At 41.1% G+C, this 72,089-nt stretch overlaps 1 protein-coding gene across 1 annotated transcript; it reads left to right on the top strand.

Moving 5' to 3' along the window:
* The first annotated feature begins 28,380 nt into the window (after positions 1-28,380).
* Positions 28,381-61,475, top strand: LOC112620181 (zinc finger protein 273). Its single transcript, XM_025378450.1, has 4 exons — positions 28,381-28,526; positions 44,091-44,217; positions 44,724-44,819; positions 59,847-61,475. Exons 1-4 carry the CDS (start codon positions 28,524-28,526, stop codon positions 61,229-61,231), a joined length of 1,611 nt encoding a protein of 536 aa, XP_025234235.1. The 5' UTR covers positions 28,381-28,523; the 3' UTR covers positions 61,232-61,475.
* The last annotated feature ends 10,614 nt before the right edge of the window (positions 61,476-72,089 follow it).

Genomic DNA, 72,089 nt, shown 5'->3' with positions numbered 1-72,089 from the left:
CAGTTCCCGATAATTTTACAACCAATATCTGCCGGGAAAGGGAGTCAAGAAGGAGCGTCTATCCCAACTGAGGCTAGATATTAATCTTCCACCATGAAGATGTTAAAAGATATGAAAGAAGGAATTTAACAATATGGACCCAACTCCCCTTATATGAGAACATTATTAGATCCCCTTGCTCATGGAAATAAACTTATTCCTTAAGTTTGGGAAATTTTGGCTAAATCTTCCCTTTCATCCTCTCAGTTCCTACAATTTAAAACCTTGTGGATTGATGGAGTACAAGAACAGGTACGAAGAAATCAGGATACTTATCCTGCTGTTAATATAGATGCCAACCAATTGCTAGGAACAGGTCCAAATTGGAGCACCGTTAACCAACAATCGGTAATGTAGAATGAGGCTATTGAACAACTAAGGGCTAATTGCCTCAGGGTCTGGGAAAAAAAATCAGGATCCAGGAGCCACTTGCCCTTCTTTTAATTCAATTAAACAAGGCTCTAAAGAGTCATATCCAGACTTTGTGGCAAGGTTGCAAGATGCCGCTGAAAAATCTATTTCACATGATAACGCCCAAAAAGGTATTGTAGAACTAATGGCTTATCAAAATGCAAATCCAGAATGTCAATCGGCCATAAAGCCATTAAAAGGAAAAGTTCCAGCAGGAGTTGATGTAATTACAGAGTATGTGAAGGCTTGTGATGGGATTGGAGGAGCTATGCCTAAGGCAATGCTAATGGCTCAAGCAATGATGGGAGTCATTTTAGGAGGATAAGTTACAACATTTGGGGGAAATGTTATAATTGTGGTCAAATCCATCATCTAAAAAAGAACTGCCCAGTCTTAAATAAACAGAGTAAAAATAAAGAGCCACCTGGCCTGTGTCCAAGATGTGGAAAAGGAAAACATTGGGCTAATCAATGTCATTCTAAATTTGATTAAAATGGGCAACTATTGTCGGGAAACAGAATGAAGAGCCAGCCTCGGGCCCTGCAACTAACTGGGGTGTTCCTGATTCAGCCATTTGTTCCTCAGAGTTTTCAGGGACAGCAACCCCCACAGCAAATACCACCACTTCAGGGAGCCCTCAATCAATAGCCAAAAAAAATAGACTAAACAAAAGCCTGTTACAGGACTTGTCGGTGTGGGCATCGCCTCAGAAGTGTATCAAAGTGCCATGATTTTACATTGTCTAGGACCTGATAATCAAAAAACACGGTTCAACCTATGATTACTTCTATTCCAATTAATTTATGGGGCTGAAACTTGTTACAGCAATGGCATGCAGAGATTACTATCCCAGCCTCTCTATACAGCCCCACGAGTCAAAAAATCATGACTAAAATGGGATATCTCCCTGGCAAAGGACCAGGGAAGAATGGAGATGGCATTAAAGTCCCAATTGAAGTTGAGAGAAATCAAGAAAGAAAAGGAATAGAGTATGCTTTTTAGGAGTAGCCACTGTAGAGCCTCCAAAACCCATTCCATTAACTTAGAAAAACCTGTATAGGTAAATCAGTGGCCGCTACCAAAACAAAAGCTGGAGGCTTTACACTTATTGGCAAAAGAACAATTAGAAAAGGAACATATTGAGCCTTCATTTTCGCCTTGGAATTCTCCTGTGTTTGTAATTCAGAAAAAATCCAGCAGATGGCTCAGGCTAACTGACTCAAGAGCCCTCAATGCTGTAATTCAACCTATGGGGGCTCTCCGACCCGGGTTGCCCTCTCCGGCCATTATCGCCAAAGATTGGCCTTTAATTATAATTGATCTGAGCATTGCTTTTTTTATCATTTATCTGCAAAACAGGATTTTGAAAAATTAGTTTTTGCTGTACCAGCCATAAATAATAAAGAACAAGCTACCAGGTTTCAGAGGAAAGTGTTGCCTCAGGGAATGCTTAATAGTCCGACTATTTGTCAGACTTTTGTAACTCAAGCACTTCAACCAGTTAGAGACAAGTTTTCAGACTGTCATATCATTCATTATGTTGATGTTATTTTGTGTACTGCAGAAACGAGAAATAAATTAATTGACTGTTACACATTTCTGCAGAGAGAGGTTACAAACGCAGGACTGACAATAGCATCTGATAAGAGTCAAACCTCTACTCCTTTCCATTACTTGGGAATGCAGGTAGAAGAAAGAAAAATTAAACCACAAAAAATAGAAATAAGAAAAGACACATTAAAAACATTAAATGACTTTCAAAAATTGCTAGGAGATATTACCTGGATTCGGACAACTCTAGGCATCTCTACTTATGCCATGTCAAATTTGTTCTCTATCTTGAGAAGGGATCCAGAATTGAATAGTAAAAGAACATTAACTCCAGATGCAACTAAAGAAATTGAATTAATTGAAGAAAAAATTCGGTCAGCACAAGTAAATAGAATAGATCACTTAGCCCCACTCCAACTTTTGATTTTTGCTACTGCACATTCTCCAACAGGCATTATTGTTCAAAATACAGATCTTGTGGAGTGATCTTTCCTTCCTCACAGTACGATTAAGACTTTTACATTGTACTTGGATCAAATGGCTACATTAATTGGTCAGGCAAGATTACGAATAATAAAATTGTGTGGAAGTGACCCAGATAAAAATCATTGTTCCTTTAAACAAGGAACAGGTTAGACAAGCCTTTATCAATTCTGCTGCATGGCAGATTGGCCTTGCTGATTTTGTGGGAAGTATTGATAATCATTACCCAAAAACAAAAATCTTCCAGTTTTTAAAATTGACTACTTGGATTTTACCTAAAATTACCAGACATAACCCTTTAAAAAATGCTCTGACAGTGTTTACTGATGGTTCCAGCAATGGAAAAGCCGCTTACACTGGGCCAAAAAAAGGAGTCATTGAAACTCAATATCACTCAGCTCAAAGAGCAGAGTTGGTTGCCCGTCATTTCAGTGTTACAAGATTTTAATCAGCCTATTAACTTTGTATCAGATTCTGCATATGTAGTACAGGCTACAAAGGATGTTGAGACAGCCCTAATCAAATATAGTATGGATGATCAGCTAAATCAGCTGTTTAATTTGTTACAACAAACTGTAAGAAAAAGAAATTTCCCATTTCATATTACTCATATTCGAGCACATACTAATTTACCAGGGCCTTTAACTAAAGCAAATGAACAAGCTGACTTGCTAGAATCATATGCATTCATAGAAGCACAAGAACTTCATGCCTTGACACATGTAAATGCAATAGGACTAAAAAATAAATTTGCTATCACATGGAAACAGGCAAAAAATATTGTACCACGTTGCACCCAGTGTCAAGTCCTACACCTGCCCATTCAGGAGGCAGGAGTTAATCCCAGAGGTCTGTGTCCTAATGCGTTATGGAAAATGGATGTCACACATGTACCTTCATTTGGAAAATTGTCATTTGTCCATTGACAGTTGATACTTATTCACATTTTGTATGGGCAACCTGCCAGTCGGGAGAAAGTACTTCCCATGTTAAAAGACATCTGTTATCTTCTTTTGCTGTCATGGGAGTTCAAAAAATATTAAAACAGATAATGGGCCAGGATAGTGTAGTAAAACATTTCAAAAATTCTTAAATCAGTGGAAAATTACACATACAACATGAATCTCCTATAATTCCCAAGGACAGGCCATAATTGAAAGAACTAATAGAACACTCAAAGCTCAGGTGGTGAAACAAAAAAAGGAAAAAGACAGTAAGGAGTGTAACACTCTCCAGATGCAACTTAATTTAGCACTCCATACTTTAAATTTTTTAAACATTTATAGAAATCAGACCACTACTTCTGCAGAGCAACATTTTACTGGTAAAAAAAAAAAAAAAAAAAAAAAAAAAAAGGACCACATGAAGGAAAACTGATTTGGTGGAAAGACAACAAAAATAAGACATGAGAAATAGAGAAAGTGATAACATAGTGGAGAGGCTTTGCCTGTGTTTCACCAGGAGAAAATCAACTTCCTGTTTGGATACCCACTAGACATTTAAAGTTCTACAATGAACCCATCGGAGATGCAAAGAGAATCGCCTCTGCGGAGACAGAAAACCCACAATCGAGCATCATCAACTTGCCAGATAAACAAAATGGTGATATCAGAAGAACAGATAAAGTTGCCATCCACCAAGAAAGCAGAGCCGCCGACCTGGGCCCAATTAAAGAAGCTGACACAGTTAGCTGAAAAAAGCCTGAAGAACACAAGGGTAAAATGAACTCCAGAGAATATGCTGTCTGCAGCTTTGATGATTGGATCAATGGTGGTAAGTCTCCCTGTGACTGCAGGAGCAGATGCAGCTAATTATACTTACTGGGCCTATGTGCCTTTCCCGCCCTTAATTCAGGCAGTCACTTGGATGGATGATCCTATTGAAGTATATGTTAATAATAGTGCATGGGTACCAGGCCTCACAGATGATAGTTGCCCTGCCCAACCTGAAGAAGGAATGATGACAAATATTTCCATTGGGTATCATTATCCTCCTATTTGCCTAGGGAAGGCACCAGGATGTTTAATGTCTACAACCCAAAATTGGTTGGTAGAAGTACCTACTGTCAGTGCCACCAGTAGATTTACCTATCACATGATAAGTGGAATGTCACTCGGGCCACAGATGAATAACTTACAGGACTCTTCTTATCAAAGATCATTAAAATTTAGGCCTAAGAGGAAGCTTTGCCCCAAGAAAATTCCCAAAGAATCAAAAAGCCCAGAAGTTTTAGTTTGGGAAGAATGTGTGGCTGATACTGAGGTGGTATTACAAAACAATGAATTTGGAACTATTATAGACTGGGCCCCTCGAGGCCAATTTTATTATAATTGTATGGGACAGACTCACTCATGTTCACAGGCCCTATCCATCTGGCCCGCTAATCCAGCCTATGATAGTGATTTAACTAAAAGACTGGACCAGGTTTACAGAAAGTTAAAATCACCCTATCCATGGAAATGGGGTGAAAAGGGAATTTCATCACCTCGACCAAAGTTAGTTAGTCCTGCTACTGGTCCTGAACATCCGGAATTATGGAAGCTTACTGTGGCCTCGCACCACATTAGAATTTTGTCTGGAAATCAAGCTATAGGAACAAGAGATCATAAGCCATATTATACTACTAACCTAAATTCCAATCTGACAATTCCTTTGCAAAGTTGTGTAAAACCTCCTCATATGCTAGTTGTAAGAAACATAGTTATTAAACGAGATTCCCAAACTATAGCCTGTGAAAATTGTAGATTGCTTACTTGCATTGATTCGACTTTTGATTGGCAGCACCATATTCTGCTGGTGAGGGCAAGAGAGGGCGTGTGAATCCGTGTGTCCATGGACCAACCGTGGGAGGCTTCCCCATCTGTCCATATTATAACAGAAGTATTAAAAAGAGTTCTAACTAGATCCAAAAGATCCATTTTTACTTTAACTGCAGTGATTGTGGGTCTTATTGCAGTCACAGCTACTGCTGCGGCTGCTGGAATTGCTTTATACTCCTCTGTTCAAACTGCAGAATATGTAAATAATTGGCAAAAGAATTCCTCAAAATTGTGGAATTCTTAGACCCAAATAGATCAAAAATTGGCAAACCAAATTAATGATCTTAGACAAACCGTCATTTGGATGGGAGATAGGCTCATGAGCTTGGAATATCTTTTTCAGTTACAGTGTGACTGGAATATGTCAGATTTTTGTACTACACCCCGAGCCTATAATGAGTCTGAGCATCACTGGGACATGGTTGGACGCCATCTACAAGGAAGAAAAGATAATCTTACTTTGGATATTTCAAAATTAAAATGACAAATTTTTGAGGCATCAAAAGCCCATTTAAATCTGGTGCCAGAAACTGAGGCAATCGTCAAAGCTGCTGATGGCCTCACAAATCTTAGCACTGTCACTTGGGTTAAAACCATCAGGCGTTCCACTATTGTAAGTTTCATATTAATCCTTGTATGTCTGTTCTGTCTGTTGTTAGTCTACAGGTGTATCCAGCAGCTCCGAAGAGACAGTGACCAGCGAGAACGGGCCATGATGACGATGGCGGTTTTGTCAAAAAGAAAAGGGGGATATGTAGGGAAAAGAAAGAGAGATCAGACTGCTACTGTGTCTATGTAGAAAAGGAAGACAAGAAACTTCATTTTGACCTGTACCTTGAACAATTGCTTTGCCCTGAGATGCTGTAAATCTGTAACTTTAGCCCCAACTTTGAGCTCACAGAAACATGTATTGTGTGGAATCAAGGTTTAAGGGATCTGGGGCTATGCAAGATGTGCTTTGTTAACAAAATGTCTACAGGCAGTATGCTTGGTAAAAGTCATCTCCATTCTCCATTCTCAATAAACCAGGGGCACAATGCACTGCGGAAAGCCACAGGGACCTCTGCCCTGGAAAGCCAGGTATTGTCCAAGGTTTCTCCCCATGTGATAGCCTGCGATAAGGCCTTGTGGGATGGGAAAGACCTGACCGGCCCCCAGTCTGACATCCGTGAAGGGTCTGTGCTGAGGAGGATTAGTAAAAGAGGAAGGCCTCTTGCAGTTGAGATAAGAGTAAGGCCTCTGTCTTCTGCCTGCTCCTGGGAATGGAATGTCTCAGTATAACACCCGATTGTACATTTGTTCAGTTCTGAGATAGGAGAAAAACTGCCTTGTGGCGGGAAGCGAGACATGTTGGCAGCAATGCTGCTTTGTTACTCTTTACTCCACTGAGATGTTTGGGTGGAGAAAAGCACAAATCTGGCCTACGAGCACATCTAGGCATAGTTCCTTCCCTTGAACTTATTTGCGACACAGATTCCTTTGCTCACATGTTTTCTTGTTGACCTTCTCCCCACTATCACCCTGCTCTCCTGCTGCATTTCCCTTGCTGAGATAGTGGAAATAATAATAAATACTGAGGGAACTCAGAGACCAGTGATGGTGCAGGTCCTCCATATGCTGAGCGCAGGTCCCCTGGGTCCCCTGTTCTTTCTCTATACTTTGTCTCTGTGTCTTATTTCTTTTCTCAGTCTCTCATCCTACCTGAGGAGAAATACCCACAGGTGTGGAGGCCTGGCCCCCTTCAACAGATGATACAGAAGGTACTTCCCACTCCACCCCTGCGTTCCCTTCATCGCACAGGCCGTCCACACCATAGCCCAGTGCCCAGGTGGGAGGACTCCAACATCCCGGGGAACAGTTGGAGCGCAAACCTGGGCCATTCTGGCCAGCTCCCAATTTTGGCTGTCATTCCGGGAAACACATGGGAGTGGGATGGACTGAGGCTGGCTGGGATGTGCCCTGCACACCGGCCTCCTCTTTTCCTGATTTCCATGTTTCTGGTGGGCCTAGGGTTTCCTGGGTCTGGCTCAAAGACTTCCACAGTCAACGTTTCGCTGTTCACGGAGGACGACCCTCACGGGGACCATTGTATGACTGTTTTCTTCTAAACACTGTCAGGTTTTAAGGACTAGGCAGCTGTGATACTTTTGGAACAGTAAATTCCCGTTATATCTGCCAACAATGAAACTCTTGTTCTCCCACTTCTATAGGAGTACAGCATGATTCCTATATGATGAGACCTAGGCAGCCAAGTCTGGTTTTTACCTGGTAATCTAGGCTCTCTTTCGTTTCATCTGCATGTCTTTTCTCATTGTGGAGTTGGTTCTTCTTGGGCTGGGTGTGACTGCCTCTCGCCACAGATCTTTTGCTTGCCAGGGATTTTAGTGAGCTCAAGGGATTTTCGGTAGTTTGACTGCCCTCCAGGTTGTGGGTGGTGGTCTCATTTTGGGGGCTGGGGTTTTTTGCACTTTACACGAGTCTCTTGGGTCCTCTGGCAAGAATCCACGAACTTGGGTTTGACTCCAGCACAAACCCTCTCATTCTCCCATTTGAGCCTTTATTTCCCTTTGCTTTCATGGGGAATCCACAGTGCCCCTCAACAGCACTCCTGGGCACCCTTTTCAGGCTTGCAATCACACCAGACGGTTTGTGAAACACTCTCTCAACCCTATGTGCCCTTGTTGGATGCCAGTTCCAGGTGTGAGACCTCTTCTCCACCTTGGACTTGCCTTTATTGTCGTTTCCCCCTAACCCAGACAGCCGTACTGAGAAGCAGGAGCTCCTGGGAGGCCCTGGATGAAGGGAGACAGTGAGTTCAAGGGCCCCGCAATCTTCCGCTGACACTCTCCTCTGGGGTCTCAGGTGTGATTCCATCACCCGGAGATCCCTCAACAACTCACCAGACTGTATTCCCTTCTTCCTGGGACCGGATTCTTGCACACAGACTCTTTCGGGAATGGAGTCCAAAGAGCTGTTCCCAGAGCCCACTGGAATCGCCTCTTCCTCCAGCGGGACCCGACTAATGAGACGGCCCAAGGATGCCGTATGGTCGTTACTTTTAGGCTTCCACAGTCATTGTCGCAGGCAGCTTTTTCCCGAGACTAGGCCGACTTTGCCTGTCCCATTTTCCTCTGCTCAGGCAGGCTGACAGCCCTGACAGCCTGGTCCCGGCGCCTGCCTCGCGGATGCGCATGCGCCAGTCGCGGGACACCTGTCGCGAGCAGTGAGCCTTACCTCGCGTCTCAGTGTATGCCACCTTTGCCTGGTGACAAGTTTCTCCCGCTTCGTGGACCAGGGGACCTTTGTGGACATGTGTTGGCGTTGGACTCTCGCCTGTCTTCTCTGGGGGATCCACGGGATAGTCCCACTACCCCAAGATAAGGCAGGGATGAGCCAGCGTTAGGAATCGTCAACAGAGACCCAATGCCTCCCCAAGCTCTCTCTGTAGTCCTGGCTTTGTCTCCTCCAAGGTGCTGTGACCTTAGGCAAGTCACTGCCTCTCCTGCAGGTCTTCGGTTAGGACAGAGATAAATGGATCAGGGAGAAAACAGAAAAGGTTCTTCCAGCCCTCCTCTCTTCTGCCCCTTCACTGTCTGCCTGGTAAAATGGTATCTCTTGGTCACATTTGCTACTCATTAAGTCACCTGTCCTGTGGGAAAGTCCTCACGTTGGTGATACCAGGTCCCACTCTCTACCCTCTAGGAATTGCAGAGTCTCATGAATCTGTGTGTGTTCATCCCAGGGTCACTTCGCACCTACACCTCCAGACCTCTAGGTTGCCCTGGGTTAATACTGAGACTAGAGGGAGAAGCAATTACAGGAGAGAAGGAGAGGAAGTGAGGAGGCATAAGAGGGGATCTGGGGTTTGGTGATAGGGGAGAGACAGGGTCACAAAAGGTTCACTGGATATGAGAAGCCCGCCCACGGAAAAGCTTCTAAAGATGGGTAAGGTGGTGCTGGGGCCACAGTGCCATTGACCAAAGCAGACATCAACTGGGAGGGAATGGAGGAGATGAGAAAGTTAGAAGGAAAGGGAAAGCCCAGATCAGATCTTGATGTGCTCTTCTTCCTAGACTGGCATGGTTTCCATTACTCAAATTCTCACAGGACTGCGATCTTGGTTTAAACAAATCACTCTGGCTTACCGCTGAGGTCAGAAAAGACTGCAGGGGCCTTGGGCAGAAGCAGGGAGACTGAGACCAGAAAGGTAGCTACTGTGACAATTATGCAGGCTTAGGTGGGAGAAACCACGCTGACGCTGACTAGGTTCTCTGGATTTCCACCTCTGCAAGGCAGCTTCCTTCCTCACCTATTCAATGAGGACACAGTCCTCTGTTGCAGAGCAGCTTTGAGGAAGAAACAAGGTTCACAGGCCCAGCTCAACACACAGTAGGCTCTGAAGGGGCCTCCCCTACTCAGTTGAATGAGCCTGGGGCATTTGATGAACTGTTGCTTGCTGTGTGACCCCTGGGAGGTTACTTCACCTTACTGAGCTGGTTTTCTCATTAAAGTGGGGTGGGGTAGACATGTCAGTATGCAGAATGGAGCTGGACCGAATGTAGGCATTTCTGCTGCATCTGGAAAGTAAGATAAGTGAGCTCACTGTCACAAAAGGCACAGAAGAAGAAACTGAATTTGCACTTGGTGGAGAAAATGTAACTCTACTAATATAACCTGACAATCGCTACATGTTTACTGGGCACCTGGTGCAGAGCTAAGAAATCTTCCATTATAATCTGATGCAGTGGTACTGAGCCTGCAAAGTCAATCATCTCATGTAACCCTCACACATCAGCTGTCTGAGGTAATCCCCAATCTCCACGGTACAGTTGAAGAGACTGAGACCAAGATGGTGAAGGATCTTAACCAAAGCCAGGTACAGTGGAGTCCTTAATGCAAAAGGAACTCACACCTGGGCACACCTGCATAAGGTGACATATGATACTTTTTACTTTCCGTCAAAACAGTAATTTCTGCTCATTGTGGTACAAGGAGGAAACCACAGAAGAGAATGAAAATGGAAAACACACATCATCACCAATGTTGCCTCCCAGAGATGAGCATGGTCCCCATGTGGAAGTCTCCTGTCCATTTCTTCCTTGGCCTGCACACATTATGATAGTGGCAGCAGATGGGTGCTGGGCACTTACCAGGCTGGCCATGACACAAAGAACTTTACAGATGTCCCTTTACTTATTCCTCGCAAAAGTATTATGTCCCAAGGACACTGGGGCCCTTAGGGAGATACTTTTCCATGGGTGGTACTGGATTTGGACTAAGGTCTCATCTGGGTCAAATCCCTGTGTGTGTGCAAAGCTAGGTCTATCATTATTTTCTGATGTATGAAGTGGAGGCCATGCTGTGAATGTGTGCACCTGTAAGCCTTTGACACAGGCAGCTTTCTCTAAAATGCACAGCCTGCCTTACTGACTTAATTCCTCCCACACCTCAGACCAGCCCCTGCAATTGCCCTTTGCATGTTCTCACCTGGCCTCATGATCATCTCCTTCCATGTGGGTCTCCCTTCTTCCATGTGGCCCTGTATAGACCTCCATTGTGCAGTGTTTTTTTTTGTTGTTTGTTTGTTTTTGAGATGGAGTCTAGCTCTGTTGCACAGGCTGGAGTGCAGTGGTGCGATCTCAGCTCACTGCAACCTCTGCCTCCTGGGTTCAAGTGATTCTCCTCCCAAGTAGCTGGGGTTACAGGCGCCCACCACTACATCCAGCTAATCTTTTTGTATTTTCAGTAAAGACAAGGTTTCACTATGTTGGCCAGGCTGGTCTTGAACTCCTAACCTCGTGATCCATCCGCCTCGGCCTCCGGAAGTGCTGGGATTACAAGCATGAGCCACCATGCCCGGTCTTCTTCTTCTTCTTCTTTTTTTTCTTAATAGTTCAGGGCTCTGACTCTCAGCAGGGTGTCCTGCCCCAGGGTTCCCCTTGACCCATTTCAGAGGGGTGGTCGGGTGGGTCACTGGTTCCTCACCCTGTGCGACTCCAGAACTTGCATCCTGATGGGGGAAGCAGGAAGCACTACCTGCCATGAAGGCATAACCCCAGCCCCAGGGCAGGCAGAAAATTGCCCCATCCCTGTTAAGATCCAGCCCCAATGCTGGTACTCAGGCAGGACCTGCCCGAGTGGGACCTATCTCCACCTTCCTCACACACCCCCCTGACGCTCACTTAAACTCCAGTCACCTGGGAACCTCTGCCAGACCTGTGCTTCCACCTGGGGAGCCCCTAGGGCCCTCATTTCACCCCATTCCCTGAAGCCTGGCAGCTGCTGCTACCCCACCCTCCAGCCAGAGGAGGGCGCTCCGTCCTCAGCTGTCCCTGTCACTATGGGGGTCCTTCCTCCCGTGAGCTCTGTGGCCTCGCACAGGCTGCTCAACACCTCTGAGCTCAAATCCCTGCCCCCATGGGGAAGCGTGTTCTGAAGATGAGAGGGGGAGAGGGCGAGCTGTAAGGGAAGCAGGTGACACGGGGCTGGACAGGGAACGGAACGGCCTGGCTCTCAAGGAAGGGAACTTCTCCAGATGGCTTCCTCCTCTGTCAAATGGGCCCATGAATACCCTATTGATGGTGAGAATTAAGAGATACGAAACCCATTCTTTCTTCATTATGATGATTTTTAGTTTCACAGTAGCACTTAGCACCTGCCCGCCCTCCTTTCTCCACCACCCAGCAGGAGCGGGGCGGCCTGGATCTGTGTTCTGCCCCTGACCAGGGGGCCGCGTCTTCAGCAAAGTCTGCGGAGAGAAAGGTGCCGCTCCTGGAGGACAGCGGGATGGGACAGTCCCCTTCACACCCAGCCCCGCAGAGCGGGATAGAAACGCTGCCGCTGTCGACTCCATGCTGCCGGGAAGGGCACTGTGGGGGCCACTTTCTGAAAAGAAGAAACCGTCTGAACACAAAGTGGCTCAAGCAATGTTCATCTATCTGCCAGGGAAACGGAGGTCCTGAGTGCCAGAGCCCAAGTCACCCAGCAAGAGAAAACTCGGGTGGAGCTCAGGGTGTCCAGCCCCCGTACACCCAGCCGCCGTGGTCAAGGTTAATAAGGGCAAGGGGCCAAGCAGAACCGCCTACAAGGAACCGAGTGCCCACAAAGCAGGGAGCGAAGAACGTTTCTTGTATCTGGAGCGCAGCCCTTTTGCGGAAGGCACAGTTCGGGCTCCAGGAGCCAGGCAGGGATCCGGGCCTTGTTGCGGAGGGGACGCCCGGGCTGAGCTCACCTGCTGGAGGCGGCAGCCCCTGGAGTCATGGGGTCGCCGGCTTGTGGTGAGGGGCTGGCACTGTTCCTTGGCCCCGCTCCCCTCCCGCAAAGGGCCAGGAGGTCGGGCTCCCGGCGGTGTCCAGGCTCTCGCCCGCCGGTGCCTGAGCCGCACCCACCGCGTCCCCTCCGCCCCCACACCTGGTGCGGAGGGTCCGGACCCGGGGTCATCTGGCAGGGCCCTGCAGCTCCCACGGGCGCCCAGCAGCGCGGAGCCCCTTCTCACTCCTGCTCGGGTGGCCTCTCCTCTCCGGGGGCTGCGTCCTCGCTGGACGCCAGGTTCCCGGATTCTTCTAGGTCGCCCTGGCTCCTGGCAGGTCCTGATGCCACGCAGTCCTCCATGGGCTCCTCTGACCTGAGAGGGACAGTGCGATGGGGCTGGCGGGGATGGGGGTCCCCGCGCTGTGGAAAAGCAGCGGGGCTGCTGCTGACCGAAGCCGCCTGGGTTTGTTCGGGAACCGTCCCCCTGGGGCCCCTCCGCCCGGCAAACGCTCCAGGTGCGGTTTGGGAGTGAAGCCGGACACCGAACACCATCCACGCTCAGCCCCACGGGGCTCCAGGAGTCCTGAGCCCAAGCCCCTACATTTGCATTTTATTTTAAAAACCTGAGGGTTAAAGTCGGGCAAGTCAGTTGCCTCCGTGTTTGTCGCCTGCTGCCTCGATGTCAGTTTCTTTTGCTGGCAGTCAGAGACCAATCCCCCAGGCCCTCCAGGACCCCCTATCTGGTGAGGACATCCTCTGCAATCATGAGCAGCACTGAGGTGCTTCAGACCCGGGTCACTGCCCCAACAGATGAGAGGCCTCGCTCTGGGGACTGGAGATGTGCGACGCAGTCTCCCAGAGCCTCCATCCTCTTGCCCAAGGAGGCTGCGCACCCTCACTCAGGGCTGTGAGGGGGATGAGGGCAGCTCACAGGCTAAGGGGCTGCTGAAGGCAGCTTTTGTGGACAGGTGATTTACGAGCCTGGAGGAAGCAGGTTAGGGGTGTGTGTGTGTGTGTGTGTGTGTGTGAGAGAGAGAGAGAGAGAGTGTGTGAGAGAGAGAGAGAGAAATTCTCCCATGCGAGGATATCTGCCTGTCTCAGTAGAGTAGGAGTGAACAGCAGCATCCCTGCAGAGGAGCAGCATGTGGACAGAGTCACAGGTTCAATCACAACATATCCTTGTGAGTCAAGGAGAGCAGGTTCCCTGGTCACCTGTGGTCTGGGTTTTGTGTTTGCCTTTTACTGCTGTTCCAATAAGCCAGGGCACTGGGGCCAGATTGCCCTCAGCCATGGCCAACCGTTCCCTGACAAGCTGGGGAGGACCAACTCCCTTCCCATCATAGGGACACAGGAGATCAGAGCAGCCTGCCCAGTGTGGATCTGAACTCAGAGAGAGGAAGCCACTGTCTCAGAGTCACAGAGCAGGTCAGTGGCAGGGCCCATGTCCCTGACCCCCAAGCTCTATTTCTCTGAGGAAATATTCCACCCAAGAGCATGAGAGTTCTCTGAGCATGGAATCCCTGGCAGGTGAGGTCATTTTACCCGTTATCTCTTTTCAACCACATTGTGTATGTGGTTTGTATCAGTGTCCCCATTGTAAGGCAGAAAACAGTCTCAGTTGGGCGGATCACGAGGTCGGGAGATCGAGACCATCCTGGCTAACACGGTGAAACCCCGTCTCTACTAAAAAAAATACAAAAAACTAGCCGGGCGAGGTGGCGGGTGCCTGTAGTCCCAGCTACTCCGGAGGCTGAGGCAGGAGAATGGCGTGAACCCGGGAGGCGGAGCTTGCAGTGAGCTGAGATCCGGCCACTGCACTCCAGCCTGGGCGACAGGGAGACTCCGTCTCAAAAAAAAAAAAAAAAAAAAAAAAAAAGGAAACAGTCTCAGTGATGGGGCAAAGGCTGGTGCAAGACTACAGAGCTCAGAAGTGGCTGAGCTGAGACAAGAACCAGCAGGCTTCCTTCACCATTGCTCTGCTCCATCTGGAGGTTGGACAATTTACCTGTGTGCCAACAGCCACAAGCCTTTGTTGGCTCAGGGTAGATATGAAAAGCTGGAAACCATGAAGCTTTCAGCCCCACTCATTTCTGCAGGGGCAGGTAGCTGTGCTTGGCATGGGCTCTCCCTTGCTCAAAATAGAGCCTCCTGTTCCTTCCGGTTGTCCCAGAAATGAGTCACAGGTGGGTGAGGTTGCATCCGGGCCTGGGCAGGATGATGTCTTCTGAGCTAGGCTGAAAACTCAAGCCTTGCAGCTGGGCAAGTTATGACTTCGGTTCTGCCTCAGCCACTCCCAGGCTGGACAACTCTGGCCATATCTCTCTGTAAGCTGCAGTTTCCTTATCTTTAAAATGGAGACAATGGCACCTCTCTCCCAGAGTAGCCACTGGGGTTTAATAAGGCCTCGGCATGAGAAGATGGCTTGGGTATTCTCTGGCATTACCCAGTGGCTGTATTGGTGAGTTTTCCTTGGTCTATGGTGACCTTCCTGAGGGTAAGGATCAAGTATTACTTGGCTCAGGACCCAGACAGGCACAGCACAGCCAGAACCAGAGGGGCCTAGGCCTGGGTATAAATTGGAATACAGGCATCTGGCCCAGTTTTTCTGACTCTGTCTCCTTCCCAACCTTTTCCAAACTGGCCCAAGGATCAGATTTGCCATGCTGCCCAGGCATGGTGGTCCTGTCTGAACAAGCAGCCTCAGAATTTCTCTGGTGCCAGCTGGACAACTCAGAGGGAAAAACTGGTCACCAATTTCTGCTTCAAGTGAATGGGGAAGAAAGCTACCACTTGCAGCTACTTATTATGTGTCACCAGTCAGACACTTTTCCTATTTAGTGGTCACCTCAGCTAAGTCATAAAGACACAGAAAGGAGTGCCTTGTCCCAGGTTCACAGCTGAAAAGTGGGGTGTGGGAGAGGAGGTGCTGAAATCCACATTTATCTAAACCTTTCAGACCCATGTGCATTTCTCCATTTTTGCTACATTGTCCCCTCCTCGGTGACAGCCTGGGCTGCTACTCCTGCCTCTCACTTGCCTCTCTGCCTCCAAGCTGCCTGCACCTTAGGAAGCTCCATATTGCGCTTTCAAACCAGCACCCCAATCTGTCCCTCACCTGCTTGTGCCTTTCGATGACTCTCATTGTCCTCAGAAAATGACCCTGGCTCCTAGGTGTCCACACCTTTGTGGCCCTGAGCATGCTGACAGAAATAAAACTGCATGCCTCCTTTCCTTCCAGTGAAAAGAAATAACTGGATATTGCAACAACGTTTAAATGTATGAATCATTTAGGAGAAATCAGAGTATCCTTTTTCATAGATAAAAAACAGTATTCAAACCTAAAAAGAAAGAAAACTATTCTCCTAAATGCTGCCACCCTTGGAGAAACAATGGAAAACAAGCACTGGAATCAGCTAGGCCTACCGGAGTTGCTGAGGGAGAATTAAATGAGTTATTATGTAAGTTGCTTAGCAACCATGCTTGGCTCATAGTTAGTGCTCAGTAATATCAGCTAGTCTTGTTTTTATGGTAAGTAGAAGACAAGCTAGGAATGAATCCATGACCTTGGATGGGCATCCTGTCTGCCTTCCCCAGGACAGGGGTTCAGTGTCATTTTCCAGGAACCTAATGAAGCAGCCATGTTCTTCTGGGGTGATACCTGAGATTTGTTGTCTAATGGCCATAAAAAACTAGGATATGGACACACAAGAGTGAGGTTAAGAGCAGAAGTCTAATAGGTGGAAGAAAGAGACAAGCTCCCTCCGCTGCAGAGAGAGAGGTCCAAATGAGCTGCAGGATCCACAGTGAAATGCAGGGGATTTTATAGATGCCTGATGAGGGGGGCGGTGTTTGATTTACATAGGGCATGAAAGATTGGTTGGACCAGGTGTGTCATTTGCATGGAGCATGAAAAATTGGTTAGAGATATGTCATTTGCATGGATAATGGAAAATTTGCATAGGGTGAAAATTTGTGTCCACTCCCACCCTAATATTAATATTATGTAAGCAGGTCTTCTTCCTGAGCTGCACCATATTGCCTATTTCTTTACTGTACATGTAGTAACAACAACAACAACAAAAACGGAACCTCCATGTTGGACATGCCTGGCTCACAGCCCTTTTCTATTGGCACAGCTGCCAGCATTCACCCTTCCAAGCTTTCAGCTTGCTTATCTATGTTTGCAGCTCCATTTTTCAGGCCGATCTTTGCTAGTAAGAAAAAAATTTATTTGAATGTCTTGCTAAAGGGAAGCTCTACCAAGTATTCTTTTATGCTCACTATCCATCAAATAATTTTATTAGGCCGGGCGCGGTGGCTCAAGCCTGTAATCCCTGCACTTTGGGAGGCCGAGACGGGCGGATCACGAGGTCAGGAGATCGAGACCATCCTGGCTAACATGGTGAAACCCCGTCTCTACTAAAAAAATACAAAAAACTAGCCGGGCGCGGTGGCGGGCGCCTGTAGTTCCGGCTACTCGGGAGGCTGAGGCAGGAGAATGGCGTGAACCCGGGAGGCGGAGCTTGCAGTGAGCCGAGATCCGGCCACTGCACTCCAGCCTGGGCGACAGAGCGAGACTCCGTCTCAAAAAAAAAAAAAAAAAAAAAAAAAATAATAATTTTATTCTACTTCCTGTATCATTAAGACTCATCATCACTCAGAGACAACCAAACACTGTGACATTTTGATATAACCCTTTCCTAAAGTGTATATTTTTCACAACTTCGAGCATGGATGGCATACCATTTTTTCACTGAACACAGTCTATCATGAACATCTTTCCATAACTTAAAAGAAGCTGTGTACCAGAACAGTCCATCATGTTCTGTTTTCTTTCAGTAAATAGAAATCTTTAGAGATGGATCATTTTCCTTACAAGTAGATACCAAGTAAGAGGAGCAGCCTCTAAAGCAGAGAATAGCAGCTCATGCATGCTAATTATTGCTAACTTATCTGGCTCCCCTATTGATGGCATCTTGAGGGCAGTTATGAGCATGTCATGCAGTCTCCAAGCAACACACAGTAGGCCCACCATAAATAGATTTTCTGACCAGCATGGGAGGTGCAATGGTGAGTTGCTCTGTTTCCTCCCTCCTGTTCCCTTCCCCTCCCCTCCCCTCCTTTCCCCCTCCTCCCCTCCCCTTCCCTTCCTCTCTCAGGAATCTTAGTCACAGAGAGAAAGGACAGCAGGGAACATGGTGAGGTGCTGACAATTCTGGTCCACTGGATCTTACCATCCCTAGGACAGTAAATACTGTCCTAGTCACCACCCAGCAAGTTACCACCACATCATTTCCTACATGTTCCCAAATGAATAAAGGTAATTAAGCATAAATGCAAGCATAAGTGCAAATAAAAAGTAATTTCTCATGTTTTTAATCTAAACTGTCACCGTTTAGTTTACTATTTCAAGTTCTTTTTGTGCTAAATCATTTTTATTTATTTATTTATTTATTTATTTATTTATTTATTTATTTGAGATGAAGCCTTGCTCTGTCGCTCAGGCTGGAGTGCAGTGGTACGATCTGGGCTCACTGCAACCACCGTCTCCCGGGTTCAATTAATTCTCCTGCCTCAGCCTCTAGAGTAGCTGAAACTACAGGTGTGTGCCACCACACCTGGCTACTTTTTGTATTTTTAGAAGAGACAGGGTTTCACTGTATTTGCCAGGCTGGTCTCACACTTCTGCCCTCAAGTGGTGTACCAGTCTCAGCCTCCCAAAGTGCCAGGATTACGGGCATGAGATTCCATGTCCAGCCAATCATTTGTTTTTTTAAAGTGGCAGCCATAGTTCCTGTCCATCTGGATATATTTTGAACTTTTGTATGTAAAATATAACACTAAAAAACTTTATTATGTTTTAGGTAATCTAAGATTGGTGTATACAAACAAACATTACAGATTACTGTAGGGTTCAGAAAATGATGTATATATTATGACATTTATATCTCTAGTTTTTGATGTATAAATCTTCCTTTAGAAAAGATTGACTTCTTTAAAAAATTTCTCCACAAATTTAGGCTTATTTTATAAAATGGCACAACATTAAAAAAAATAAAAATACTTTTTACTTTTCTAAAAAAGTAAAATACTCTTTTACCATTTCACAAAATAAGCCTGAATTTGTCATACTATATAAATACTGGTACTCAAATAAAATACCAAATATTTTAATCAAAATTGTTTAGACAGTATATTTATATAATTTTATGATTTTTAACTACAGTGATAGACATTCACAAATCTTCCATAAATCAAACATATTAGTATTAGGTTTTACATAGTAGTTATATATGAAAGATCAGGCCGGGCACAGTGGCTCATGCTTGTAATCCCAGCACTTTGGGAGGCTTAGGCGAATGGATCACGAGGTCAGGAGTTCAAGACCAGCCTGGCCAACATAGTGAAACTCTGTCTCTGCTAAAAATACAAAAAACAATTAGCTGGGTGTGGTGGCAGATGCGTGTAATCTCAGCTACTCGGGAGGCTGAAGCAGGAGAATCGCTTGAACCCAGGAGGCGGAGGTTGCAGTGAGCCCAAATTGTGCCACTGCACTCCAGCCTGGGTGACAGAGCGAGACTCCATCTCAAGAAAAAAAATTCGAAGATCTTTTCAAAATGGATATTTTTAATTAATAATTTGGTGTTTTCAAATACACTGAAGTCTTGTGTTAATCACAGTAACTCTGGGGATAGTTAATTAATTTTATTTTTTTATGTTTAAAAATTTTTAGTTTAACCTAATATTGATTGATGATGAGTAAACAAATTGATTTTTTTCAAATTTCATAGGTCTATTAAATTGTCAAATATATTTTTAATTTAAAAATTCTGTCTTTCAATATTGTTTCAGGGATTTAGGTCTAGTTGAATCTGCTCAACCTGTTAATCAGTGTCACATGCCAGATTCCAATTCACTTACAGTGTGCCTGTATGATTTTTCTTTCCATAGTGTTTGAATTAAATTTTTATAACTTATTATATATATAGCAGCTCATACATTTCAAGTGAAACCACAAGGTAAAATGAGTTCTGGCTTAGTAAAAAATGAGTTCTGGCTTAATATAAAAAAGCTGTTGGTAACTCAATATGTATAGATAGATGTGGCTCAACAAGAATTTAGATAAAAATATTGAACTATAACGTGTTGCTATGATTTAGTCTCTAATGAGCTTATAAATAAATCCATATTTCAGCACATATATCCAGTTGTATTCAGTACCTCTAAAAGTGGTATATCAAGAATTCTTAGGCTACTGAGAAAACAGATTCTGCTATTACCCAAGAAATCAACTGGAAGGCATTTTTATAACCTTATACCACATAAGGAAAAATTGAAAGGTAATACTAATAAATGCAAATTAGCAAAATCACAGTACAGAAACCTATAGTCTGTTATTCCAGGAAAAATAATAAAATTCTTATTTTGGCATTTTTCAGAAAGAATAAATACATTAAATATGACAAAATATACCCAGTCAAGTATAAAAAAATCTTTGAAATATAAATGATTTTATTCTTATTCTTAAATATTTACTGTAATATATTTAGAAGAACTTTTCGGTGAAAAATGCTTGTAGCTACTATGTATAAATTAAAACAATCCTTGGAAAAATAGTATCTTTTATTAATAATGTAGATCGAAGCTCCAACGATATAAAAGAATTTCTCCTGGGTTCATAGATCATGACCCAAATCAAGTTCAAATGAAGATATGTAACAGTCATAAGTTATATTATTAAATGAAAATACTTCTAGAAATAAAAATAAAAAGAGTTAAAAGCAAATGAAAAAAAGAAAGGAAGTGGATTGCTCACAATTACTCCTAAGGTATGGAATCAAACTAAGTGCTAATCAACAGGTGAATGAATATAGAAAATGTTGTATATTTACTTTTTTTTTTTTTTTGAGACGGAGTCTCGCTCTGTCGCCCAGGCTGGAGTGCAGTGGCGCGATCTCGGCTCACTGCAAGCTCCGCCTCCCGGGCTTACGCCATTCTCCCGCCTCAGCCTCCCGAGTAGCTGGGACTACAGGCGCCCGCCATCTCGCCCGGCTAGTTTTTTGTATTTTTAGTAGAGACGGGGTTTCACCGTGTTAGCCAGGATGGTCTCAATCTGCTGACCTCGTGATCCACCCGTCTCGGCCTCCCAAAGTGCTGGGATTACAGGCTTGAGCCACCGCGCCCGGCCGAAAATGTTGTATATTTACACAACGGAATGCTATTCAGCCCTTCAAAAGAAGCAACTCTTGTTATTTGCAACAACCTCAATGAACCTGGAGGACATTATGCTAAGTAAAATTAGCACAGAAACTATAGAAGCAGAGAGTAGAATGATGATTGCCTGGGGCTGGGGGTGGAGGAGATGTGGGTCAAAAGTAATGGGTCTTCCCTATGTCTCTTACCTTAACATATAATTTATTCTTCTCTCAGTTTTGATTCACCAGGGAATGGAATCATATCCTGAGGAGTCAAAACTGAAGGAAATATATATTTGTTAAAGAAATGCAGGTGGTATATTGAAATTTCAGAGGCTTAGAAAAATAATATATTTTCTGCTCGCATCACTATCCCCTGTGGTTTTTTTTCATTTTTTCGTTGTTTTGTTTTGTTTAGTTTTTTGTTTTTTTCATGTTAAGAGGACTTCATGATCTTTCAGGAATCATATTATTTTTCATCTATCTGCATTCTTCTTTTTCTTCAGTGAATACATTAAAAAAGAGATGAAGAGAAGACACATTTGCTTCTTATCCACACATCACTTTCACTCACTCTTAGTCAATGTTGGTAGAGCTGAGAATAGCAGTTTCCTGGTAGAACAACCATCTCTCAGCAGTACAGAAATCACTGAAAGAAAAGTGTGTCTCTCATAAAAAGCTTTTCTTTTTTTTTTTTTTTTGAGATGGAGTCTTGCTGTGTCGCCCAGGCTGGAGTGCAGTGGTGAGATCTCAGCTCACTGCAAGCTCCGCCTCCCAAGTTCACGCCTTTCCCCTGCCTCAGCCTCCCGAGTAGCTGGGACTACAGGCGCCCGCCATCACGCCCAGCTAATTTTTTGTAGTAGAGACGGGATTTCACCGTGTTAGCCAGGATGGTCTCGATCTCCTGACCTCGTGATCCACCCGCCTCGGCCTCCCAAAGTGCTGGAATTACAGGCCTGAGCCACCGTGCCCAGCCAAAAAGCTAATGTATTTTAAGCAAAATAAGCATATGCATCAATACCAAAGTGCTTCTGGTAAAATAAAGATTCATTTTGTTGATTTCTTTTTCTCTTTTTTTTTTTTTTTTTTTTTTGAGATGGAGTCTCGCTTTGTCGCCCAGTCTGGAGTGCAGAGGGCGATCTCCTTTCACTTCAAGCTCCGCCTCCTGGGTTCACGCCAGTCTTCCGTCTCAGCCTCCCGAGCAGCTGGGACTACAGGTGCCTGCCACCACGCCTGGCTAATTTTTTGTTTTTAGTAGAGACGAGGTTTCACCGTGTTAGCCAGGATGGTCTCAATCTCCTGACCTCATAATATGCCCGCCTCGGCCTCTCAAACTGCTGGGATTACAGGCGTGAGCCACCGCGCCCGGCCTCATTTTGTTGATTTCTATTGAGCTCAGGTAATATTTCACCAAAAGGCTGGCATATATGTAGCCAAAAAAGGAATATTGTTTGAAATAAGAATATTGTGAATAAAGTTATTCTGTCAATAGTACAACATTATGACTTAATACAAGTCTTACCTGTAGTTGTACATCAAATGCTACTTTTTATTAAAACTTGTATTTTATATAAGTATTCAATTTCTATCACCTTTCTTCTCTGTTTCAACACCTTCTTCACTTTACACCAATGAAAAGCAAGCCAGCTGGTGACAGGAAAGCAGGTGTTGCTATTGCCATTTTAATGATGACAATGAAGAGCTCATTTCAGTAGTACTCACGTGCTGAACACTGTTATTACTGATAAAATTTTTCGCTAAGAAGACTATCTCATTCAAGTGTGTTTTATGGAATTGGGTTGACATTTAAGTGTCTGTGACTTACCTGGAATATTATAATTTTTCATGAATCCAGATTGAGTACTATAAACAATCTTTTACTAAAAGCCTTTCTGAGGCAGAGTTGGATACATCAAATTTTATTATAATATAGTAAAAGTGTGTTAACCATGTGTAAACCCTCTGAACACAGCACTCTCAGTTTCTAGTATTCACATTGAGTCACTCAGGGGAAATCGGCATCTCTGTAAACAGGCAGAAGAAGGTGCCCAGTGGAGGTGCACCACACTGCATGGAAATGCTGTCCACATGCATCTTTGGGGTCTTAATGTAACTAACTGGACTGTCATTTGCAGGGCTAGATACTCACTGAATCTGGTCATACTGTTTTTGGCAGCTAATGGCATTTGTTCCCCATCAGTTTTCTACAATTATTTGCTTTGCTGAAAAATAAATCTTTTGTTAACTTACTCTAAGAGACTAGATTTTCAATTTTCAAATATGAAAGCAAATCAGAGAAGAAGAATATGTGTATATAGCATGCATTTTCCTGCCTATCAAAATTCTTCTTGTATTGCCTTGGAAACCCTAGGAAACCACCTAAAGAATTCTCCCTTCAAATTGTTTAGCCAGAATTTTAGATTTCAAAAGATCCAAAACTTAACAACTGAGCAAAGCAAAAATCTTGTCTTTGCTTCTTGTTAGTAATCTGTCATTTCAGAAAACATGGCAATTATGCCAAGCCATTGAAAAAAAGGTGGTTTTGGTTAATTTTATCCCACTTAAAATGTTGTCTTTAATTGTTACTTTTATCATGTTAATCTAAGATAAACTATCTACGTAACTATTTATGCATTCAGGAAATATTATGTCAGGCGCGGTGGCTCACACCTGTAATCCCAACACTTTGAGAGGCCAAGGCAAGTGGATCATGTGAGGTCAGGAGTCCCAGACCAGCCATGCCTACATGGTGAAACCCCATCTCTACTAAAAATACAATAATTAGCCAGGTGTGGTGGTGTGTACCTGTAATCCCAGCTATTTGGAAGGCTGAGGCAAGAGAATTGCTTGAAACTGGGAGACAAATGTTGAACTGAGCCAAGATCTTGCCACTGCACTCCAGACTGGGAGATAAAATGAGACTCCATCATAAAAAAATATATATATTTCTATTAAGGAAGGTGTTTAAAGTTCAGTATTGTAGTACAGTATAGCAGAATTCTCTAAAATCAGCAGAAGTTCAATGTAATTTCAAGGTTTTTTGTTTGTTTGTTTTGTTTTTTTTTGTTTTTTTGTTTTTTTTTTGAGACAGAATTTTGCTCTTGTTGCTCAGGCTGGAGTGCAATGGCGTGATCTTGGCTCACAGCAACCTCTGCCTCCCGGGTTCAAGCGATTCTCCTGCCTCAGTCTCCTAAGTAGCTGGGATTACAGGCATGCGCCACCAAGCCTGGCTAATTTTGTATTTTTAGTAGGGATGGGGCTCCTCCATGTTGGTCAGGCTGGTGTCCAACTCACAACCTCATGTGATCGGCCTGCCTCGGCCTCCCAAAGTGCTGGGATGAGCCACCATACCCGGTCTGGTTTCAAGGTTTTTAAACTGTGAAAACAAATGATGATTAGGTATGCTTTATGCTTTTTCCTTTCTTTTCTTTTTTTTTTTTTTGTTTGTTTTGAGCCCGAGTCTTTCTGTCACCCAGGCTGGAGTGCAGTTGTGAAATCTCAGCTCACTGCAACTTCCATTTTCTAGGCTCAAGTGATCCTCCCACCTCAGACTCCTGAGTAGCTGGGAATACAGCCTTGTGCCACCATGTCGGGCGATTTTTGTACTTTTAGTAGAGATGGTGTTTTGTCATATTGCCCAGGTTGGTTTCAAACTCCTGGGCTCAAGGGATCCATCCACCTCAAACTCCCAAAATGCTAGTGGTACAGGAGATAGAAAGAAATTGTTTGGGCAGATAGCAAGGGTAAAAGAGTCCCTGGCAAGGTTTCCCTTTTAACCAAAAGCAGCCTGAAAAATTGAGCTGCAAACATGGATAAGCAAACCGGAACCTTGCACTAACTAGTGAATGCCAGAAGCTGTGCCAATAGAAAAGGGTTACCTGAGAGCCAGGTATGTTCGACATGGAGGCTCCGTCCTCCCTTTCCTCATCATGCCTACGTTAAAGAAATAGGCAAGGCCGGGCGCGGTGGCTCAAGCCTGTAATCCCAGCACTTTGGGAGGCCGAGACGGGCGGATCACGAGGTCAGGAGATCAAGACCATCCTGGCTAACACGGTGAAACCCCGTCTCTACTAAAAATACAAAAAACTAGCCGGGCGAGGTGGCTGGCGCCTGTAGTCCCAGCTACTCGGGAGGCTGAGGCAGGAGAATGGCGTAAACCCAGGAGGCGGAGCTTGCAGTGAGCTGAGATCCGGCCACTGCACTCCAGCCTGGGCGACAGAGCGAGACTCCGCCTCAAAAAAAAAAAAAAAAAAAAAGAAATAGGCAATATGGCTGCTGGTCAGGCAGAGAACCTATCTGTATAATAAAAAATTAGGGTGGGGGTGGCCAGATTTTCGCACCTATGCAAATAGCACAACTAGTCCTAACCAGTTTTTTGCACTGTATACAAATGGCGCACCTAATCCAATCAATATTTCATACCCTATGTAAATCAGGCATTAACTTCTCAAGATCATCTATAAAGCACCTTGCATTTCACCCGGAAACCGGCAACCCACTTCTCCAAGAACCCTCTCTGTGGCAGAGAGCTCTTTTCTCTCTTTTGCCTATAAAGTTCCACTCTGAACCTAACTGTGTGTGTGTCCATGTTCTAGTTTTCCATGCCACGATGCCACGAGGATTATAGGCATGAGCCAAGGCACCAAGCTGGTATGCTTTTATTTTTTGGAGACAGAGTCTTGATCTGTCTCCCAGGCTGGAGTGCAGTGGCTCCATCTTGGCTTATTGCAGCCTCTGCCTCCCGGGTTCAAGCGATTCTTATACCTTAGCCTCCCGAGTTGCTGGGACTACAAGCGCACACCACCACACCGGCTAATTTTTGTATTTTTAGTAGAGATGAGGTTTCACCATGTTGGCCAGGCTAGTCTCGAACTCCTGACCTCAGGTGATCACCCGCCTCAGCCTCCCAAAGTGCTGGGATTACAGGCATGAGCCACCGTGACCGGCACTGGTATGCTTTTTCATAACTTCAATTCTAGGAGGGTACCCACTGGTCTTTATGGGGCTTCTGTAAGGATACTGTAACCCTATTCCACCAGAATGGTGCAGACATGCTGATTTTATTAGAATGAGTTCAGTCTTCTTGGTAGACTGTTGGTATCCCAGAGGCTGACCATTCACCTCGGCTTACTAAATGTAGCTTCATGATGCCAATGAGTCCTTTCAGCCAGGTTGCCTTTTTCTTCTCATTGATGTAGTCATGTTGTGACCTCTTTTGCTTGTCTTATGCTATTCCAGATGATAGGTGATTATTTCTTCCATAAGTTAGACCCTCTTTCTTTCTTTTTTTTTTTTTTTTGAGACGGAGTCTCGCTCTGTCGCCCAGGCTGGAGTGCAGTGGCGCGATCTCGGTTCACTGCAAGCTCCGCTTCCCAGGGTCACGCCGTTCTCCTGCCTCAGTCTCCCGAGTAGCTGGGACTACAGGCGCCCGCCATCACGCCCGGCTAGTTTTTTGTATTTTTAGTAGAGACGGGGTTTCACTGTGTGAGCCGGGATGGGATGATCTCGATCTCCTGACCTCGTGATCCGCCCGCCTTGGTCTCCCAAAGTGCTGGGATTACAGGCGTGAGCCACCGCGCCCGGTCCCCTCTTTCTTTTCTCTGCCATGAGATCCTCCTATGACGTATCTGTCTCTTTCTCTTAAAAGCACTTGTAATCCCAGCACTTTGGGAGGCCGAGGCGGGCGGATCACATGAGGTTGGGAGTTTGAGATCAGCCTGACAAATATGGAGAAACCCCGTCTCTACTAAAAATACAAAATTAGCCGGGCATGGTGGCGTATGCCTGTAATCTCAACTACTCGGGGGGCTGAGGTAGGAGAATCGCTTGAACCCGGAGGTGGAGGTTGTGGTGAGCCCAGATCACGCGAGTGAAACTCCGTCTCAAAAAAAAGTACCTCTGGGTCGAGCGCGGTGGCTCATGCCTGTAATCCTAGCACTACTTTGGGAGGCCAAGGCGGGTGGATCACTTGAGGTCATGTATAATATTATAGATAATATTATATATTATTATATTTTATATTATATACAATAATATATTACATGAAAAATTACATACTGCTCACATATTAAAATAATATTTTGAATATTAGAATATTTGAATTCTAGAACTAGAGTATATAAAGATGAAATTGTTACAATAAATTCCACTTGTTTCTTCGTTTTTTTTTTTTTTTTTTTTTTTTTTTGAGACGGAGTCTCGCTCTGTAGCCCAGGCTGGAGTGCAGTGGCCGGATCTCAGCTCACTGCAAGCTCCGCCTCCCGGGTTCACGCCATTCTCCGGCCTCAGCCTCCCGAGTAGCTGGGACTACAGGCGCCTGCCACCTCGCCCGGCTAGTTTTTTTTGTATTTTTAGTAGAGATGGGGTTTCACCGTGTTAGCCAGGATGGTCTCGATCTCCTGACCTCGTGATCCGCCCATCTCGGCCTCCCAAAGTGCTGGGATTACAGGCTTGAGCCACCGCGCCCGGCCTTCGTTTTTTTTTTTTTAAGTTTGGCTACTAGAATGTTTAAAATTCACATGTGACTTACATTTTGTTTCAGAGGATTGCCTCCGTTTTAAAATCTCAGGCTGTCTGCTTAAAGGACCAGAAGGTAGGAAGGTCGTAAAATCTGAAATTGTTAAATAATGTTATTATATTTTTTCCATTTGTTAATAGCCATATAATTGTGAACTTCAAATATCTGAGACAGATCTCAGTTAATTTCGAAAGTTTAATTTGAGGCCAGGCGCGGTGGCTCACGCCTGTAATCCCAGTACTTTGGGAAGCCGAGGCGGGTGGATCACCTGAGGTCAGGAGTTCAAGACCAGCCTGGCCAACATGGTAAAACCCCAGATCATGCAAGTGAAACTCCGTCTCAAAAAAAAACTACCTCTGGGTCGGGCGCGGTGGCTCACGCCTGTAATCCTAGCACTTTACTAAAAGAAAAATTAGCCAGCTACTCTGGAGGCTGAGGCAGGAGAATCGCTTGAACCACGGAGGTGGAAGTTGCAGTGAGCGAAGATCGGATCGTGCCACTGCACTCCAGCCTGGGAGACAGAGCGAGACTCCGAAAGAGACAGAGAGAGAGAGAGAGAGAGAAAGAAAAAGAAAGAAAACTGGACATGGGGAGGGGGCTTCCAGGTCCTAGGTAGATAAAAAACAAATGGTTGCATTCTTCTGAGTTCCTGATTAGCCTCAGAAAAGGAGGCAATCAGATATGCAGTCATTTCAATGAGCAGAGGGGTGACTTTGAATAGAATGGGAGGCAGGTTTGCCTAAGCAGTTCCCAGCTTGACTTTTTCCCTATAGCTTAGTGATTTTGGGGCCCCAAAATTTATTTTTCTTTCACACAATATACTATTTATTAATACAAATGCATATGACCTTATACACAAGGTTAAATGCAAATACCCTGTGGGTGGGCCTGGCTCAGTTCAGGGAGGAAGCCCTGATTGAAAAGCCTGCAGCTTAGGTTTCATTCTATCTTCTTTCAGCCCGGCAACTGAGCACATCTTCTGCCATTCAGGGCCTGAGGGGGCGGGTCCTTAAACATCATCCAATCAGAGACGCTGGGCTGGGACCCGTCCAATCAGGCACGCAGCTGGAGCGGACAGGACGGCTTCCGGGAATTGGCGGGGCCTTTGTCTCCTGCCTCAGCCGGAGCTCCGGAGCTCTGGGTCTCGTCGTCTTTGCTGTGTCCTCTGCTCCTAGAGGTTCAGCCTCTGTGGCCCCGTTACCTGCAGGTATTGGGACATCCACAGCTAAGACGCCAGGACTCCCTGGAAGCCTGGAAATGGTGAGAGTGCCGGGTCCCAGATCCCGAGAGAGGGGGAGGGGCTGGTTGGAACTGGTGGGAAGTGGCGGTGGCGAGACTCCGGCTGCCCTGCAGTCGACTCCAAAATCCGCGCCCGGGAGTTGTCCTTGGCGCAGCTCGGCCCTCAGTCCCCTTCAGTCATAAGATGGCTGCTGGGCTGGCAGCCGGGACCCCGGGCGTCCTGTCTCGTCCCTGTGCAGTGACCGTGCCCTGGCCTGGAACCCTCTCTGGGCAGCTCTGCACCCGCAGCGCCGCATGTCTCCCCGATGACTCAGGGTGCAGGGTTCATGAATAGGAAGAGCTTTGGTTCGTGGGGTTCCCAGACCCTCCTTTTTTCTATTAAAATGTATGGAAGTCACCCCGAAAATATTAAAGAATTTAATCAGACAGTCGTTCACAAATTATAGAGCACCCAGTTGTGGTTTGTAGTTTGGGGTCCATGGGAGGGGCTTGAAGGAAAGACTTTTATAAGGTGTATGATGAAGAAAACCAGTAGTTGGTTAGGTACCGTTATGTAGTTTCTTAATTTGTAAAATCAGGGTGAACATTTCCTGGTTATGTCATCAGAGGTTAATTGGTAGTTTATGGTTGGTTAAGCCTGAATTTTGTTTCCCCCAATGTTGTAATTTACAAAAAGTTTGAGTTAGATTTTTTTTTTCCATTTCTTTCTGAGACGGAGTCTGACACTGTCGCTCAGGCTGTAGTGCAATGGCGCGATCTCGGCTCACTGCAACCAGCGCCTCCCGGGTTCATACGATTCTCCTGCCTAAGCCTCCCAACTAACTGGGATTACAGGCGCACGCCGCAACGCCCAGTTAATTGTTTTGTATTTTAGTAGAAACTGGGTTTCACTGTGTTGCCCAAGCTGGTCTCGAACTCCTGAGCTCAGGCAATCCACCGGCCTCCGCCTCCCAAAGTGCTAGGATTACAGGCGTGAGCCACTGCGCCCGGCGAATTTGAGTTAAATTTTTTTTTAAATGGGGACCCTGGGACTGGAGCTACCTCAATCTGATTGCCTGCTACTTAATTATGTTCACACTCCACAGGGGACAGATTTTCCCCTGAATTTTTCACATGTGGCCCAAGCAGAATCTCAAGACTACTCCCCACCCCCAATTCCTCCAGCTTAACTCTGACTTGCAGTAAAATACCAAATTTCCAGTTCTGACATTCCGAAATGCCAACTTCCTCATCCTAATTCACATTATTTTAGTGTACCTTTTAGATACTGTATTTTAATTAATCATTTTTTGACAAAGCATTGGATAGCACTTTAGAAAAATTTTTTTCTGTTTGAAAATATTTCCCAGGAGAAGAAAGCAAAGAATCACCCCCTGACACTGTGTTGTAAAAAATGTATGCGCCTCTTTTTAAAAAAATCTTCCCTAGGCACAGAGATCTTATCAAAATGTTTTTGGGTCAAGGTTTCCCTTTGGAAACTTTATGGAGTGATGTTTCCTCAGCCACTCCTCAGCGTTTTCCTGGTTTTGAGTTTTAGTACTGTCTGGGGATAAACCAAGATACCCACAATCCCTATGTCTGCTAGAATGTTTAGTGAATATCAGCTCCTGGGTCATTTTCTCCCATAGGACAGTCTCATGTATGGAGTGTAGCTTCTCCAAAGAGCAGATGGATGTCATGAGGCTGACAGGCATCTCCTGGTGCACTTTTTTTTTTTTTTTTTTTTTTTTTGTGAGACCGTCTCACTCTGTCACCCAGGCTGGAGTGCGGTGGGGCGATCGTGGCTCACTGCAACTTCTGCCTCCCAGGTTCAAGCGATTCTCTAGTTTCAGCCTGCCAAGTAGCTGGGATTACAAGTGCACGCTGACACACCTGGCTAATTTTTGTGTTTTTTGTAGAGACGAGGTTTCACCATGTTGGCCGTACTGGCCTTAAAATAGTGTACAAAAAAAAAAAAAAAAAAACAAAACTAAACAAACTTACTCCAGTGAGGTGGTGCAAGAACTTGCAAACTAAAATGCATCTGGAGCAGTAACTGAGGTATAGTGTCTCCGAACAGGGCGGTCATTGAGCACTTAGCAGGATGGGGTGGGAGAATCAAGTGATCACGGCCTGACTTGACAGGAGTCAAACACATCAGTTTTCTAATCAGCACTGCCACTCTATGGGGGTTTATAATCTTGAAAAATTTGTTCACTTTTTTTGACTTCAGTTTTTTACTGTAAATTGCATTTTATTAGTAAAACTTGAAAGGTAAAAATTTTTTAAAAAGTGAGTTTCAGGGAGAGAAATATCTAATTATATAGTCCATTTGTTAAAAATTATCATTTATCTTTTTCTTTCCCAAAATGAGTTTAAGAATTTTCTCAGGTGTGTCTTTTATGGGTGAGATCAAACAATTCCAAGTCTTGGCTTTTAGAACGCTACCAAGGAAAAAAATAGGGAGAATCTCTTTTTAATTTTGGCTGTAGAAAATAAATACTTTTCCACAAGAGTATGTAGTAGATGATTGGTGAGTTACTTACATTTGTGAAAACATCAGTTCGTACATGCAGGGTACATTTGTGACAGTGAATATCTCTGGTCTGTGTCCTGTTATCTTGATTTCTGAGTTTAATGCTGAATTATATGGTAAAACTTGGTACCTCCCAGAAGTGTTCCCATATGACTAATTGTTTACTACATGATTTTTAATAAAAATTATAAAATAACATGTTTATCATCTAAAAGGAATGGATACTTTTGCTTTTCTTGTTGAGGTATAAAATGTAAACACCTTAAAATGTCTTCCCCTTATATGATCACTGTGTTTGAGTAATTTTGCTGGATTTTTTTAAACACTTTCAGAAACCAAGTGAATACCTCTGACATGGAAATTAAAGCTTCAGCCCAGTGACTCCAAGCTAAGGCTAATATGGAGCCTGCAAAAGGAGCTTATTAAAGGCCCAGTTAGGTTTTTTCTGGAGAGCCTCCCCTGCAGATGTCCCAGCCTGCTCACCCCAGCCATGGAAGAAGCCTTTATACTGAGAGAAGCTACAGAGCCCTGGAAAGCTGGGGAGCCACAGGCAGATGCAGTTAAGGTTAAGATGGAAGGGGATTGGGAGGGTCTTACTGAAGATAAAGTTGTTACTGTTTTAAGGTAGTTTCTAGACTTTATAAAATAAAACAAAGTTATATTTATGTACAAAAAAAATTTGAATTCCAAAGGAGTATTGCAACAGGCAAAGTACCAACTATAAGATCTTTACGGATTGCAAAGTTTAGGCAGACAAGATTAGAAAGAAGGTGGGAGGAGATGGCAAATAGAGGGTGGGAAAATTAGATTTTATATCAGAGAATGTTTTACTCTGAAGTCAGTGTGTTCTTAGCTGGGACATAAAATGGTGTATGTTGGCTCAGACTGAGGGTAGCTCAAAGTTCTGAACCTGTGGGAAGAAGATAAACTTAAGTAAAGTTTGATTAAGAAGTATTTTTTCTTAGCCACTGAGACCAATTCAGCTGTTTTTTTCTGTTGTTGTCGTTTGTTTTTTAATGAGAAAAGAAAATGTGGAGTCTGTGTTTGGTTATGTGGTAAGTAAGAAAAGAGAGCACCATCTAAGTCATAATGGGAAGGGTGTTTCCCATTACTGTCTTTCCGTAAACTGTTCCTGGAGAACAAAAAGGATGGATAATTTTATTAATCACAGCTATTTACCAGGATTATCTATGTGCTTCATCTTTCCCCACCTCTTTTCTTGGTCCTGTTTCTTCCATTTGAGTTTTCCTGTGTTGTGTCTTTTATAATAAACTGGTCAACATAACTACAGTGTTTGCTGAATTCTGTGAGTAGCTCTATCAAATTATTGAACTTGAGGGAGGTTATGGGAGTCCCAGATTTTTAAACAGTAACCCCAGTGTATAGATGGGCCTATGGAATTTGTGACTGGCATCTGCAGTGAGGATAGTGTTGTGGGACTGAGCCCTGAATCAGGGTCTGTGCTGACCCCGGGTGGTGTCAGAATTCAGATGTTAGACAATTAGTTGGTGTTAGAGAATTGCTTGGTATTCAACAAACTCTAGAGATTTGGTACCAGAGAAGAGCTATCACAGAATCCTGGCCTGGAATGGAACTCTGGGTATGTGGGAATGGGAGGCTCTGCTCTCCTGTACACAGGCTGCCACACTGCCCGTTGTCCTGTGATTCCAGGTCTCCTCCCAAGGTGAGCAAGAACTGAAAACTTAGAGGAAATGAGCTGTGATAACGGACCCCTTTTTTCCACAGCTGCCACCACAGGATTCCCATCCACTCTCAAACATACCCACTAGACATTGATGTGTCCACACCCCTCCCAGGACTAGGCACCGCCCTCAGGAATTTCACGATAGCATTTTTGATCCTGCTATTTTTTGCCAAAAATCCACAAACGTGTCTACATGTCTCTGGGCATATCCCCACCCCCGTACACTGAATCTGCAGCGGCAACCTGCTTTCTCCACCAACCAACAGTTCTGCACCACCTGTGCATAGTCTCGTCTGCCTGCATGGACACAAATCAGAGTACAGCCCCCCTGGGCCACTATCTGATAGCACAAACAAATCCTTCCACCTACATTGTACTATTCTCCACTCATGGATTTTTTTTCCTTTTAACTTTTACATTTGGTTCGTGGTACACGTGGCGATTTGTTATATAGGTAAAATTGTGTCGTGAGGCTTTGGTGTGCAGATTATTTTGTCACTGAGTTAGTAAGCATAGCACCAAATAGGTACTTTTTCTGATCCTCTTTGTTCTCTCACCCCCCACCCTCAATTTGGCCTCTGTGTTTGTTGTTCCCTGCTTTGTGTCCATGTGTTTTTGTTTGTTTGTTTGTTTGTTTTGAGATGGAGTCTTGCTCTCTTACTCAGGCTACAGTTCAGTGGCATGATCTTACTGCAACCTCTGCCTGCCAGGTTCAAGTGATTCTCCTGCCTCAGCCTCCCGAGTAGCTGAAATTACAGGCATCTGCCACCATGCGTGGCTAATTTATTTATTTTTAAAAATAGTGACAGGGTTTCATCATGTTAACCAGGCTGGTCTCAAACTCCTGACCTCAACTGATCTGCTGGACTCTGCCTCCCAAGGTGCCATGTGTTCTTATTATTTAGCACTTATAAATGAGAACATGTATTTGGTTTTCCATTTCTCCGTTAGTTTGCTAAAGATGATGGTCTCCAGCTCAAACCATGTTGCTGCAGAGGACATAACCTTATTATTTTTTTAGGGCCACATAGTATTTCATGATGTTTATATATCATATTTTGTTTTTATTAAATCTTCTGTTTTATTTTGGAGACAGGATATTCTGTTGCCCAGGCTGGAGTACAGTGGTGTGATCTTGGCTGACTGCAGCGTCAATATCCTGGGCTTAAGCAATCCTCCTACCTCAGCCCCCAAAGTAGCTGGGACTACAGGCATATGCCACCACACCTCCCTAGTTTTTCTTTTTGTATTTTTTGCAGGTACGGGGTTTTGCCACGTTGTCCTGGGCTAGTTTCAAACTGCTGACCTCAGGCAATCCAACTGCCTCAGCCTCCCAGTGTGCTGGGATTATAGGCGTGAGCCACTGCACCCGATAATATGTTTTCTTCTTTTTTTCTCTTTCACAGTCTCCCTCTGTCACCCAGACTGGAGTGCAGCGGTGCGATATTGGCTCACTGCAGCCTCCACCATCCAGGTTTGAGCGACTCTCCTGCCTCAGCCTCCCAAGCAGCTGGGATTACAGGCATGCACCACCATGCCTGGCTAATTTTTTTCGTATTTTTTAGTAGAGACGGGGTTTCAACCTGTTAGCCAGTCTGGTCTTGAACTCCTGACTTTTAGTGATCTGCCCACCTTGGCCTCCCAAAGTGCCAGGATTATAGGTGTGAGCCACCGCGTCCAGCCATAATGTTTTCTTTATCCGGTCTACTATTGATAGACATTTAGGTTGCTTCCATGTCTTTGCTCACAAGTACTATTGTGAATAGTGCTGCAAGGAACATGCATGTGCATGTGTCTTTAAAATAGAATAATTTATATTTTAGGGGGTATATAGGGTATTTTTTGGGTATCCAGGTTGCTGAATCAAATGGTAATTTTGATTTTAGTTCTTTGAGAAATCATCACACTGCTTTCACAGTGGTTGAACTAATTTATACTCCCACTAACAGTATGTAAGTATTCTTTTTTTTTTTTTTTTGCAGCCTTGCAAGCATTGTGTTTTTTGTTTTTGACTTTTTAGTGATAGCCATTCTGACTGGTGTGAGATTGTATCTCACTGTGGTTTTTCTTTACATTTCTCTAATGATTAATAATGAGCATTTTTTAATACGCTTGTTAGCCACATGTATTTTCTTCTCTTGAAGAACATCTCTTCATGCTTTTTTCCTACTTAGTTTTTTTTTTTGTAAACCTGCTTAAGTTCTTTATCAATTTTGGATATTAGACATTTGGCAGAAGCATAGTTTGCAAATATTTTCTATTATTCTGTAGGTTGTCTTTTTACTCTGTTGATAGTTTCCTTTGGTGTGAAGAAGCCCTTTAGTTTAATTAGGTCTCATTTGTCCATTTTTGCTTTTGTTGCAATTGCTTTGGGTATCTTCATAATAAAATATTTGCCAGTTCCTATGTCTAGAATGGTCTTTCCTAGGTTATATTCCAGGGCTTTTGTTTAATTTTAAGTTTCAAATTTAACTCTCTAATTTATCTTGAGTTGACTTTTGTATATAGTGTAAGGAAGGGGTCCAGTTTCAATCTTACACATAGTGCTAGCTAGTTATTCCAGCACCACTAAATAGGGAATTCTTCCCACATTCCTCTTGTCAGCTTTGTAGAAGATCAGGTAGTTATAGGTGTGTGGCATTATTTCTGGGCTCTCTATCCTGTTGCATTGGTCTATGAGCCTGGTGTGTTTCTTTTTTTTTTTTTTTTTTTTTGGTACCAGTACCATGCTGCTTTGGTAACTGCAGCCTGGTACTATAGTTTGAAGTTGGGTGATGTAATGACTCCAGCTTTGTTCTTTTTGCTTAAGATTGCCCTGGCTATTCGAGTTTTGTTTGTTTGTTTTGTTTGTTTTTGTTTCATATGAATTTTAAAATTTTTTTTCTGTTTTTTTTCTGTTAAGCTTTTTGGTAATTTGATAAAATAGCATTAAATCTGTCAATTTTTATTTATTTATTTATTTATTTATTTTGAGACGAAGTTTTGCTCTTGTCGCCCAGGCTGGAGTGCAATGGCGTAATCTCGACTCACTGCAACCTCCGCCTCCTAGGTTCAAACAATTCTCCAGCCTCAGCCTCCTAAGTAGCTGGGATTACAGACGCACACCACCACGCCCAGCTAATTTTTGTATTTTTAGTAGAGATGGGGTTTCGCCATGTTGGCCAGATTGGTTTCAAACTCCTGGGATTACAGGCGTGAGCCACCATGCCCAGCCTTAAATCTGTAAATTTCTTTGGGCAGTATGGCCATTTCAATGATACCAGTCTTTTCTGTCTGTCAGCATTCAATGATTTTCCATTTGTGTCATCTCTGACTTCTTTAAGCAGTGTCTGGTAATTCTTGCCCTGGTTAGCTGTATCCCTAGATTTTTTATTATTTTTTGTGGAAATTGTGAATGGAATTGTTTTTGATTTGGCTTTTGGCCTGGATGTTTTTGATGTACCAGAGATGCTACTGATTTTTGTACATTTATTTTGTATCCTGAAACTTTGCTGAAGTTGTCATTTTAAAGTGCTTTTCTGTAGAGAATACAGGATTTTCTAGGTATAGAATCATGTCATCTAGAAACAGGGATAGTTTGACTTTCTATCTTCCTGTTTGGATGCCTTTTTTTTTTTTTCAATTGCCTGACTGCTCTGGCCAGGACTTAGAATTCTGTGTTAAAATCGGAGTGGTGAGAGAAGGCATCCTTGTATTTTGGCAGTTTTCAAGGAGGAATTCCTCCAGCTTGTGTCCGTTCAATATGTTGACTGTGGGTTTGTCATAGATAACTCATTACTTTGAAGTATGTACCTTCTCCCCCGCCCCACCAGATGGAGTCTTGCTCTGTTGCCCAGGCTGGAGTGCAGTGGCGTGATCTCAGCTCACTGCAAGCTCCGCCTCCTGGGTTCACGCCATCCTACTGCTTCAGCCTCCCTAGTAGCTGGGACTACAGGCATCCACCACCATGCCCGGCTAACTTTGTTTTGTATTTTTAGTAGAGAGGGGGTTTCACCGTGTTAGCCATGGTGGTCTCGATCTCCTGACTTCGTGATCTGCCCGCCTTGACCTCCCAAAGTGCTGGATTACAGGTGTGAGTGAGCCACTGCTAGGTTAAAGTATGCTAGGCTAAAGTATGTACCTTTAATGCCTAGTTTGTTGAAGGTTTTTTATATTAAGTAAGTTAAATTTTATCAGAAGCTTTTTCTGCATCTGTTGAGATAATCTTGTGGGTTTTGTCTTTAGTTTTGTTTATGTGATAAATAACATTTATTGATTTGTGTTTGTTGAACCAACTTTGCATTTTAAAGACAAAGCCTACTTGATTATAGTGAACTAGCTTTTTTTTTTGAGATGGAGTTTCACTCTTGTTGCAATGGCATGATCTCAGCTCACTGCAGCCTTTGCTCCTGGGTTCAAGTGATTCTCCTGCCCCAGCCTCCCAAATAGCTGGGATTACAGGGATGCACCACCATGCCCGGCTAATTTTGTATTTTTAGTGGAGACAGGGTTTCTCCATGTTGGTCAGGCTAGTCTCAAACTCCTGACCTGAGGTGATCCACCTGCCTCAGCCTCCCAAAGTGCTGGGATTACAGGCCACCGTGCCTGGCCAAATTAGCTTTTTGATGTACTACTGGATTTGGTTTGCCAGTATTTGTTGAATTTTTCATCAATATTCATCAAGGATATTGGGCTAAATGAAATTTTCTATTTTTTATTATATCTCTACCAGGTTTTGGTTTCCGAATAATGTTCTTATATCATGAGTTGGGGAGGAGTTTCTTCTCAATTTTTTTGGAATAGTTTTTGTAGGAATGGTACCGGCTCTTTTGCGTACATCTGGTAGAATTCAGCAGTGAATCTGTCTGGTCCGAGACTTTTTTTTTTTTTTTTTTTGGTTGGTAGGCTGTTTATTACTAATTAAATTTTGGAGCTTGTTATTGGTCTGTTCAGGGATTTGATTCCTTTTTTGTTCAGTCTTGGGAGGATGTATTTTTCCATAAATTTTCATTTTTTTCTAGATTTTCTAGTTTGTGTTCATAGTAGATTTCAAGTTATTTATTTATTTATTTGTTTATTTATTTTTTTAATATGGAGTCTTGCTCTGTCGCCCAGGCTGGAGTGCAATGGCACGATCTCGACTCGCTGCAACCTCCACGTTCCAGGTTTAAGCGATTCTCCTGCCTCAGCCTCCCGAGTAGCTAGGATTACAGACGTGCGTCACCATACCCAGCTAATATTTGTATTTTTAGCAGAGATGGGGTTTATCATGTTGGCCAAGCCAGGCTGGTCTCAAACTCCCAATCTCAGGTGATCTACCGGGTGATCTACCGTCCTTGGCCTCCCAAAGTGCTGGGATTACAGGCGTGAGCCACTGTGCCTGGCCAAGTTATTTGTATTTTTGTACATTCAGTGGTAATGTTCATTTTGTCACTTCTAATTGTATTTATTTGAATCTTCTTCATTAATCTAGCTATTATTTTATTAATTTTTTCAAAGATTTAACTTCTGAATTTCTTAATATTTTGTAGTTTTTTTAATGTATAGATCTCCTTCCGTTCACATCTGATTTTAGTTTTTTCTTGTCTTCTGCTAGTTTAGGGGTTGATTTGCTCTTGCTTCTCTCATTCTTTTATTTGTGATATTAGGTTGTTAAATCTAGATCTTTCTAACTTTTCGATGTGAGCGTTTAATGGCATAAATTTCCCTCTTAACACTGCCTCAGCTGTGTTCCAGGGATACTGGTGTGTTGTATTTTTGCTCTCATTTGTTTCAAAAAACTTCTTTATTCCTGTCTCAATTCCATTATTTACCCAAATAATCATTCAAGTGCGGGTTAAGTTCCATGTAATTGTATGGCTCACTGTAAACTCCGCCTTCCAGGTTCCAGTGATTTTTGTGTCTCAGCCTACCTAGTAGCTGGGAATCACAGGTGCCCACCACCATACTCAGTTAATTTTCGTAATTTTAGTAGAGTCGACATGGTTTCACCATGTTGGCCAGGCTGGTCTTGAACAGATCTGAGGTGATTCGCCTGCCTCGGCCTCCCAAAGTATTGGGATTACAGGCGTGAGTCACCATGCCAGACCATTTATGTTGTTTTAAGATGGAGAGTTCTGTAATTTCTATTAGGATTATTTGACCAAGTATTGAGTTTAGGTCCTAATATCTTTGTTAATTTCCTGCCTCAATAATCTGTCTAATAGTGTCTGTGGGGTGTTGTTATCTCCCACTATTACTGTGCTAGAATCGAAGTCTCTTCATAGGTTTCCAAGAACTTGCTTTATTCATATGCACTCATGAATAACACCTCTTTTCTTCTGTTTTTCCCTCGCCCCCATAAACATTCTTTAAAGTGCACACAGTGTGCCCAAGGTTACTGCTTAGATGCCAGAATCCAGTTATCTACTGAGTTCAGATGTCCAAGAGTTCAAGAGTATGTCCAGAGGCCTGGCTGTTGTAGGAGAAAATATAAATTAGAAATAAGAGACTTTATTACTCTGTTTCCTGAAAATAAGGGAGAATATTTTGCTCTTCTCTGTTTTCTTAAAGCATTTAGATTATATGTAGATATTTTTCTGCTTTTTTGAAATGTATGTAAATCATATGAACAGCTAAATCCTTTTTTTTCTTTTTGACTCAGGGTTCATTTTAGTTTTTTTTTGTTTTTTTTTTTTTTTATTTTATTTTATTTTTTTTTAGACAGTCTCGCTCTGTGTCACCCAGGCTGGAGTGCAGTGGTGTGATCTTGGCTCACTGCAACCTCCGCCTCGTGGGTTCATGCAATTCTGTTGTTTTAGCCTCCCGAGTAGCTGGGACTACAGGTGTACACCACCATGCCCAGCTAATATTTGTATTTTTAGTAGAGATGAGGTTTCGCCCTGTTGGCCAGGCTGGTCTCGAACTCCTGACCTCAGGTGTTCCACCCACCTGCCTTGACCTCCCAAAGTGCTGGGATTACAGGCCTGAGCCACCGCACCCGGCCAGCAACTTGTTTTCTATTCCTGCAGATGCAGTGGTTGTTTCACAAATCACAAAAAAACTAAATATAAACACAATAAAAATTCCTTTAAACTACATTGAAATTTTCCTTTCTGTGTCTCTCTCATCTGTCTGTATTTTGTTTTTATTCTGTACATTTTAAAAAAAATCAATGACAGAGAAACAGAAGAAGAAATAAAAATACTGGATCCTTCATCTAAATCCTGGGAATTACTGAACATTTAGTGCTAGCTCCCAGGGTGTTATGAGGATTCAATCACATAATGTGTTATTCCCAGTGAAGTGCTGTGTAACATACTCTTGAGAGTGAGAATACAGTGAACGCAGTGTCTGCTTAATAAACATTGCAGTGTACATGTGTATGTGCTGTTTTCCAAATGCAGACTTATTCAGACATTGCTGCCTTCTATTTCATCTGTAAACTTTAAAGAGACAGCAAAGAAGATACTTTAGGGTGGAGATGGATTGTCTTCATTTGTGTTGTGACAAGAGTGCTGAGTATAAGCTACACTTTGCTGTGCCTGCTTCCTCTAACTAGTGCTAATAATGAGCCTAAGGGGGGCAACATCAGCATTGACAAGGACTTGTTTAAAACTCTCATTCATGGTCCCTTTCCAAACCTGCAGAATCACATTACATAGAGTGGGGCCAAAATCACCAAGTGATTTATAAGCTTGTTAAAGTCTGAGAAGCAATGCTTAGTTAAGTGGTTATCAACTCAGGCTTCTAATGAGGATTACATGGCCAATTTGCAGAAATCTTTTTACTCGTGCCCTTTCCGCAAGTTCTGTTTAATGTCCTTGGTGGAAGCATCCATGTTGTTTTAATTATTAGATTGGTACAAAAGTAATTGTTGTTTTCGCCTTTTTTTGTTTTTGAGACAGATTTTTGCTGTCGCCCAGGCTGGAGTGCAATGGCTTGATCTTGTCTCACTTCAACCTCCGCCTCCTGGGTTCAAGCAATTCTTCTGCCTCAGCCTACCCAGTAGCTGGGATTACAGGGATGCACCACAATGTCCTGGTAATTTTTTTTTTTTTTTTTTTAAGTAGAGATGGGATTTGGCCATGTTGGTCAGGCTGGTTTGAACTCCTGACCTCAGGTGATCCACTCGCCTTGGCCTCCCAAAGTGCTGGGATTATAGGCATGAATCACTGCACCTGGTCTGCTTCTGCTGTTAAAAAAACAAACAAATGAACAACTATTATTATTACTTATTATTTTTATTTCTTTTTCCTTGCTATTAAAAAGAAATTGGCAGCAACAACAATTACTTTCACACCAACCTAATGAGTGCCTCAGGTGATTCTAGAGTGAGAACAGAATCAGCTATGAGGGGTTCAAAATACATTCATAAGAATTAATTTCTGCCTTTGTACTAAAGGGTGGTCACAGGGCCAGTTCTGTTTGAATTTGGTAGGAACAGGACAGTGCAGCCCATACTGCCATTACTGTAACAGAAATTGCTGGTGTCTGTGGCAAGGGAGGGTACCTGAGAACAGAGAAAGAGAAACTTTATTTTTATCTCTGTGGAGCAGCTCATTGTTCCTGAATCTTTGCTGTTATAAAGAACAGAAATGGGTGGACTTTATCTGTTTTGGACTTTTTCTTGTCATCTGCCTGTAGGTGTGGTGCTAGCAGGTAAACAGGTGGTGCTGACACTTCAAAGGCATATTCTCAAGATGCAGGTGTAATTTGTCCAGAGAATCTCATCTGAGAAGGAATCCCAGAGAAGGAGGAGAAAAGAGGAAAAAATGGCCTTTTTTTTCTTAGCTAAACATGTCTCAGATCGTGCCCACTCTTCCTCCTGGAATGCCATGCGTTTAGTACTTGTGAACCTTTGCTTCTCTACTTGCAGTTTTCTTCCCAAATAAGTTTATTTTAAGTACTTTAAAAAGTTCTTATGATAGTCAAGGGTCTCTGAAAAATACTCCTTTCCTATATACCAGAGCCTATTGTACTTTCTCTACATCGTGGCTTCTTATATTCCATGCAGAATTCTCACCATGAATTTGCGATATGCAACATTAAAAATGTTTCCTTTGTGGCTGTGGATACTCAAAATTCCTGTTGGGGAAAAGCTGGTGCCGAGACCAGCTTGGTTGGGGGGACCCTAACCCAGCGGCGCTAGAGGAATTAAAGACACACACACAGAAATATAGAGATGTGGAGTGGAAAATCAGGGGTCTCACAGCCTTCACAGCTTAGAGCCTCAAACAGAGATTTACCCATGTATTTATTGACAGCAAGCCAGTGATAAGCATTGTTTCTATAGATTATAGATTAACTAAAAGTATTCCTTATGGGAAATAAAGGGATGGGTTGAAATAAAGGGATGGGTTGGGCTAGTTATCTGCAGCAGGAGTACATCCTTAAGGCACAGATCACTCATGCCATTGTTTGTGGTTTAAGAACTCCTTTAAGCGGTTTTCCACCCTGGGTGGGCCAGATATTCATTCCGGTAAACCCACAACCTTCCAGCGTGGGCGTCATGGCCATCATGAACATGTCACAGTGCTGCAGAGATTTTGTTTATGGCCAGTTTATGGCCAGATTTTGGGGGGCCTGTTCCCAACAAGCTGGGGTCATTTGTAAATATGGAGAACATGTAATGTTGGGGTTCCATTTGTGTTCTCCATTAGCTCTATGCAAAACAGAATTAACAAAATGCTTATTTAAACAGGATGACATTTATTACCCAAAAAGTTCTTTAAAAAAATTTACTCAGAGATGGCCAAACATGGTGGCTCATGCCTGTAACCCCAGCACTTTGGGAGGTTGAGGTGGGCAAATCACCTGAGACCAGGAGTTCATGACCACCCTGGCCAACATGGTGAAACCTCATCTATCCTAAAAACACACAAATTAGCTGAGTGTGGTGGCGCATGCTTGTAGTCCCAGCTACTAGGGAGACTGAGGCAGGAGAATCGCTTGGGCCTGAGAGGCAGAGGTTGTAGTGATCAGAGATTGCATCACTGCACTCCAGCCTGGGCAACAGAGTGAGACTGTGTCTCCAAAAAAAATATATTAGGAGAAAATACTCTCTATGGTGTTAAAGACTACTTAAAATTACTATTAAAAATAACAACATAAGCCAGGTACGTGGCTAACGCCTGTAATCCCATGCACTTTGGGAGGCTGAGGTGGACAGGAGTTCGAGACCAGGCTGGCCAACATGGTGAAACTCCATCTTTACCAAAAAAAAAAAAAAAAAAAAAAAAAATCAGCTGGTCATGGTGGCCGGCTCCTGTAATCCCAGGTACTTGGGAGACTGAAGCAGGAGAATCGCTTGAATCAGGGAGGCGGAGGTTGCACTGAGCCAAGATTACACCATTGCACTCTAGCCTGGGCAAGGGAACAAAACTGTCTCCAAAAACAAAAACAAAAACAAAAACAAAACCACACACACAAAATAACAACGTAAGAGTTATCTGTATCTTAAAGAGGGCATAAAACTGATGTTTATGTATGGTTACATTCAGACTATAATTTGCTTTTGCGAGGGGCAATGTTGAAGCAGCGATGCTGTGTTTTTCTGTGTGCCTCAGCACATCATACAAATTTGTGCTAGTTCAGTTGACGTTAGTGATTCCTTTGGTATACCTATGTAACAGAACATGTAACCCAGAACTTATGTATAGTAAAATAAAAGAGCTCCCTGACAGATTTATTTTTCTTACTATAGAGTTATTTTTCTCTTCTTTATTAAGTATCTTTATGCAGCTGATGTGCATAAACCGTCACATTTAATCTGGAAGCTGCCCTTGTTTCTTAGGTTTCCTTTGTATATATTTGTCTTTGGAAAATAAAGGCTCTCATCTTTGTTTACAGGCCAGAAAATCTGGGAAAAACACAGGCTCTTCCACTTACTGGATGTTTGACAAAATATTCTTCTTGGGCCAAAAACATTGGCATTACTGGTGAGCTTGTTAAAAATTTGGAAACTCAAACTTTATTCCAGATCCTCTGGAAAGAAAATCTGCATAACAAGATCTCCAGTTTATTATTGTACACATTAAAATTTTAAAGCTAGCTTGTAACACAACATTTCTTTCTATCTGAAAAATATACACAGCTCATTCTGTATGATGTAAATATAGCACGCACAAATGTACATGTTTGTGTTTGTGTCATTAATTCTATACTTTATTATCTAGAAATGTATCATATATAAACTGCTATTGTGGATCTTCTGCCACTCTTTTCTCAGAGTTGGAGAATACATTTGAGAATATTTCTGTTTTGAAAATTATTTTATTGGATAATTTTAGTCACTCCTATAAGTAAAAACCAGTTCTCTTTACTTTCCCATTCCACCTTGAGTCAAATTAAAAATTCTGTCCAGGGCAAGTTGGTAAATATGTTTGTGTGTGTGTGTGTTTTTCAGGGACCACTGACATTTAGGGATGTGGCCATAGAATTCTCTCTGGAGGAGTGGCAATGCCTGGACACTTCACAGCAGAATTTGTATAGGAATGTGATGTTAGATAACTACAGAAACCTGGTCTTCCTGGGTGAGGATAATTTTAATACATAATTTAAAGGTTTCATTTCTCCTTTCTGTAGAAGGTTTTTTTTGGAAATTTGTGCTTTGCATAAATAAGTTTTAGATCCCTGTTGCATAAATAAGTTTTAGATCCCTGTTTTCAAGAAAATCCTGGGGATTTGTTCATTTAGAAATGAATCTCTTCAAGATGTTTCATCTTGACCTGAACTTTCCTCATTCCTGAGCTACTCTGTATCCTTCGCTCTAGATTAATGATAATTCCAAAAATTTAGTGGCATAAAAGTTGCCTACACCTTAAAATCTAATTGCCACCACCAATGATGCAGTAGTACTGAGTAGTGAAATTAAGAACATACAAATTTAAAATATTTTCTAAATATTTAGAAATTTATGTTATTAGATATTTTGGGATTAGTTTACTAGAATAATTACATCCTCTTTACTGAGCACATTACTAGGTTGATAATGGGAGAATATGAGCAAGATTCATGTTACTCATTTTTAATAAAACAGGTATTGCTGTCTCCAAGCCAGACCTGATCATTTGTCTGGAGCAAGGAAAAGAGCCCTGCAATATGAAGAGACATGCGATGGTAGCCAAACCCCCAGGTAGGTGAGAGTGACAGTGAATATAACAGATGACACAGATGACAGGTCTAAAGGTCAAGGAGAAAGCCAGTTCTTAAAATGTGATTTGGGCCAGGCGCGGTGGCTCATATCTGTAATCTCAGCATTTTGGGAGGCAGGGGGGATCACGAGGTCAAGAGATTGAGAGCATTCTGACCAACATGGTGAAACCCTGTCTCTACTAAAAATGCAAAAATTAGTTGGGCATGGTGGCATGTGCCTGTAGTTCCAGCTACTCGGAAGGCTGAGGCAGGAAAATCACTTGAACCAGGGAAGTGGAAGTTGCAGTGAGCCAAGATTGTGCCACTGCATTCCAGCCTGGTGACAGAGTCAGACTCCATCTCAAAAAAAAAAAAAAAAAGATGTGATTTGGGAAACTGTGTTCAAAAGAAGTTGTTTCTGGGGAACTGGTTTTTTTTTTCTTTTGCTCTCACATAGGAGCATATTCTGTCTATGCTTTTAAATTCTCTAAGGATTCTACTTTCCCTTCAGTGATTTTTCCTTCAAGTTTATGGTGAAAGCTAAAGTCCTCTTCATGGCATATAGGAGACTGCACAATCTTACTGCTTTTCCATTGTTTTTGGGGACACACAGATATCTGCATAATTTTGAGAAACTGTTAAACTATTTTTCAAGTTCTCTTTTTGCATTGTGTCTGAAATATGTGGGAGTAGTTTCTATTACATTGGGTTTTTCTTAATTTTTCTGCACATAAAATCCTGTTTTTATTACTATGGCCTTGAAATATAGTTTGAAATTATGAAGTATGATGACCTTCTACTTTGTTCTTTTTCCTCAAGATTGCTTGGGCTATTAAAAGTTTTTTGTGGTTTCATGTAAATTTTAGGATTGTATTTTCCATTACGTAAATAAAATACCATTGCAATTTTGATAGGAAGTTTATTAAATCTGTAGGTCACTTTGGATAAATGACACTTTAACAGTATTTATTCTTTGAATCCATATATGTAAAATATTTTTAAGTTTATTTGTGTCTTAATTTTTTTCATTGATATATCTTTCATTGTGAAGATTTTTTAGGCTGGGTATGGCTGCTCACGTCTGTAATCTCAGCATATTGGGAGGCTGAGGCGGGTGGATCACTTGAGGTCAGGAGTTCGAGATTGGTCTTGCCAACAAGGCAAAACCCCGTCTTTACTAAAAATACAAAAAATAAGCTGGACATGGTGGTGTGTACCAGCTACTTGGGAGGCTGAGGAAGGACAATCACCTGAACCTGGGAGGTGGAGGTTGCAGTGAGCTGAGATCACCCCACTGCACTTCAGCCTGGGCAACAGAGCAAAACTGTCAAAAAAGATTTTTTACCAGCTTGGTTAAATTTCTTCTCAGAAATTTATGATTTAATGCTAATGTAAATAAGATTATTTTCTTCCTCTATTTTACCAGATAGTTTAAGTGTATGAAACCATAACATATGTTAATTTTACATTTTGCTAATTTACTCAGTGTATTTATTAGTTTAAACAGGTTTTCATGTACTAGTTGTGGTTTTTAAAAGATAAGATCATATGATTTACAACAGCAACAGCAACTTTTTACTTATTTGTCCTCAATTTCAATGGCTATTTTTCTTTCTTTTTTTTTTTGTTTTTTGTTTTTGGAGATGGCGTCTGCTCTGTTGCCCAGGCTGGAGTGCAGTGCTGCGATCTAGGCTCACTGCAAGCTCCGCCTCCTGGGTTCATGCCATTCTCCTGCCTCAGCTTCCCGAGTAGCTGGGACTACAGGCGCCCGCCACCACGCCCGGCTAGTTTTGGCTATTTTTAGTAGAGACAGGGTTTCACCATGTTAGCCAGAATGGTCTCTATCTTGTGATCCACCCGCCTTGGCCTCCCAAAGTGCTGGGATTATAGGTGTGAGCCACCACGCCCAGCCTCTTTTTTTTTTTTTTTTTTTGAACTAATTCTTCTAATACATACTTCCAGTGCTATGTTAAAATAGAAGCAATTGACAGTGGCACAATATAGTTTTGCATTGGTGTCTGTGAATTTGAAAGAAACAAACACCTCTTTAAGTTTTTATAACCTGGTTTCAGGGGGTAAAGATCTCTTTATGTTGGCCCCCAGAGTGATGGGTTGCCCTCTGGGTTTGTAGTGGAGAGGTAGCTTGCTCACAAGGATGCTGGGTCTGCTCTAGGGTCCATCTTTAGTTGGCTGTTACAAGGAGCTTGGGTAGTTGTAATTCCCATTATATTTTTGGACAGACTGAATCTTTCAGGACTTTGCTTTGTGGAGAATACACCAGGGCAGGTTTTTGCAGTTGGGTCTATATATGGTGGGCCTTTTATTAGGATATGGATGAGTCTGGATTTCACTGAGTACCAGAGAGGATTTTCCCAGGTCACTGTGTGGATTTCTATGTAGGCAGAACTGGCCATGAGCTGTAGCTCAAGGGAGCTGGAACTGAGTCATTGAACTGCTTCAGGGACCATAGTAAAACCCAAGGTCTGCAGGCCTGTCCACATGGCTATAAATGTGTGTCTTCCTCCAAGCCTCTGGAAGGGCAGGCCCTCTCCCAGACTGTGGCTGGGAGGAGTTTGGGATCATTAGAGAGTAAGTTCAGAATTCGCAGTGAGACCAAGTTGGGTGGGCCATTTCATGGTCTGCAGCCAAGAACAGGGGTCCTGTAGTTTGCCTCCTGAATGAGGGCCTGCCTCCTGGAAAAAACACTCCTCAATCTTGGACTTTAGCAGAGTTTCATAACTTCCTCCCTGGAGCTCAAAGATTCTTTAAAGGAGTTTATTTTGAAGATGGAGTATTGCTACATAACCCAGGCTGGTCTTAAAATTCCTGCCTGAAGTGATTCTCCAACCTTAATGTACCATGTAGCTGTCCTTACAGGTGTGAGCCATGATGCCTGATTCTCCCATAGAGGCATTTTTGTCAGGGATGGCTGACAAATTTTCTTGTTGTGAGGGGATAAACGAATAGGGCATCTTTTATTTTTGCATCTTACTGATATCACTCTCCCTGTATAGTTTACTTTCTATGTGCTAGTTCAAATTTTTCTGTTATTTTATTTTATTTTATTTTTCTTTGAGGTAGAATTTTTAGCTCTTGTGTCCCAGGCTGGAGTGCAATGCCATGATCTCAGCTCACTGCAACCTCCACTTCCTGGGTTTAAGCGATTCTCCTGCCTCAGCCTCCTGAGTAGCTGGGATTCAGGCACCTGCCACCATGCCCAGTGTACTTTTAGTAGAGACGAGGTTTCACCACGTTGGTCAGGCTGGTCTCGAACTCCTGACCTTGTGATCCGCCTGCCTTGGCCTCCCAAAGTGCTGGGATTACAGGTGTGAGCCACCACGCCTGGCTGATAAATTCTTTTTTAATGGTACATCAATGTTGCATACCATAGTTTACGAGTAAACATTTTCTATTATTGTTGCCATTCCAGATTAGTGTTATTTTATTGTAGGTTTCTTAACATCAGTGTATTGTGTTTTTTGTTTTTTACTTACATATAATTTTAGACAATTTGCAATTCTGTTTGTATACTTTAAGACAATGTGAGGTTTAATTGAGATAAATTAGTCATGTCTATCACAATCAGATTATATATATGTGTGTTATTGTCTATAAATATGACCTCAATTTTGGTCATGGCTTATCTTGTATATATTCTTTCTTAGATGATTTTCAATGGTTGTTTCATCTAAGTGAGTAGTCATGGAAATAGTCTTCTTTTCACCATGTGTTTTTAACAATGTATATTTTTGTTGTTGTTGTTGTTTGGTGTTTTTTTTTTTTTTTTTGAGATAGAGTCTCACTTTGTCACCCAGGCTGGAGTGCAGTGGCGCAATCTCGGCTCACTGCAAGCTCTGCCTCCCGGATTCACGCCATTCTCCTGCCTCAGCTTCCGGAGTAGCTGGGACTACAGGCACCCACCACCACACTCGGCTAATTTTTTTGTATTTTTAGTAGAGACGAGGTTTCACTGTGTTAGCCAGGATGGTCTTGATCTCCTGACCTCGTGATCTGCCACCTTGGCCTCCCAAAGTGCTGGGATTACAGGTGTGAGACACTGCACCTGGCCTGAATATATGTTTTCCTTATATAAGGAAAACACTTTTGTTATTTGAAGGTAATTTTTGGAAAGATTTATAATTATGTATTTTTTCTGTTTTTCTTTTAAAAAACTAATTCTTGTAAAAACACATAACATAAAATTTGCTATCTTAAATCTATTTAAGTGTATGTTTCAGGGCCAGGTATGGTGGGGGCTCACATCTGTAATCCCAGGATTTTGAAAGGCCAAAACAGAAAGATCACTTGAACCCAAATGTTTGAGACCACCCTGGGCAACCTATGAAACCCTCTCTACAAATAATTTTTAATAATAGTCAGGCATGGTGGTGTGCACCTATGGTCCCAGCTACTAGAGAGATTGAGAGGGGAGGATAACTTGAGCCTTAGAGTTTGATGTTGCATTGAGCCAAAATTGTGTACTCCAACTTGGATGACAGAGTGAGACCCTGTTGCAAAAAAGAATTTTTAAAAAGCTGTACATTTCAGACATGTAAAGTATATTCACATTGTTATGTTAAAAACTTCTAGAAATTTTATATTTTGTAAAACTGAAACTCAATACCCATTAAGTAACAACTGTTCATTTTACTCTCTTTGGCCCTTGACAAACACCCTTCAACTTCCTGTTTTGATCAGTGTGACTACTATCTCATATAAGTGGAATCATATAGTATCCATCATTTTGTCACTGGCTTATTTCAGGAGACAATACTCTCAAAGTTTATCTTAAAATGTGACATGATTTTCTTTTTAAGGCTCAATAATATTCCACTGTATGTATATGTTACATTTTTTGATGTCTTCAAGGAACATCTGGGTTGCTTCAGCCTTTTGGGTTTTGTGAATAGTGGTACAACAAACATGAAAGTTCAGATATGTCTTTCAGGTCCTGTGTTGCATGTTTTGGATACAGATTCATAAATGGGATTATTGTATTTGATGATTATTTCATTTTTAATTATCTGAGGAACATTTATAAGAGTTTTAAATAACGGCTGCATCTGGTTTTTCGCCAACAATCAACGTGGGTTTTATTTTCCAATAAAAATGATTAAGATTCGATGTTTTTAAAAATTAGCAGTGGCCATTCTGTTGGATGTGAGATGATTTTATTTTTTATTGTGATTTTTATGCATTTCTCTATAAATTAGTAATTTTATGTGTCCTTTCAAACGCTTTTTCCCATTTGTGTGTGTGTGTGTGTGTGTGTGTGTGTGTGTGTTTTGAAATGGACTATATTGCCCAGGCTGAAGTGCAGTGGCATGATCTCAGCTGATTGCAACCTCCAGCCTTCCCGGGTAACTGAAGCAGCGATTCTCCTGCTTCAGCCTTCCGAGTAACTGGAATTACAGGTGTGCGCCACCACACCTGGCTAATTTTTGTATTTTTAGTAAAGACGGAGTTTCACCATGTTGGCCAGTCTAGTCTCGAGCTTCTGACCTTCAATAACCCTCCTGCCTTAGGCTCCCAAAGTGCTAGGATTACAAGCACTAGTCACCATGCCTGGCCTGTGTATCTTTGATGAAAATATCATTAAATTATTTATCCATTTCTAAATCAAGTTATTCAACTTTATTTTTCCATTTTAAGAGTTGTTTATATATTCTGAATATTAACTCGCATCACGTGTGATTTGCAAATGTTATCACCCATTTAGTAAGAGGCATTGTCACGTTATTGAATGTTTGATGTGCAAAAGTTTTGAAATAGAGTGTAGTTAAATTTTTTTATTCTTTACGTTTGTTGCTTATGCATTTAATGTCATATCTAAGAGAATGTTGCCAAGACCAATGTCATGTCTTTGCCCTATATTTTTTTCTAAGTCTCTTTTTTTTTTTTTTTTTTGAGATGGAGTCTTGCTCTATCACCTAGACTGGAGTGCGGTGGCATGATCTCGGCTCACTGCATCCTCCACCTCCCAGGTTCAAGCAATTCTCCTGCCTCAGCCTCTTGAGTAGGTAGGATTACAGGTGTGCACCACCATACCCGGCTAATTTTTGTATTTTTAGTAGAGACGGAGTTTCATCATGTTGGCCAGGCTGGTCTCAAACTCCTGATCTGATCCTCCCGCCTTGGCCTCCCAAAGTGCTGGGATTACAGGCGTGAGCTACCGTACCTGAACAATTTTCTAAGTATCTTATTTAAAATATTTTTCATATATGGTTCAAGGAAATAATCCAATCTTCTGTTATCAGTGTTGAGGTCCAGTTTTCAACATTATATTTTGAAGAGAATATCTTTTCTCTATTGTGCTCATGACAACTTTGTGGAAGATCATTTGATCATATATGGAAGAGTTCATTTTTGAGTTCCCTGTTCTGTTCTTTCATTTGTTTATCTGTTTTTGCATCGGTACCATGCTGTTTTGGTTATTGTATCTTTTAATATGTTTTGAAATCAGAAAGTATAATGCTTGTTTGTTCTTTTTCATGGATATTTGACTACAGTTCATAATCAAAATTTAACAATATTTCTGTAAAATCTGTGCTATTGGGATTTTTTGTAGAAATTATATTGAATTTGTATGTTCAGGCTGGAGTGCTGTGGCACAATTTTGGCTTATTGCAACCTCTGCTTCTCAGGTTCAAGCGATTCTCCTGCCTCAGCCTCCTGATTAGCTGGGATTACAGGTTCACACCATCACACCCGGCTAATTTTTGTATTTTTTTTGTAGAGACTGGGTTTCACCATGTTGGCCGGGCTGGTCTCAAACTCCTGATCTCAGATGATCCACCTACCTCGACCTCCCAAAGGGCTGGGATTATAGGCGTGAGCCACTGTGCCTGGCCGACATTTTTTTTTAAATTTAATGTTTTGACCCCTGAGCAAAAATACATTGAAGAGTATTTTATTTTCATATATTTTAAGATTTGCCAGTTTTACTTTTAATTCCTGGTATCATTCATTTTTGGTCAGAAAACACACAGTGTATAATTTTGGTCCTCTATACTTGTTGTTTTGAGACAGGATCTTAATCTGTCATCCCGGCTGGAGTGCAGTGGCATGATTTTCACTGGCTGCAGCCTCAGCCTCCTTGGCTCAAGTGATCCTTTTACCTCAGGCTTTTGAGTAGTTGGGGACTACAGACAACATGCACTACCATGTCTGGTTAATTTTTTAAATTATTTGTAGGGGCAAGGACTCTCTAGGTTGTGCATGCTGGTCTCAAAACACATGATTCTTTCACCTTGATCTCCCAAAGTGTTGAGATTATAGGCATGAGCCACTGCGCCTGACTGGTATTCTCTTTTTTTGGTCTGAGATGGAGTCTCGCTCTGTCACCCAGGCTGGAGTGCTATGGCTCAATCTTGGCTCACTGCAAGCTCCCCCTCCCAGGTTCACACCATTCTCCTGCCTCAGCCTCCTGAGTAGCTGGGACTGCAGGCGCCAACCACCACACCCCACACCCAGCTATTTTTTAAAAAATATTTTTAGCAGAGATGGGGTTTCACCGTGTTAGCCAGGATGGTCTCTATCTCCTGACCTCGTGATCCGCCCACCTCGGCCTCCTAAAGTGCTGAAATAACAGGCGTGAGCCACTGTGCCCAGCCATAGTATTCTTAAATTAAATGAGTTGATATGTGTCCTAACAGAATACACCAGGTGTAAATAAAAATATTGTGTAATCTCTTGCATTTGACTGTTAAATTTTCTGCATGTCTGTTAAGCCTAGTTGATCTATAATATGGTTTGAATGTCCATGTTCTCCAAACATCATGCTGCAATGTAATCCTCAATGTTGGATGTGGGAACTGATGGGAGTTATTTTGGTCATGAGGCAAAATTTCTCATGAATAGCTTGGCACCATCCTTTTGGTAATCAGAAAGCTTACACTTTATTAATTCAAATGAAAGCTGGTTCATTAAAAGAACCTGGCTCCTTCACCTCACACTTGCTCTCTCACCATGTGATATGTCCACTCTTTGCCTTTCATCGTGATTGTAAGCTTCCTGAGACCCTCACCAGAAGCAGATGCTGGCACATACTTCTTGTACAGTCTGCTAAAGGGTGAGCCAAGTAAACCTTATTTTCTTTATAAATTATCCTCTCTCAGATATTCCTCTATATGCAAAATGATTAATACGGTCTATAAAGTCCAAGTTTTCTTTTTTTTTTTTTTTTTGAGATGGAGTCTTGCTCTGTTACCCAGGCTGGAGTGCAATAATGCAATCTTGGCTCACTGTAACCTCTGCCTCCTGGGTTTAAGCGATTCTCCTTCCTCAGCCTCTCAAGTAGTTGGATTACAGGTGCCCGCCACCACACCCAGCTAATTTTTGTATTTTTATTAGAGATGGGGTTTTGCCATGTTGGTCAGGCTGGTCTCGAACTCCTGACCTCAGGTGATCCGCCCATCTCAGCCTTATAAAGTGTTGGGATTACAGGCGTAAGCTACCACACCTGGCCTTACGTTTTCTTTGTTTTATTAATTTATTTGAATTTTCTATTTTTGAAAATGGGGTCTTGATGTCTACAATTATTATGTTGGTATGTATTTCCTGCTTCACTTTTGTCAGTAATTGCTATATATATATTGGAGCCCTGATGTTATACATACATACACAGATAGATAGATATAATAGTTATGAATTCCTGGTAAATTGACCTATTTTACCATTATATAATATCAATCTTTGCCTCATGCTAATGCTTTTTTTTTTTTCTTTTTCTTTTTTTGAGACAGAGTCTTGCTCTCTTGCCCAGGCTGGAGTGCAATGGCACGATCTTGGCTCACTGTAATCTCCACCTCCCAGTTTCAAGTCATTCTTCCACCTCAGCCTCCCAAGTAACTGGGATTACAGGCACTCCCCCACCATCATGCCTGGCTAATTTTTGTAGTTTTGTAGAGCTAGGGTTTCACCATGTTGACCAGGCTGGTCTCGAACACCTGACCTCAGGTGACCCACCCACCTCGGCCTCTCAAAGTGCTGGGATTACAGGTGTGAGCCACCATGCCCAACCACTAATACTTAAAGCGTATTGTGTCAAATGATTATGACCACCTCACCCAATTGTGGTTACTATTTTCATGGAACACAGATATTTTCCAATCTGTGACTTTCAATCTATTTGACTCAATGCTAAAATGAGTCTCTTGTAGGCAGCATATTTTATGCTTTTTTCTTAAGCCACTCTGGCACTCTATTTCCTTTTTTTTTTTTCTTTTAATAATTGTATTTATTTATTTATTTTCAAGATAGGGTCTCATTCTGTCAACTATGCTGGTTTGCAGTGGTGTGATCTTGGCTCACTGCAGCCTCAACCTTCCAAACTCAGATGATTCTATCATTTCGGTCTCTCAAGTATCTGGGTTACAAGTATGTACCATGACACCCAGTTAGTTTCTTTGTTTTTGTTTTTTTGTTTTTTGTTTCCCTGAGACAGAGTCTCACTCTGTCGCTCAAGCTGGAGTGCGGTGGTACGACCTTGGCTCACTGCAACCTCTGCCTCCCAGGTTCAAGTGATTCTCCTGCCTCAGCCTCCTGGGTAGCTGGGATTAGAGCAACTAATTTTTGTATTTTTAGTAGAGATGGGGCTTCATCATGTTGGCCGGGCTGGTCTTGAACTCCTGACCTCAAGTGATCCTCCTGTCTCGGCCTCCCAAAGTGCTGAATTACAGGTGTGAGCCACCATGCCTGGCTAGTTTCTTTGTATTATTTGTAGAGACAGGGCTTTGCCATGTTACCCAGGCTGGTCTCAAACTCCTGGTATCAAGTGATTAGTCCATGTCACACCTGTAATCCCAGCACTTTGGGAGGCCAAGGCGGGTAGATTACATGAGGTCAGTAGTTTGAGACCAGCCTGGCCAACGTGGTGAAACCCTGTCTCTACTAAAAATACAAAACATTAACCAGGTGTGGTAGTGCATGCCTGTAATCCCAGCTTCTCTGGAGGCTGAGGCATGAGAATCACTTGAGCTGAGGATGTGGAGGCTGCAGTGAGCCGAGATGGTGCCACTGCACTCCAGTCTGGGTGAAAGAGCAAGACTGTCTCAAAATTAAAAAAAAAAAAAAATCACAAAATTTACAATAAATATTCTTAAATATTCACTTTAGTCATAATTATGCAACATTTTACTAAAATGTTTTTATCTTGCAAAGCTAAGTCTCAACACATATTAAACAACTACCAATTTTTCCCATTTTCATGGCACTTTTCAAACACCAGTCTTTTTTTTCTAGGAGTGTAACTGCATCATATATCTCAACAATCTCTGTCTTTTTATGGCTGGCTCATTTTATTTTGCATAATGTCATCAAAACTTATCTTTATAGTTGTTAGACTATCTTCTGCTTTTTGAAAACTGAATGACAGTCCAGTTTTTTTGTTGTTGTTGTTTGTTTTGTGTGTGTGTGTATGTGTTTTTTTTTGTTTTTTTTTTTTTAATAATACAGATTCTCACTCTTCCACCCAGATTGGAGTACAGTAGTATGATCTTGGGTCACTGCAACCTCTGCCCCTCGGGATTCAACCGATTCTACTGCCTTAGCCTCCCAAGTAGCTGGGATTATAGGCGAGTGCCATCATGCCTGGCTAATTTTTGTATTTTTAGTAGAGTCGGGGTTTCACCATGTTGGCCAGGCTGGTCTCGAACTCCTGACCTCGTGTGATCTGCCCTCCTCAGCCTCCCAAAGTGCTAGGATTACAGGCATGAGCCACAGTGCCCAGCCAAGTATTTTTATATTTCAGATCGTATCTACCAAATGATTTGGTGACAGAAACTTGTTTTGCTTTTACCTATTGGCTTTCAGTAGCAATAGTATAATAATTATGGGTATGAAAATGACTCTTCATATGACCATATATGTGAAAGTATATATATGTGCTACATTCTATTTTGTCTACTTTTTTTTAACCTTTATACTTGTAGCAAATTGTTTTAATTCTGTAGCTTTGTAATATGTTTTAAAATCAGAAACTATAATGCTTCCAACATTGTTCCTGTTTTTGAAGATTGTTAGGTACTTTATTGTCCCTTGAGATTCCATATACTTTAGGGGTTGCTGTTTTTATGTCTTCAAAAATGCAATGAGAAATTGGGAAAACATTGCATTAAATCTTGTGTATTGAGCAGTATAGACATCTTCACAATATTAATTTCAACTTTTGAACAAAAGCATGCTAAAGAATTTGGTTTAATTTCTATATATTTGTAAACTTGTTAGCTTTTAATATTATTGTTTTATATTGTCATTCCATTTTTGTTATGGAAAGTAATCCATAAAATTTCAGTTCTAAAATACTTTTTAAGACTTTTTTGACTTAGTTGGTGGCCTATCAAGAAGAAAGTTGTATGAGCTATCGATAAGGGTGTGTATCTTAATGTTGTTGAGTTTTGTATACCTACGTTAGGAATATTTGTTTTATACTGCCTTCAGGTCCTCTGTTGTCTTACTAATATTCTGTCTTGTTTTATTCTTATTTTAGAAAATGGGATATTAAAATATTCTATAATTATATTGTTCTCTGTGTGTTTCTTCAATTCTGTTGGTATTTGCTTTATATATTTAGAACCCTAATGTGAGACACACATACACACACACACACACACACACACACACGCAAATTTGTCATAGGTTCCCATGAATCTGTTGTTTAATGTCCTTATTTGTCTCTTTGGAGTTTTGACTTAAAGTACATTTTATAAAATATGACAGTTACTTAAGATGTAGCTTGTGTAATACTGTTTTGATGTCTGCTGCTCTCGTTTTGTTAATATTTGCATGGAATGTCTACTTCCATCTTGCCACTTTCAGTCTTTTTATTATTAGATCTTTTCTGACTCTTGTAGAAAGGCAAGTTGGATCTTGATTTTTCTTTTCTTTTTTTTTTTTTAGCGGGAATCTTGTTCTGTCACCCAGGCTAGAGTAGTGCAGTGGTACCATCTCAGCTCATTGCAACCTCCGCCTCCCAGGTTCAAGCAATTCTCCTGCCTCGGCCTCCCAAGTAGCTGGGATTACAGGCGTCCGCCACCATGTCTGGCTCATTTTTGTATTTTTAGAAGAGACAGGGTTTCACCATATTGGTCACGCTTGTCTCAAACTCCTGACCTAAGGTGATCCACCGCCTCGGCCTCCCAAAGTGCTGGGATTACAGGCATGAGCCACCGCCTGGCCGATTTTTCAATTCTTTAAATAAATCCCTTTATTAAATGTATGTCTCTTGATTGGAAAGTTAATTATATATATTCAAATAATTTTCTGAAGGTCTTATAATGTCATTTTATTAGTTGTTTTCTTTGATTCTTGTATCTTTGTCCCTCATTTTTCTTTGTCTTCCTTTGATGCTTTCATTTCTTTCTTATTTGTGTATCCATACAGATATTTTTGGGGGTAACTTTGGGATTACATAAAACCTCTAAAAAATACAACAATATAGTTTAACCTGGTAAAAAAAAATTAATTTCAGTTGCATACAAAGTTTTGTTTGTTTGTTTGTTTTGTTTTGTTTTGTTTTGTTTTTGAGACAGAGTCTCACTCTGTTGCCGAGGCTGGAGTGCAGTGACACAGTCTCGGCTTACTACAACCTCCGTTTCCCAGGTTCAAACAATTCTGCTTCAGCCTCCTGAGTAGCTGGGACTACAGGCGCGTGCCACCATGCCTGGCTACTTTTTGTATTTTTTTTAGTAGAGACAGGGTTTCACTATGTTGGCCAAGTTGGTCTCGAACTCTTGACCTTGTGATTCACCCGCCTTGGCCTCCCAAAGTGCTGGAATTACAGGCATGAGCTACCATGCCTGGCGGCATACAAGGTTTTTTCCTTGTTACATCTGTCCTCAACATTGTTATTGATGGTGCTAATTATATCTTTTTATGTTGTATGTCCATTAACAGTTGTTTATAATAGTTTCTATGCTTTTATCTTTCAAGTTCTAGAGAATAATTAAAAATGTGTACTGCACCATTATGATAATGCTAAGGAATAGTATTTTTCTGTATGTGCATATCTCTCCCAGAAAGTTATATATTTTCATATGATTATGTGTTGTTTTCTTGCATCATGTTATTTTCAGTGGAAATAACTCCTTTTCACCATCTTTGATATGTAGGGCAAATGGAGTGCCAATATACTTTTTCAGGATTTGGTTATTTTGGAAGATCTTTTCCTTTTTATCTGGTAGGACAGTTTTGCTGATGGTATTATTCTCACTTGGCAGCTTTTTTTTTTTTTCTTTTTTTTTTTAAAGGATTTTGACTATATCACACAGTTTTTTTTCTGGCCTGCAAAATTTTCTTGACAGATTCACTGGTTTTCTCATAAGACTATCCTTGTAAATGACACATCACTTTCATCTTGCAGCTCCCAAGATTCTCTTGCCTGTGACTGTTGAAATCGTGCTTATATATGTGTTATAAATATCTTTGTGTGTATCCTAGTTTGTTGAGCATGTTTTTTACATCAGTTTTTCCTACTTTTAAAATTTTTTAGTTTTTTTTGTAATTTTACCTTAACAATTTGTTTTTGATGTTTTTAACACTTGTTTTTATCCTCATATTTCTGATTTTCAATAGTTGTCTGTTCCTATTTAATTCATTGAGTATTCAATTTATTTTAAATTTTTAAAATTAATTTTTACAGCTTCATTCTTTAATACTTGCTTTCAGAAAATTTTATAATGTTTTTGATGAGGCCATGTTGCCTTCATATTTTGTATGCATTATAATTTTTTATTGAGATTTGGACATTAAAAACAAGCTACCCATCACAATCTTTATAATGTATCTTTGTCTTGTCATAGCCTGAAACCAACTGTCTTGGCTAGAGATTTTGGTAGTCTCTCAAACATGTTCTTAAAGTGTGTCTTTTCTGAAATTTTTTGGGTTTTTTAGTTAAAGGAGTTTGTTCATGAGTCAGTAGTCACTTGCTACACCTGTTCCCTGTCTGTGGTACTGCAGTTTCTCTGCTGCTGCAACATTCACCTTGGGTCTCAGTTGACTCAAACTGTCATTCCATAGTATATCACCATTTCTTTTGCATTTTATGTCATGAGAGACAGAAATCAGTGTCTGGAAAGGTCCCTAGAAGTCTGAAATGAATATGTGTGTGCCACTATTTTCCTTCTCTTTTCAAAAAGAAACCAAGAGTTGCAATTTACTTCTTTTTTTTTGAGACAGAGTTTTGCTCTGATCACCCAGGCCGTAGTTCAATGGCGTGATAGCTCACTGCAGCCTCTACCTTCTGGGTTCAAGGGACTCTCCTGCCTCAGCCTCCTGAGTAGCTGGGATTACAGGCATGCGCCACCACACCTGGCTAATTTTTGTGTTTTTTTTTTTTTTTTTTTGAGGCGGAGTCTCGCTCTGTCACCCAGGCTGGAGTGCAGTGGCGTGATCTCGGCTCACTGCAAGCTCCGCCTCCCGGGTTTACGCCATTCTCCTGCCTCAGCCTCCCGAGTAGCTGGGACTACAGGCGCCGCCACCACGCCCGGCTAATTTTTTTTTGTATTTTTAGTAGAGACGGGGTTTCACTGTGTTAGCCAGGATGGTCTCGATCTCCTGACCTCGTGATCCGCCCGTCTCGGCCTCCCAAAGTGCTGGGATTACAGGCTTGAGCCACCGCGCCCGGCCAATTTTTGTGGTTTTACCAGAGAGGAGGTTTCATCATGTTGGTCCGGCTGGTCTTGAACTCCTGACCTTGTGATCTGCCTGCCTTGGCCTCCCAAAATGCTGGGATTACAGGCACGAGCCACTGCACCTGGCCTGCAGTAGACTTTTCTTTTCCTTCTATATGGCTCTTTGCATTGTGCTCACCTGGGGCACTGCACACACTTAACTCATTTATATATTTTCCACAAATGTATCTTGGTCAGTATGTTTTGTTACATTGATATGTCTGTGAAGGAATTAGGGCCTGTGGTATTTTGCTGTGCCATCTTGCTTATGTAGTTTGTATATTTTTATAGGTTAGATTTGTAAAGTATATTCATCTGAGTCTAGTAAGTGAAGTAATTGTTATTTTTATTTCTTTCAGTTGTGTGTTCTCATTTTGCCCAAGACCTTTGGCCAAAGCAGGGCTTAAAAGATTCTTTTCAAAAAGTGATCCTGAGAAGATATGGAAAATATGGACATGAAAATTTGCAATTAAGAAAAGACTGTAAAAGTATACATGAGCATAAGGTGCACAAAAGAGGTTATAATGGACTTAACCAATGTTTGACAACTACCCAGAGCAAAATATTTCAATGTGATAAATATGTTAAAGTTCTTCATAAATTCTCAAATTCAAGTAGACACAAGAAAAGACATACTGGAAGGAAACCTTTCAAATGTAAAGAATGTGGCAAATCATGTTGCATACTTTCACAACTAACTCAGCATAAGAAAACTGCTACTAGAGGGAATTTCTACAAATGTAAAACATGTGGAAAAGCCTTTAACCAGTTCTCAAATCTTACTAAACATAAGATAATTCATACTGAAGTGAATCCCTACAAATGTGAAGAACGTGGCAAAGCTTTTAACCAGTCCTTAACTCTTACTAAACATAAAAAAATTCATACTGAAGAGAAACCTTACAAATGTGAAGATTGTGGCAAAGTCTTTAGTGTATTTTCAATCCTTACTAAACATAAGCTAATTCATACAGGAACAAAACCCTACAATTGTGAAGAATGTGGCAAAGGCTTTAGTATATTCTCAACCCTTACTAAACATAAGATAATTCATACTGGAGAGAAGCCCTACAAATGCAACGAATGTGGTAAAGCCTTTAACTGGTCCTCAACTCTTACTAAACATAAGAGAATTCATACTGGAGAGAAACCCTACAAATGCAATGAATGTGGTAAAGCCTTTAACCAGTCCTCAACCCTTACTAGACATAAGATAGTTCATACTGGAGAGAAACCCTACAAATGTGAAGAATGTGGTAAAGCCTTTAAACGGTCCACAACTCTTACTAAACATAAGAGAATTTATACTAAAGAGAAACCATACAAATGTGAAGAATGTGGAAAAGCCTTTAGTGTATTCTCAACCCTTACTAAACATAAGATAATTCATACTGGAGCAAAACCCTACAAATGTGAAGAATGTGGCAGCGCCTTTAGGGCATTCTCAACCCTTACTGAACATAAGAGAGTTCATACTGGAGAGAAACCTTACAAATGTAATGAATGTGGCAGAGCCTTTAACTGGTCCTCAACTCTTACTAAACATAAGAGAATTCATACTGGAGAGAAACCCTACAAATGTGAAGAATGTGGCAAAGCTTTTAACCGGTCCTCGAACCTTACCCGACATAAGAAAATTCATACTGGACAAAAACCATACAAACCTAAAAGACATGACAGTGCTTTTGACAACACCTCAAACTTTTCTAGACATAAAAGAAATCATACTGGTGAGAAATCCTAGAAATGTGAAGAATGTGACAAAGCCTTTAAGTGGTTGTCACACTTGATTGTATATAAGATGATTCATACTGGAGAAAACTCCGAGAAGTGTGACAAATGTGACAAAACAATTCTCATACCTTATTGCACAGGAAAGCATTTATACTTGAGAAAAATTATATAAAGAATGGAAAAGTCATTAATATCTGCTCATATCTTACTCAGCATCAGAAAGTTAGTACTTAATAAAAGCGTTATCAATGAAATTACTGTCAAAAGATCTTTCAGACAATATAAGCCTGTAAAGTGCAGCAGAGTATTTTGAAGAGAAACATTAAAAATACGAAGAGGTTTGTAGTACCTTTGCTTGTATCATAGATCTTACTGTACACATTTTGTACTAGAGAAAAACCCTGAAGCAGTTGTTCAAACTTTGTTCAATACCAGGAAATTTATGTTGGAGAAAAACCCTATGAGTGTAATGAATTTGGAAAAATACTTTTTCAACAACAGCTTAGAAAACATGAGAGGAATTATACTAAAATATATTTTTGCAAATGCAGCAGTAACTATGAAATACATGATCCAAAATTAGGTTTATATAAATATCAGAGAATTCATAGTACAGATATCTTAAGATACTGACACTTCAGACATTACACAAAATTAGAGTGCTGAGTACAGAAAGTTATCCAAAACACAAGTTGGTAGATAACTAATAGTGAAAAAGTTTTTTGCAGAGGTATATTTACATTCAAAGTACACTGTTTTCTTTGGAAAAAACTACAGGTTTTTAAAAAAGTGAATAATGATATAATTCAACTCTCAAATCCATGTTTTTTGGTCTTTTTTGGACGGAGTTTCGCTCTTGTTGCCCAGGCTGGAGTGCAATGGCGTGATCTCAGCTCACTGCAATCTCCGCCTCCTGGGTTCAAGTGATTCTCCTGCCTCAGTCTCCCGAGTAGCTGGGATTACAGGCATGTGCCACCACGCCCAGCTAATTTTGTATTTTTAGTAGAGACAGGGTTTCTCCATGTTGGTCAGGCTGCTCTCGAACTCCCGACCTCAGGTGATCTGCCTGCATCAGCCTCCCAAAATGCTGGGATTACAGGCATGAGCCACACACCTGGTCCATGCTTTTCTTCATTCCTATTGTATTCACATGTGAAGCATGTGATCAACTGTTGTTGCATCAAAGATATGAGAGATTTTTTTTTATTAGATGGGCATTACTTATGACCTTTTTAATGGAAGAGTAAGAACATTAAAATGAAAGACACGTGATGAAAATCTAAGTAGAGAGGCTCTTGTGGCTAACTGATAATATTGAGTCATGCATGAGGTAGGTGTTCAGAGTAATATTCTGCATTATAGTGAAAAGTTTTTAAACTTTAGTTAAAATTCAGTATTTTATGAATTGTGCTTTTCATAATAAAATGCAGTACATTTCAAAATTTTTAGATTATGTATGAACTTAGATTTTTAAACATATTTTAACATGTTAAGACTGTTGTATATTCAGTGAAGCATTTTTATGCCAGCCACAAACTTTAACCTGCCCCACCTTACTCAATGGCGTAGGTAAAAGATGATGATAGCAATATACTATTTGGTTACATAGTAGACTAACATCTTTAGTAATCTCTTTTGCCAGTGGCTTTAAACTGCAAATAAGTCAAAGAATATTCCCATAGGTTTTACATTTATATTTTTTTCTTATTTAAATTTATTGCTCTTATTTTTCATGGGTACATAGTATGTTTTTATATTTATGCCATATATGGCATGTTTTGATACAGGTATATAATATGTAATAATCACATCAGGGTAAATGAGGTATCCATTACTAGCATTTATCCTTTGTATTACAAACTGTTCAGTTCTATAGTTTTATTTTAAAATGTACAACTAAATTGTTGTGGACTACAGGGTTATTTTTATGGTCATAATAAAAATTATAAAAGTATAAATAAAATACATTTCTGAGTCCTGAATATTTTTTAGAATATGTTATATATTTTTCTGCTCTTTGCCTACAAGCATATAAAGACTTTTAGTTTTGATTTACATAGAGTTAAATATAGATACATTTTACTTTAAAGATAAATCTCAAGTATAAGAAAATTGTAAGTGTGCTTGTGTGAGTATGTTTGTACCTATTTTCAGAAGAAAAGAGCAATATTGGAACAAAACAAATCATTTTAATAAGGTGACTAATTTACTAGAAAACTAACAACCTCAAAAATGCTGAAAGCAAATCTATACTCTTTCTGCTTTGTATTGAATTCATTACTGTAAAATATTATGGTTTATGGTTCAGAATCTCCCCATGCAGATGTTCTGTTTTTACTTGCCTGGTACTCATGGTAGAACTATACATTTCTTTTTTTCTTACAATTTCTTTTACAGTTTATGAAGTATTATGTGAGCTGGTCAGGGATTACAACAATGATTTTTTTATAAAATTTAGTAGTGTACAAAAAGTAATTTTTAGATGTAATTTTACTATTAGTCTATTAAGTTATAATTTACTTATTTAGTTAAAACATTGCCCTTTGTTCTTTTAATTGGAGAACCCTATGTGAGCCTACTTTTTAAAAGTTATTCTTTCTTTCACTTTTCATAATTGATATAAGTAAATTTATTTATTTATTGAATTTGTTCAGGTAAGTACTAGGAAGGCTTCCTGAGTCATGAGGATGCTGTTATATATAAACATAGCAGACAAACATGACAGTGCTTGCTGTGTAACAGATGCTCCATAGTAAGACCATAAATACTCCTGTTGAAGTTAGTTTGTAACTTCAAGTCGGAAATGGAATATATCAATGGTGAAACAGTAACATTGATTCTTCATGTGGAGAGGACTTTTTTTTTTCTGGGCTGCAAAGCTGAATTCTGCTGAATTTAAAGAGAAATTCTGGTAATTTTCTAATTATCGTCAGGTTTGTTTGTCTTATGTGTATTCCAACAATGTATGCATCACAGCTCTTCTTTTTCTGTATTATGGCTACAGTTTTCTCACTGTTGTCTTTATGCCATGTCATTTCGCATGGTAATTTAGTAAGTTTTGATGAGAAATTTCGTATTTTTAGTGCACTGAAAAATTGGTTTTAATTGGCGAGTTTGCTTATCAATATAACTCTCAGATTGTTAATTAAGATAAAAGACATAGGCCGGGCGCGGTGGCTCAAGCCTGTAATCCCAGCACTTTGGGAGGCCGAGATGGGCGGATCACGAGGTCAGGAGATCGAGACCACCCTGGCTAACACGGTGAAACCCCGTCTCTACTAAAAATACAAAAAACTAGCCGGGCGAGGTGGCAGGCGCCTGTAGTCCCAGCTACTCGGGAGGCTGAGGCAGGAGAATGGCGTGAACCCGGGAGGCGGAGCTTGCAGTGAGCTGAGATCCGGCCACTGTACTCCAGCCTGGGCGGCAGAGCAAGACTCCGTCTCAAAAAAAAAAAAAAAAAAAAAAAAAGATAAAAGACATACACTGGCCACAGGTGAGAGGATTAAATCACTTGGCATTGTTTTTAACTGTAAAACAAAAATCTTACTAGATTCTTACACAAAGTGTGGCGCATATAAAATTTGCTAGAAAATATGTCAGAAATAAATTATTTTTTTTTTTTGACATGGGATTTCACTCTTTTTACCCAGGCTGGAGTGTAATGGCCCGATGTTGCCTCACCACAACCTCCACCTCCCAGGTTTGACTCTCCTGTCTCAGCCTCCCGAGTAGCTTGGATTACAGGCATGCGCCACCATGCCCAGCTAATTTTGTATTTTTAGTACAGATGGGGTTTCTCCATGTTGGTCAGGCTGGTTGTGAACTCCCGACCTTAGGTGATCCACCCACCTTGGCCTCCCAAAGTGCTGGGATTACAGGCGTGAGCCACTGTGCCTGGCCAGAAATTAAATTTTTGAGAGCGCTAATGGTAAATCTGACTGGGCACGCTTGCTCATGCCTCTAATCCCAACACTTTGGGAGGCTGAGCTGGGTGGATTACTTAAGGCCAGGAGTGCGAAACCAGCCCAGCCAAGATGGTGAAACCCTGTCTCTACTAAAAATACAAAAATTAGCCAACTGTGGCCGTGTGTACCTGTAGCCCCAGCTACTTTGAAGGCTGAGGCAAGACAATTATTTGAATGCAGGAGGCAGAGGTTGCAGTGAGCCGAGATCATGCCACTGCACTCCAGTCTGGGCAACAATGAGACTCCATAAAAAAACAAAACAAAACAAAACAAACAACAACAACAACAACAACAAAACCGATAAATCAAACATTTTGAATTTAATCTTCTATAATATAGCACAACTTATGTTTTCACACAGAATCTTCTATTTTTAAGTGTGGCCGTTAAACATTGCAAAATAAAATGACTTCTGTTGATTTGAAAGTTGGAATAGTATTTCTTTTCCATATTGATATTACAATTTGGAGGAATTTCTTACTTTTTTAGGTGGAGTCTCACTCTTGTCACCCAGGCTGGAGTACAGTGGCGCAATCTCGGTTCACTGCAACCTTCGCCTCCCAGGTTCAAGCTATTCTCCTGCCTCAGCCTCCTGAGTAGCTAGGATTACAGGCACTTGCCACCACGCCTGGCTAATTTTTGTACTAATTTTTTTGTACTAATTTTAGTAGAGATGGCGTTTCGCCATATTGGCCAGGCTGGTCTCGAACTCCTGACCTCAGATGATCCACCTGCCTCAGCCTCCCGAAGTATTGGGATTACAGGCATGAGCCACTGCTCCCGGTGTCACTTTTAAAATACATATATACACATATATATTTATATATTATAAAAATATATATATATATACTTTTTTTGGTTGGTGAAGTTCAGTCTACAGTTTTTATTCTTAGTCACCTATTGGTAGCCAACTCCTTGGTCGTTTTCTCTGGAAAACTTTTGGAGATCATGGCAACTTTTGGATTAAAACGTTTTCTATTTCTTTGCATGCAAATTTGTTTTCTGAGTGGTGTCATGGGTCAATAAACAACACTTGCACTTTTAGTGTCTTTCATACCATTACCATCTGTACCAGAAACTCCAGGTGCCCCAAGCTTAAAAACCCTAAAGTACATTGACTTTTCCCATCGACTGTGCTGGGTCCAGAACATGGTGTTAAATATCAGAGTGTCTGTGATTATGACAGATGACAAAAACCACACGAGAACTAAGTATTTTTGACACTATTCAGCCAGGTTTATGAAAAGGACACAGTATTTGAAACATTATCTTTCCATAATGTTTTAAAAATGAATTTTTTGATGTGACATAAAATGTGCATTTTTTCTGTAAAACATGATGTTTTGAAGTATATGTACAATGTCAAATGCTTAATTCTAGGTTAATGCTTTACCTCACATAGTTAACATTTTGTGGTGAGAGCACTTCACATTTTCTTAGCATTTTTCTTAGCACTCTTCATTTTTTCAGTATTCTCTTAGCATATACAAATACATTATTATGAACTATAGTCACTGTGCTGTACAGAAAAATCTTTTGAACTTAATCCTCTTATTTAACTATAATTGTGTATTCTTTGACAGACATCTTTCCAAACCTCACTTTCTTCTAAATACCTCGGCATCTGGTCATCACCATTTTGCTCTCTACTTCTGTGAGATTAATTTTTTTAGAATGCATGTGTAAGTGAAATTATGACATATTAATCTTTGGCTTATTTCAACTAATATAGTGTCCTTCAGGTTAATCCATGTGATTGAAAGTAATACGATTTTCTTTTTAAAAGGTGAATAGTATTCCATTGTGTACATACACCACAATCTCTTTATTGACTCATTAGATGTTGAACTGTTGATTCCATGTTTTGGCCATTGTGAAGAGTGTTGCAAACAACATAGAAGTGCAGATGTTTCTTCATTCTGATTTTATTTGTTAGGGATATATGTATACAATAGTGGAATTGCTATATTATACAATAGTTTGATTTTAAATTTTTAAAGGAATCTCTGTTTTGTTTTTCATAATGGCTGTCCTCATTTACATTTAAGCCAACAGTGTGCGAACATTTCGTTTTCTTCGTATGTTTACCAATACTTTTTTTTTCTTTTTAATATGAGTAATTGTGACAGGAGTGAGTTGATATCTCATAGGTTTTTTTCTTTTGGCTTGCTTTTCCCTAATAATAATTGATGTTTAGCATTTTGAAATGTATCTGTTGGCCATATGTATGCCTTTTTTTGAAAAAATATTTACTTAGGCCTTTTACTCACTTTTAATAGTTATTTGTTTTTTATTGTGTAGTCATTTGAGTTTCACATATATATACACACACACATGCATATATGTATATACATATACATGTATAGATATATGTATATACACACACATATTTTGAGACAGAGTCTCACTCTGTTGCCCAGACTGGAGTGCAGTGGTGCAATCTTGACTCACTGCAACCTCTGCCTCCTGGGTTCAAGCGATTCTTCTGCCTCAGCTTACCAAGTACCTGGGATTACAGGCACCCACAACCATGCCCAGCTAATTTTTGTATTTTTAGTAGAGATGGGGTTTCACCATGTTGGCCAGTCTGGTCTCTAACTCCTGACCTCAAGTGATCTGCCTGCCTTGGCCTCTCAAAGTGCTGGAATTATAGGCATGAGCCTGCAGCCTGGCCAAGTTTCTTAAATATTTTTTGATAGTAATGTCTTGTCACATGTATGGTTTGCAAATATTTTGTCCCATTTTTTACTTTTCTTGTCCTGTTTGTTGTATCAGATTTTTTTCAGCAGCTTTTTATTAATAATTTGAAGTAATCTGACATCAATTTTACCTTTGATTCCCTGGGAGTTTGAGGTTAAATCAAAAGAGTTACTGCCTAGACCAATGTTATGGGGGTTTTACTCTATATTTTTTGTAGTAGTTTCAGAGATTCAGGCCTTACATTTAGGTAAGTAAACTATTTGAGTAGATTTTTAGATATGTTGTGAAATGAGGGTCTCATTATATTGCTCTGCATGTGGCTATAATTTTCTCAGCACCATTTACTGAAGATACTGCCCTTTCCCTAAGAAGGTGTTACCTATATTTAAATTGAGTTAGCTGTAAATACATGGATATATTTCTGGTTTGTCTTTACTGCTCCATTGGCATATGTGTCTGTTTTTATTGAAGTACCATACTGTTTTGGGTACTATAGCTTTGTAGTATATTTCAAAGTCAGGTAGGGTAATAACTTTAGTGTTTTTGTTTTTGTTTTTCCTTGATTGCTTTGGCTATACAGGATCTTTTGTGGGGTACCATATAAATTTTAGATATATATTTTTAAAATTGTTATTAAGTATGTCACTGGTATTTTCATAATGGTTGTATTATATCTGCAGATTATTTTCTGTAATATGGGTATTTAACAATATTAAATCCAATTCATGAATTAGTACTATTTTTTTATTGGTGTAGTATTTAATTTCTTCCTCTAATGTTCTTTAGATTACAGTGTAAGGTGTTTTAACTTTTTGGTTAAATTGATTTCAAAGTGTAGTTATTACAGTTATTGTAAATGAGATTGCTTTTAATTTTATTTTGAGGTAGCTAATTGTTCTTGTGTAGAAATGCTACTGACTCTTGTGTGTTGATTTTGTATTTTGCAAGTTTAAAAATTTGTTCATTAGTTCTAAGTGAAGTCTTAGGCTTTTCTATACCGAAGAGTATGTCATCTGCAAACAGGGATCATTTAACTTTTTTTCCAAGCTGGATGCCTTTGATTTTATTCTCTAAATTTTCTGACTTGGACATTTAATACCATGTTTAATAAGACTGACCAAAGTGGGCATTCTTGTCTTGTTCTAGCTTTTAGAGTAAAAGCTTACATTTCCTTGCTTAATATGTTATTAGCTGTGCATTTTTTGGTATATCTGGTGTATATTGGCTTGAGGTGCATTTGTCCTCTACCTATTTTATTAAGAGATTTATCATGAGTATATGTTGAATTTTGCCAAATGTCTATTCTACACCTTTTTTTAATTTATTTATTGAGACGAAGTCTTGCTCTGTCACCTATGCTGGAGTGCAGTGGTGTGATCTCAGCTCACTGCGACTTCTGCTTCCCAGGTTCAAGCTATTCTCCTGCCTCAGCCTCCCAAGTAACTGGGATTACAGATGCCCGCCACCATGCCCAGCTGATTTTTACATTTTAGCAGAGATGGGGTTTCGCCATGTTGGCAAGGCTGGTCTGGAACTCCTGACCTCAAGTGATCCACTCACCTCAGCCTCCCAAAGTGTTAGGATTACAGGGGTGAATGCATAAACAGTTATGTAGATAGTTTCTCTTAGATTGACAAGGTAAAAGAAACAGGTAAAACATTTGAAATGGGATAAAATTAATCAAAACAACATCTTTTTAATAGCTTGGCATAATTGCCATGCTTTTTGAAATGACCAGATTACTAACAAGAAGCAAAGACAAGATTTTTGCTTTACTCAATTATTAAGTTCTGGATCTTTTGAAATCTAAAATCCTGGCTAAACAATTTGAAGGGAGAATTCTTTAGGTGACTTCCTAGGGTTTCCAAGGCAATACAAGAAGAATTTTGATAGGAAAATGCATGCTACATACACATGATTCTCTGATTTGCTTTCGTATGTAAAAATTGAAAATTGCAAATCTGGTTTCTCAATTAACAAAAGATTTATTTTTCAGCAAAGCAAATAATTGCAGAAAACTGATGGGGAACAAATACCATTAGCTGCCAAAAACAGTATGACCAGATTCAGTAAGTATCTAGTCATGCAAATAACAGCCCAATTAAATTAAGACCATAGAGGTGCATGTGGACAGCATTTCTGTGCAATGTGGTGCACCTCCACGGGGCACCTTGTTCTGCCTGCTTACAGAGATAACAGTTTCCCCTGAGCAACTCAAGGTGAGTACTGGGAACTGAGAATGCTGTGTTCAGAGGGATTACTGGGAACATGGTTAACACACTTTTACCATATTATAATAAAATTTGATGTATCCTACTCTGCCTCAGAAAAGCTTTTAGTAAAAGATTGTTTATTTATAGTACTCAACCTGGATTCATGAAAAATTACAATATTCCAGGTAAATCAGAGACACTTAAATGTCAAACAAATTTTATAAAACACACTTGAATGAGATAAAGTCTTAGCTAAAAATGTCTACTCTCTACTTCTATGGTTTAAATTGTTTGTACACTCTACATAGAAAATACTAGTGTGTGGCCAGGCAGGTGGCTCACACCTGGAATCCCAACACTTTGGGAGGCCTAGGCAGGCGGATCACCTGAGGTCGGAAGTTCGAGACCAGCCTGACCAACATGGAGAAACCCCGTCTCTACTGAAAATGCAGAATTAGCCGGGCATGGTGGTGCATGCCTGTAGTCCCAGCTACTCGAGGCTGAGGCAGGAGAATCGCTTGAATTCGGGAGGTGGAGGTTGCGGTGAGCCAAGATTGCACCAGTGTACTCCAGCCTAGGCAACAAGAAAAATTCCGTCTCAAAAAAAAAAAAAAAAAGAAAGAAAGAAAAAGAAATAATATTATGTGGGTTCTTTTCTCTGCTGACTTATTTTACTTAGCATAATGTCCTCCATGTTCATTGATGTTTTTGCAAATAACAAGAGTTGCTTCTTTTGAAGGGCTGAATAGCATTTCGTTGTGTAAATATGTCACATTTTCTATATTTGTTCACCTGTTGATTAACACTTAGGTTTAATCCATACCTTAGGAGTAATTGTGAGGAATCCACTTCCTTTTTAAAATTTCTTTCTTGTTTTTATATCTCTCCTTTTATTTTTATTTCTAGAAGTATTTTAATTTAATAATATAACTTATGACTGTTACTTATCTTCATTTGAGCTTGATTTGGGTCATGAGCTATGTGCCCAGGAGAAATTATTTTACATCCTTGGAGCGTCAATCTACATTATTAATAAAAGATACTATTTTTCCAAGGGCTGTTTTAATTTATACATAGTAGCTATAAGCATTTTTCACTGAAAGGCTCTTCTAAATATAGCAAATATTTACGAATAAGAATTTATATTTCAAAGACTTTTAATAACTGGGTATATTTTGTCATATTTAGTGTATTCTTTCTGAAAAATGCCAAAATAAGAATTTTATTATTTTTCCTGGAATAACAGCCTAAGGGATTCTGCATTGTGGCTTTGCTAATTTTAGCATATGGTTTTGACTGCTACAATTGAAATTAGGTTGAATTTTAAACTCACTGTTGTTTAGCTTGTGTGATTTTTGGTTCATTTGCAGAACCAAATATATTGGACATGAAGTGCGTGGGGTGACTTGGCTTCATTTCTACTCTCCTTTGTTATTACATTTGGAAATTTAGAAATGACTGGGTTCAAATAAGGTTGGTTTTGAATCAAGCAACAGAAAATCCCAGAAATCATTGAAAGAAATAGCTACTGCATAGTGCTTTTCAGTGAGATTTATACATGAAACAGAGTTTATTGAAAGTTTGTTGAAATTTGAAACTAATTACCTACAACATATTAGGCACTTGTCTTAGTTTGTCTATGGCATCCCTAGCTTGGGGATGCTGACATTACAGAAAAAAATATTGCTACAGTAATAAGATTTGGAACAAATACTTATGTGTTTGTAAACCTTTACCTTAATAATCCTTAGATAAATGTCACTCTGACTCAATCCTTTTGGCACAACTGCTTAAAATTCTAGAGTCTCCTTCCCACCAAAGTCAACTCATGGAATTTTCAGCTTTTTAAGTTATTTTATTTTATTTATTTATTTATTTAACCCAGTAAGCTTTATAGTTGACGTCATTATATTGGGATTCCTCAGGCAATTCCTGAGCCTTAGAGCTGCCCATCTTACCTCATCCTTCTTGTTTCACATTGTCTGTTGCT

The sequence above is a fragment of the Theropithecus gelada genome, chromosome 3, assembly GCF_003255815.1.
Source record: "Theropithecus gelada isolate Dixy chromosome 3, Tgel_1.0, whole genome shotgun sequence".
In the NCBI taxonomy this organism is placed as follows: domain Eukaryota; kingdom Metazoa; phylum Chordata; class Mammalia; order Primates; family Cercopithecidae; genus Theropithecus; species Theropithecus gelada.
The sequence above is the reverse complement of the archived record's forward strand: the minus strand, read 5'-3'. Positions and strand labels throughout refer to the sequence as shown.

Coding starts and splice junctions, on each gene's coding strand:
- LOC112620181 (XM_025378450.1), top strand. Junction 44,218..44,723: donor CAGAAACCTGGTCTTCCTGG/GTGAGGATAATT, acceptor TTAATAAAACAG/GTATTGCTGTCTCCAAGCCA. Junction 44,820..59,846: donor GATGGTAGCCAAACCCCCAG/GTAGGTGAGAGT, acceptor TATTTCTTTCAG/TTGTGTGTTCTCATTTTGCC.